Source organism: Trichechus manatus, unplaced genomic scaffold, assembly GCF_000243295.1.
Source record: "Trichechus manatus latirostris isolate Lorelei unplaced genomic scaffold, TriManLat1.0 scaffold00236, whole genome shotgun sequence".
Classification (NCBI taxonomy): Eukaryota; Metazoa; Chordata; class Mammalia; order Sirenia; family Trichechidae; genus Trichechus; species Trichechus manatus.
This window is the reverse complement of record NW_004444172.1, coordinates 214,224-286,312: the sequence shown is the minus strand read 5'-3', so window position 1 is coordinate 286,312 and position 72,089 is coordinate 214,224. Positions and strand designations below refer to the sequence as shown.

Sequence of the window (72,089 nt, the reverse complement as noted above, 5' to 3'; positions counted from 1 at the left end):
TAGAAAGTAACCTGGGAAAGGAGCTGTTCCCCAGGGCAGAGATGATTTCCTATTTAAAGAGAACTATTTGTTCTGAGAGTAGAATATATTTTAGAAGGTGGTTAACCTGTTTCAATAAAAGTGAATTATTTAACTGTTACTAAGAGCTTATTTGTTATTTTCTACTGACTTTGAACTCAATCACTAAAGGTAAGCATAAATTTACCTTAATCAAACAGGTAAGCATGAACTATTTCTGTCCAATATCAAATTTATTTTTATGTATATCTTTATGTTTTAAGCATCAGCAGAGAGCATTCAATTTTAGAAAACTAAAAAAAAGCAATTCTTTTTTTTTCAATTTCAAACACCGTTCAGATATTCATTTTACTTTTCTTATATTCATGATTATAAGATGAAATGAGAATAAAATGAGAAAAACTCAGTAATACTACAGGTCAATATATCAAAACTTAGCGTCTTCATTATCATCATCATTCTAAGTGCTAACATTTATTGATTATTGATTAATTACTCTGTTAAGCATGGATTTAAATATTTTACATGTATTAAATCTACAGATCATGGCTCAAAAAACCAAATAATATATGTATAAAGAACAAGATAGTGAATGGACATAATAGAAATGTGTTTGTATCCTACTGCTATCTAAGGGATTATTTGTTTATTAAGAGTTAAGTTCTATGATAAATTAGAAAATACTGGGGATATGTTGGCATAGTTTTGTTTTTATCATTAGAGACTTCTACTAGAGGAAAAATCCTCTGAATTGCATTCACCAACTTCTAACATTTATTTCCTATCTTCCATTTAATTTTAAACTTGCTCTTAATTCAAGCAATATATATTCCCATATTGTGTGTGTGTGTATATATATATATATATATATATATACACACTGTGATGACGTTTTAGTTGATAACAAAATCTCTACCCTGAACACAGTGTGGAGACCAGAAAAATAAACATGAAGTGTTTGAATAAAAATAGAAATGTCAGCATGTGTATCCAGTTATTTTCTTTCTGAATTGTATAGTTAGCGTCTAAAGATTTGCAGAAGTCGGATAGAATTTGAATAATTATAATATTTCTTACTTTAAAAGTGGCTTCACATTGAGAATCATTTTTAATGTTCATAACATTGTTTCTCCATTTTTTAGAAGAAAAAATAAATCAGGACCGAAAAAAACAAAGGTTTCAGTAGCTGTGGGAGGTGTAGAACACTAGAGTCCTGTTTGCAAGTTCAGCTGTTTCTTTCTTTCTTGTTTCTTTGCACCTTAGTTTCAGGTTTCCTTTCAAATGTACCACCTTACTCGATCGGTGGGAACAATGCCGAGAGTGAGTCTAAGATAGACAGAAGAGTTTATGAAAAGATCAGACACAATAATGAGGATGCAGTCTCTGAGGATAATGGTCAGATCAAGTGTGGTTGCATGATACATGGTGATGACGATAATTCAACAATTTTGATCATCTTCTGCGCGTTGGACTCTAGATTGAATTACAGGGTGAATACAACATGCTTGTAGTTTTATGGAATAGTGAAGTGAAAGAAAGTATGGGTTGTGTATTCTAATAGAATTAAAATTATATTTTATTAATATTATGCAATAGACACTAATTTCTAACCATTCTTAAGACTCTGTTACGGCATCTTTAACATTCCCTACAATCCAATTTTATTGGGAGCACTGTGTCAGATGATTGTGGAAATATCTTTAGTGCTTTACTGTTTAGTCTAGAATATTGTAGGTGCTGCAATGAGTGGTTATTTGTCTTCCCTTTACTCAGTCACAGAAAATCCATAGAATGTCCAAATTTTGCTACTGTCCCAATTGTGTCTCTTCTAGGACATGATACATGCTTAACACCCTTAGTATACAGATAGAGGTGAGTCTTCTCTTTGCAAGGAGTTAATCTCTATTGACAGGTCCCAGGGAAGTTTGAACAGTTAAGTGCTGGAATACTAGCCAAATAGATGGCAGTTTGAATTTGCTGTGAGGTGCCTTGGAAGATAGGCCTGGCACTCTACTTCCAAAAGTCACAACCTTTAAAACTCTACAGAGCAGTTCTACTTTGAACACATGTATTCCTCGTGAGTTAGAATGGACTCAACGGCAGCTAACCACAAAAAACAACAACTATCTGCATTGACTGTCAAATTAATTTACACGTAATATGGAAGTTATCTAGCAATACGGAAAACAATGAGCTAATGTGCTAATTCTATAAGAGTAAATAAAATGAGTGTTATTCTTTAACACACACACAGCAAAAAAAAAAAAAAAAAGCATAATTAGATCCTTTAGTGATGGTGGGAGACAGATCACATTTATGTAGGAGATCATCCTTACTAGCTGGAAATTATTCTAAAGACACAATCAATTTGATTCATTTATATAATCTATCAAATAAGTTATTAAATCAAGTTATATGGCTGCTAACCAAAAGTCTGGCAGTTCCAACCCACTAGCAGTCTGCTTCTGTAAAGATTTCAGCCTTGGAAACCCTATGGGGCAGTTCTACTCTGTCCTTTAGGGTCACTATGAGTTGGAATCAACTTGACAGCAATGGGTTTGATTTCTTGGTTATATGGATATTAATAAATCATGTTTGGTTAAACAAAATACTACGCATTGCATAGAAAAATATATTGAATTCTATAAGAAGCTGATAATGTAGGCATAGCGATAAAAAAAGTGCTTAATAAAAATTGACGGTCACTATCTAACACACTCTTGTGTGCAACATGCAGTGCATACAAGAGAGAAGACTGATCTGCACAAATGAAGTTGACAGAAAGACAGTAATTAGTGAGGATGGGATGATTTAGGAAAATATCATGGATGAGTTAATGTTGCTCTTATAAAACAGGTGTGTAAGAAGAATAAAGAAGTGGATGTTCTAGTTAAAATTGCTTTCTTGAGCATAAATACTAGGCAAATTTGTTTCTAACTTATACCTGACTACAAAATGTGAATAAAAATGCTGACTTCTGACTTCATAGACCTTACACTGAGATACAAACAGATTTAAAGATTAAATGCCAGCCCATAACATTTGGTGGTTATATCATGTTTTATAACAAAATAGCCTTGATGTACAGTATGTTAAAGCAAAACAAGACTTTTGAGATACCGCAGGAGAATCCCCATCTTCCATTTAACTACATTTAAATGGTTCAAAACTATGATAGATCACATATAGAGTCTTTATTTGGACAATGAAAATAATTTTCCATTGATAATATTGGAAAATAGAATCGAGAGGAAAGCATGTCAACTAAAAAAATGGAATAAATTGCTATCATTGAACAACATTTCAGATTTGAGACTTTGAGTGTTCATATGAATAGCAAAATTTAAAACCATACATACCATCAACAGAAACAAGGAAATACAAGGAAACCCTTAGCAGGAAAAAAAAAAAAAGAAAGAAAGAAAGAAAATGTTTCTTATGGATGTATTGAGCAATAATTTAAAAATATATTTGACTATTCTTTTAGAGAAACAGTTATTTGTTGGATTTATTCTTATAGGGAATTGGGAAAATTGTAAGGCATACCATCCCCAGTTTGCAAGTAAGAGTACAAAAGCTAAGAAAAGTGAAGTAACTTATATTTCTGATTGAATCACTCCTACAGATGAAACATGAAGTAAAAAAAGCAGAAGGCAATGTCTCTGCAGTGATGCAATTTGTACTGCTGGGATTTTCTGACCTTTCAAATCTCCAAGGATTTCTATTTGGAGTGTTCTCCATCATTTATATAATTATTATAATTGGAAATAGCCTCATAATAATACTAACCAGACTTGATCCTGCATTACAGAAACCCATGTATTTTTTCCTGGCAAATTTTGCCTTACTGGAAATTTCTTATGTAACTGTCACTCTCCCCAGGATGCTAGTGAATCTTTGGACTCAGGATAGAAGCATTTCTATGCTGGAATGTGCCACTCAAATGTGTTTCTTTCTTATGCTAGGTGCCACTGAATGTTTCCTCCTGGCTGTGATGGCTTATGACCGCTATGCAGCCGTTTGTAACCCCCTGCACTATCCTCTAGTCATGAACCAAAAGATGTGTGTCCAGCTAGCAGTTGGCTCCTGGATCATTGGCATCCCAGTCCAGATAGGGCAAACTGCTCAGATTTTCTGTCTGCATTTTTGCAATTCTAACCAAGTTAACCACTTCTTCTGTGACATCCCTCCCATTATCAAGCTAGCCTGTGGGGACACTTTTGTTCATGAGATGTCTGTCTATGTAGTAGCTATGTTGTTTGTTGCTGTCCCTTTTATGTTGATACTTGCCTCTTACAGCAAAATCTTTTCCACCATTCTGAAGCTGCCAACAGCCTCAGGACAGGCTAAAGCCTTCTCCACATGTTCTTCCCACCTGCTGGTTGTGGTTTTATTTTTTGGATCTGCTACCATCACCTATTTAAGACCCAAATCCAATCATTCTGCAGGAATGGACAAGCTACTCTCTCTTTTCTACACCATAGTTACTCCAATGTTTAATCCCATGATATACAGCCTTAGAAACAAGGATGTTATTGCTGCACTGAGAAAATTATTGTTTAAAAAGCAGCATACGAGGTAGAAACAACCTAAATGTCCATCAACAGATAAATGTGGTACATACAATTTTACTCAATCATAACAAGAAATAAGTTTTGATACACACCACAACATGGATGAAACTATAAAATTTTATGCTGAGTAAAATAACTCAGTCGCACAAGGACAATTACTTTATGATCTCACGTATATGAAATATGCAAATACATTAAAAAAAAGGTTAATAGTGATTATGGGGGTAGAGGGAATAGGAAAGTTTTTGCCTAGGAGGCATTGAATTTATTTTAATGGTGGTGGAATAATTTGTAAAAGGGTAATGATAATTGTTGCTCAACATGGAAAATGTATTTAATGTCACTGATTCAATGCACGTAAAAATTGTTGAATTGGCAAATGTTTTGTTGTGTTTGTTTTTCTTCACTTTTAAAACTAGCATGATCAGCTTAATTATTAATGTTTTAAGTGCGTGTCACATAGCCATGAAAGAAACATTTCAAGTCCCTACATTTCCTGGGTTGACAAGTTAATCCTTCCTGTTTATGATGTACTTTAGGATATGTAGCTCAAGTTTACTGTACTTGGGTGTATACTTGGAAAATTGATCTATCTTCACCTTTCCAAGTCTAAATAATAATCTTGTTGCATAAATAAAAGTGTGATCTTTCTTTCTAAAAACTATGAACAGAATTTAAAATATTAAAATTATTGGTTTAAATATTCTTAAAAATATGCAACATGAGTTGCCTTAATTAATTGTCTAAATTTTCATACTTGTATTTGCTAGCATTTTTTTCTGATTCTACATCACAGATATTGGCCAATAGTAAATGAAAAATGAGTGTTCATTGAATGAGTAATTAAATGAGTGCGTGGAAAAAATGATGTTACTATCTCCTACTTCAAATTTTTGGATAAATCTACAGATTTTAGAGCATAAATGACCATTGCGAGCAAATTTATTATACCTACTATGCACCCATGTGGGGCTGTTGTTAGCTGCTGTCCAGTCAATCTTGACTCATGGTGAACGCATACACAATGGAGGGACTACCTATATCTGTACCATCTGCATGATCAGTTGTGCGGATCAGATCATTCTGATCCACAGGGTTTTCATTAGCTGATTTTCAGAAGTAGATAGCTAGGCCTTTCTTCCTAGTCCATCCTAGTCTAGAAGCTCCACTGAAACCTGTTCAGCATCATAGTAATATTTAAACTTACGCTGACAGACAAGTGATGGCTATGCTTGAGCTGTATTAGCCAAGAATTGAACCCAGGCCACCAATGCCCCTCATGTAGAATTATTCAAATCATGTTACCAAAAAAAAGCTTAAATATATTTAGCTTTCACCCTGGTAACTTCCTGCTAGAGCACTTGCTGTAACAGGAAACTCCTACTCACCTCAACCAGTTTAATCTGCAGATATTTCTATGTTCTTTTTAGCAATTATGGCCTAATGCTCTGAGTTATTTCATCTCCTTCATGACTACACTCCAAACAGCAACTTCTATACCACTTCAAATTTTAAAAGAAAAAAAAAATGAGATAAAAGGTGAGGAAAAAGTTGAAAATTACTTCTTGATTACCCAAAGTCCACACCATTGTGACTAGATTAGTTTGCTTAATATTTGCAAATTTTAGTAATTTCTAAAGTGTTTAAAATTATCAAATCTTTCAACTGGCATTAGCAAGAGGAGTGACCATCTGTCAACAGATTCATTAATGTCCATCCTGCCAACTCCAGATCCTCAAATCAACAATTTACATAAAGAGATTATTTAGTGCATATGTCACTAAGAACTTCTATTAGCAGTTCTCTTGACAGTTGTGACATTCTGTTAGTTACGTGTATACAAGGCAATTTTAGTTCCTGTTTTATGGTTATGTTTCTAGATTATCAAGCTATTTACGCTGTCTACCATCTGATATGATGTCCTACAGTTATGGAAGTAAAAATGCATGTATCAAACACCTTATACGCATATACCAAATACCTCAGAAGATTTGGTTCCTTGGTTTGGAGTTATGGACTCATGCTTTCATGCGACATCCCAGTTAACTGGCCTAATAATGTGTTTAGTGCGTCTGGTCTACCTCGTAGTTCATTGCGTACTGCCTTGGGTCTTAAAAGCTTGCAAGTGTCCTCCCAAGGCACAGCAATTCATCTCTATTCACTTGGAACAACAGAGGAAAAAGGAGAGTCAAAACTAGAAGGAGGATATGGAATGTGTGGCTACTTGCCTCCATGAACAACTGCTTCCTTTGGCATGAGAGCAGGAAAAACTACATGGTTCCTGGCTACCATTACTGAACATTTTGATGAAAGATTCCATAGAAGAATCCTGATCAAAAGTGGGAAAATGCGGTACAAAATTTCAAATTCTCATGGACTGCAGACTTCCTGGAGCCATGAAGGTTGGATGAACCCCTGAAACTATTACCCTGAGACAATCTTTAAACCTTAAATCAAAAATGTCCCCTGAAGTCATCTTAAAACTGAACAATAGTTTAGCTTAACTGCTAAAAAAGGTCAACCTTGAGTATTTTGCTCTTTTATGAACTATCTATATGGGATCAAATTGACACCAGCAACTCGAAAGGTTAGATAAGAACCTTAGGGGGCAGTGAGTTTATGTTAATGAGGGAGGAACAACTCAGAAAAGGAGGGAGAGAATGGTTGCACAACTGGAAGAATGTAGTCAATGTCACTAAATTGTACATGTAGAAACTGTTGAATTTGTGTATATTTTGCTGTGTATATTTCAAAAACAACAACTTAATAAAATTTAGAAAAAATGCATATGTCCTTTGTCATTTAATATTTTATATGTTACAAGAATTTGATACATAGTTGATGATGATGATGATAGTGATGATAGGATGATGATTATGATGGTGGTGGTAGTTTTTCTTTTTTTAATTTAATAAAGCAGAATCACAATGTCATGGGACAATGCTATGCCAGCAGTTCAGATAACAGATTTTTAATCGTTTTATAACTAATATCTTGAACAAGCTATTTAACTATTTTTTCATCACATTCACAATTAGTAGAATGATATTATAATATTCCCTAACAACTCACTGGAATATTATTAAGTTCAAATATCTACTTAGGATGTAAAAACATTTGGAAAAGTTTAAAACACCACAAGATCGAGATGTTGGCTGTATTTAGATAAAATTCTTGGTGAAATCACTAGCTTTCTTGTACTCAAATATTATGGAGGTAATTATTCCAGCGTTATTCTTGAGTAAATGAACACCCTTCAATGTCAATTACCTAGAGAAGAAAACTTACTTAATTAAACATTGGTATTATTTTCCTTTCATAAATGTAATATGTTTTGTTTTTCTAAAATGTATTGCGCATATATTTGTCTGCTGAACAAGTACTATGGAAGAAAGTTAAATATTCCTTAATATTCAAAGAGTATATTAATTAACCTTTATATTTTTTGTAAACTCAGGGTCAGTTAACAAGTGCAGGATTATAGCTTCCTTTACACTTTTGCAAAGTCCCTTCATATGTTTGTATTTTTTCCTTCTATTTCTCTACTTCTTGTCACCCCAAACGGTTATTTTTCAGTGAATTATTTTTTGTGAGGTGACGTTGCGTTGGTTCCAACTCATAGTGATCCTATGCACCACAGAAAGAAACACTGCCCAGTCCTGAGCCATGCTCACAATCGTTGTTATGCCTGAGCCCATTGTTGTCAATCCATTTCCTTGAGGGTCTTCTTCTTTTTGCTCTTTTTTGCTGACCCTCTACTTTACTAAGCATGATGTCCTTCTCCAGGGACTGATCCCTCCTGACAACTTGTCCAAAGTATGTAAGACGTAGTTTCACCATCCTTGCTTCTGAGGAGCATTCTGCTTGTACTTCTTCCAAGATAGACTTGTTCATTCTTTGGCAGTCCGTGCTATATTCAATATTCTTCACCAACACCACAATTCAAAGGCATCAATTCCTCTTCAGTCTTCATTATTCTTTGTCCAGCTTTTGCATGCATATGATGCAGTTGAAAATACCATGATGTGAGTCAGGCCCACCTTAGTGTTCAAGGTGACATCTTTGCTTTTCAAAACTTTAAAGAGGTCTTTTGCAGCAGATTTGCCTAAGGCAATGTGTCTTTTGATATCTTAACTTCTGCTTCCATGGGTTTTGATTGTGGATCCAAGTAAAATGAAATCCTTGACAACTTCAATCTTTTCTCTGTTTATCTTGATGTTGCTTACTGGTCCAGTTGTGAGGATTTTTGTCTTCTTTATGTTGAGGTTTAATCCATACTGAAGGCTGTGGTCTTTGATCTTCATCAGTAAGTGCTTCAAGTCCTCTTCACTTTCAGCAAGCAAGGTTGTGTCATCTGCATAGTGCAGGTTGTTAATGAGTCATCTTCCAATCCTGATGTCCCATTCTTCTTCATATAGTCCAGCTTCTCAGATTATTTGCTCAGCATACAGATTGAATAGGTATAGTGAAAGGATGCAACCCTGATGCACAACTTTCCTGACTCAACCATGCAGTATGCCTTTGTTTTGTCCAAACAACTGCTTCTTGATCTAGGTACAAGTTTCACATGAGCACAATTAAGTGTTCTGGACTTCACATTCTTCACAATGTTATCCATAATTAGTTATGATCCACAGAGTTGAATGCCTTTGCATAGTCAACAAAAGACAGGTAGACATCTTTCTGGTATCCTCTGCTTTCAGCCAAGATCCATCTGACATCAGCACTGATATCCCTGGTTCCACTTCCTCTTCTGAATGCGGCCTGAATTTCTGACAATTCCTTGTCAACATACTGCGGCAGCTGCTTTTGAATGATTCTCAACAAAATTTTTCTTGTGTGTGATATTAATGATATTGTTTGATAATTTCCTCATTTGGTTGGATCACCTTTCTTGGGAATAGGCATAAATATGGATCTCTTCCAGTCAGCCAGCCAGGTAGCTGTCTTCCAAATTTCTTGGCATAGACGAGTGAGCACTTCCAGAGCTGCATCGGTTTGTTGAAACATTTCAGTTGATATTCCATTAATTCGTGGAGCCTTGTTTTTCACCAATGCCTTCAGTGCAGCTTAGACTTCTTTCTTTAGTACCATCGGTTCCTGATCATATGCTACTTTTGAAATGGCTGAACATCGACCAGTTATTTTGGTATAATGGCTCTGTGTATTCCTTCCATCTTCTTTTGTTGCTTCCTGCATTGGTTAATATTTTTCCCATAGAATCCTTCACTATTGCAACTTGAGGCTTGAATTTTTTCTTCAATTCTTTTAGCTTTAGAAACGCCAAGTGTGTTCTTCACTTTTGGTTTTCTGTCTCCAGCTCTTTGCACATGTCATTATAATATTTTACTTTGTCTTCTCAAGCAGCCCTTTGAAATCTTCTGTTCATTTCTTTTATTTCATCATTTCTTCCTTTTGCTTTAGCTACTCAACCTTCAAGAGCAAGTTTCGGAGTCTCTTCTGACATCCATTTTGGTTTTCTCTTTCTCTCCTGTCTTTTTAATGACCTCTTGCTTTCTTCATGTATGATGTCCTTGATGTCATTCCAAAACTCGTCTGATCTTTGGTTATTAGTGTTCAATGGGTCAAATCTATTATTGAGATGGTCTCTAAATTCAGGTGGGATATACTCAAGGTCATACTTTGACTCTTGCAGACTTGTTCTAATTTTTTTCAGTTTCAACTTGAACTTGCATATGAGCAATTGATTGTTTGTTCCGTAGTCAGCCCCTGGCCTTGTTCTGACTGATGATATTGAGCTTTTCCATCATCTCTTTCTACAGATGTAGTCGACTTGATTCCTGTGTATTCCATCTGGTGAGGTCCATGTGTATAGTCGCTGTTGATGTTGATGAAAAAGTATATATGCAATGAAGAAGTCACTGGTCTTACAAAATTCTATCATGCAATCTCTGGCATCGTTTCTATCGCCAAGGCCATATTTTCCAACTACCGATCCTTCTTTGTTTCCAACTTTTGCATTCCAATCACCAGTAATTATCAGTGCATCCTGATAGCATGTTAGATCAATTTCAGACTTCAGAAGCTAGTAAAAATCTTCAGTTTCTTTATCTTTAGCCTTAGTGGTTGGTGCATAAATTTGAATAATACTCCTATTAACTGGTCTTCCTTGTAGGCGTATGGACATTATCCTATCACTAACAGCATTGTACTTCAGGATAGATCTTGAAATGTTCTTTTTGCTGATAAATGCAATGCCATTCCTCTTCAGGTCGATTATTAATGGATGTTTGCGGCTGTTTCTTCTCATTTTGAGTCATGCCGCATCAGCAAATGAAGGTCTTGAAAGTTTGACTCCATCCATGTCATTAAGGTCGACCCTACTTTGAGGAGGCAGCTTTTTCCCTGTTGTCTTTTAGTGCCTTCCAACCTGGGTGGCTCATCTTCTGGCATTATATCCCATATTGTTCCACTGTTAATTATTCATAAAGTTTTTACTGGCTAATTCTTTTCAGAAATAGACTGCCGGGTCCTTCTTCCTAGTCTATCTTAGATTAGAAACTCAGCTGAAACCTGTACACCTTGGGGGACCCTGTTGGTATCTGAGTATTGGTGGCATACCTTCCAGCATCGCAGCAACACTCAAACCCCGACAGTACAACAAACTGACAGACACACACAGGTTCAGTGAATTGGGCTCTAGTAACTCTCCAGATACAATTATATATATGTTATCCATTATCAGCTGACATAATTGAGGCTGACTAAAATGAAACTGATGACATAGTTTATGAATGTAGGCATCTGACTATATAATTCACTGACTAACTCATGATTGCCAACAAGGACTCTACACATTTCTTAAAGCAAAACCTGTAAGTTACTTTTATTTATCATTTTTTTCCCTAAATTTTATATTATTCCAGCTTTCTTGATGGTGGCATTTACTGACCTCTGGCCACCCAGTGGACCCCTGGTGACACAGTTGTTAGGACCTCAGCTGCTAACCAAAAGGTTGGTAGTTCAAATCCACCAGCCACTCCTTGGAAACCCTATGGGGCAGTTCTACTCTATCCTATAGGTTTGCTAGGAGTTGGGATTGACTTGACGGCAACAAGTTTGGTTCTGGTTTTTTGGCCACCCAATATATGAGTAATCTAATATATGATTTGGTAGACCTTTTTCTGAAGATTCAGGTTTTCTCTTTCATTATAATAGTGAATTTAACATATCCATCCTCAGAAATATATATTTGATAAAGAAGAAAACGTGTGCATGCCTGCCTATATCCAATTTGGATGATTGTCAATATACACAGTATACACAATTGCTTCTTCTTTTGCCTTAACAAGGACTGTTTATGCATTATATTTTACATATCATTTATTTATTAAAGCTATGGTAACTTTGTTCACATTTGTTTATTCTACAGAGCCATTAATCTCCTTCCTCTGTATTATCATTTTCCTCTGCCATTGGAGTAAGCTTATAGAAGATTCATAAGGCCAAAATTTGTGTTTTGGAGTTAATGGGATTTTAATACCAGGCCTGTTTTCCAGGTACCTCTGGGTGGCTTTAAACTGCCTAACTTTCAGCTAGTAGTCAAGTACTGAACCTCCAGGAACTCCTGTATATACATGCATATATATAAATAAAATAATACAATAAGTACAAAGTAAAAATAATATAATTATGTGGGTTTTGTCGTTGTTTTTTGCAAGCTGTATATGAATCACTATGTTTCTGAAACATTAAAGGTGTTAGATATTTTCTTTTAGGGCAGAGTCTCTTGCATTCTTAAGAGAGATGCTTCACAGATAAATGCACAAATTTTGTAGCATTATTAATATAAAGTCTCTGGATGGTGCAAACATTTAAGTGTTCAACTACTAGCCAAAAGGTTGGTGGTTTGAACCCATCCAGAGGCACCCTAGAAGACTTGACTGGCGATTGGTTTCTGAAAGATCAGAGCCTTTAAAATTCTATGTGCGGTTCTATTCTGTACATACGGGGTTGCTATGAATCAGAATCTACTTGATGGCAATTGGTTGTTTGTTTTTTTTTTTTTTTATGTTCCTGTTCTGTTGTTGTTGAAAGTCCTTCTCAGGTTCACTTTTAGAGTTATTTTGGCCTTATACAACAAGTAAGAAAGTATTTTATGTGTCTCTATTCTCTGAACAATTTTGTATAATTTGATATTGTTTCTTGCTAAAATTTTTGTAATTCACCAGTGAAACTCTTTGGGACTGGTGGTTTTTTTTGTAAAAATGTTTTGAGTAGTATTTTTTTTCTGGGTACAAGATAATGTTGTTAGGTGCTATCGAGTCTGTTCCAACTCATAGCGACACAACGTACAACAAAATGAAACTCTGCCGGGTCACGTGCCATCCTCACAATCGTCCTTATGTTTGAGCCCATTCTTGTAGCCACTGTGTCAGTCCATCTCATTGAGAGTCTTCTTTTTCACTGACCTTCTACTTTAACAAGCATGATATCTTTCTCTAGGGACTGGTCCCTCCTGATAACATGTCCAAAGTATGTGAGCTGATGTCTTGTCAGCCTTGCTTCTAGGAAGCTTTCTGACTGTAGTTTTTCCAAGACAGATTTGTAGTTGAGCATGGTCTGGACTTTGTTACAACGTTAATTCGGTTCATTGTAACTACTGGCTCCAAATATTTGTATTAATTACACATTGTACAGTGATGAGAATATTTTCTTCTTCGATCCTTGCTCTAACAATAACTGAGTATCTTGTCAGTTCTTTGATGTTTTTGAGTAGATTTAAAATAATCTTAAACATTATTTTATTTGTTTCCGGTAAGGAAATTGGTCTAAATAGCTTACTCGGCTATATACCCAAAAAGAGAACCTCCCCTCTCACAAGATTTTTAGCTAGTTCCTGGAAATGTCAGTTTTCTCGTGCTTTTACAGGTTCTCTAGTACTTACTTACTGGAAAATTGCCATTAGCATTTGCTAAATTGGTACTTGTCAAAAACATGAGATTAATTCAATTTTATTTTAAGTAATTCGTCAGAAAAATCAATCCAACCTATTTGGATATTGATACCAAGGGTAGGGAAATTCAGAAGCCAGCAGTTTTTGTTTGATGATGGTTTACTTGGATTTGAAGGTCAGAGTAGCATGTGCATAGAGAAGTGTGATATCAAAACACACACCTACCAAAGTAACAGAAGAGTGGCTTAAAAGAAAATGAGCAGATCTGAAAAAGATATTTACGGGGTAAGAAACAGAACGTTGTGCAGCCTAATGAGAAACAAAGATAATATTCCAAAGATCTCTAAAAACACTGAAAGGCTGGGGAATTTTTGAGGTTTTGGAGAGAATTGCTTACTAATTCTGTGATCAGGCAATTGTCTGTGATACCGTCGAGTGTGTGAATGACATAAAACTCTATAGGTTCAGTGGTTTAAAAAAAAAGCGTTTTGAAATCATTCATCTAAGACGCTTCAAAGTGAAAGAGTAGTGGCTGAGAAAGTCTGATTTTTTAAGGTTCAGGATGGATATTCTAGATATTTTGATGATAACAGCATATATTTTTTCTGGTGATTTTCTGTATCACATTAGCTGCAAAATCCAAGCTAAATCCTTAATATAGACTCTTCTGACACTCTTCCTCCACCCAGCCTCCTGATCCCTAATATTCAATCTGCTGTTAAAATTCATTCAATAAGTTGCTAAATATAAATATTGTATTTTTCAATTTTAGAATGTTCATTTGATTCTTTTCTATGAATTCCAATGTGAATCAGATTAAAAAAATTTTCACTCTTTTTCATTAATATCCAACTATTTATCATTTCATTTAAGATAATATTACAGTTATTTTAAAGTTTTTGCTTGCCAAATTTAGAAGGCAATCATCATGTTTTTAAATATTTGAACTATTTTCAAAGTACCTCCTAAAGGACACCTTTTGTAGAATTCTAAGTATCGTTAAAAACAACCCCAATATTAATAAGAATGAAAATTACCTATTTTAATCAATGCTAACAGTGTTTCTCTAATAATTTGTTATGCAACTACTTTAAAAAAAAATTTAGAAACTAACACAATGTCAATAATCTTGTTAAGTATTCCCAGGTGTCCTTTTAAAAGGAGCATGTTTGGAATCCTTCAGTTATTAGGTCCCCGATGTCATGAGAATGTATTTAAAAGCCCTTGCATCTGTCAACAAAATTATTCATCTAAGTATTTAGAAAACAGTTCTTTCCTTGGTAAGTAGCTTCTGTGTATATTAGACTGGTTTTAATGGTGCATAAATTGGCTTTTGTGGGTCTAAGAAAAAGAACCATTGATTTATGTCCAAAAAAGTGAGAAGGCAACTTTATCAGTCAGTACTGTACCCACAAGGAAATCTATCTTACATCACCCTTTCTGGTATACCTTCTCTGTAAATCTAAAGCATCATTTGTTTAAATAAGCTTTTAAAAATGTATTACAGATAAGAGAACCGAAGCATGACTGGTTACCTGATAGCTTAAATTAATTTAAATTTGTTTTCTATCCTAAGATAGTGTTGTTATATCTTTGGAAAAAAATTAGTGAATCATAGCATTTTGATAGGATCTTTTCATTGATTAGTATTTAAAGCAAGAATCTCAGGACTGTTGTCTTCTCATACCACTACACTTATGGCTCTTTGCTTCCCTCTCACCTTTGTGTAAATGGAATTTTGAGACTATTAGAATGGAGGATCAATGTGAACTTCCCAGAAGTACATGCCCTGCTCAGGAAATATGTGAGCCATTTATTCCTTCCTTCAGCTTCCCTACGCCCCTCACTCTGTCTCACAGTGGGTGGTCACACTATTCATACTCTATTCACCCTCAAGTTTACTCCATAGTCTTTGACTTTGGACACATCTGAATTTTTATTGTAACTGCCAACTGCATGACTTTATAATATTATGCTAAGCCTTATTTTCTCATCCAAAATAAAGAATTAATAATGGCAATCTACCTCCTAAAGAGCCTCTGTATCATGAGGCTTCGGAATCAGGTTCTTAGATTTCAATTCTGTCTCTATTACATCTTAGTTCTCAAATTTCAAGTGCCTTAGTTCCCTTATCTGTAAGAGAAAAATGATAACAATAGTATGTAGATCACAAGTATGTTATTTTTGTTGTCAAATTAAAGAAGACATACGTAAAGTGTTTAGAATATCACTTTGATGGTAACAATTACTAAATAAATGCTAGCCATTATTAATAAAACCTTGATACGCAGGTTAAACTAAGATTAAGTGAGAGCAGTATGGACACTGAGACAAATTTTTGATGTTTACCTACTATGTGTCTGTCTCTGTAAAAAGTAACTACATGGATGGATAGACAGGTAGGTAGGTAGGTAAGTAAATAAACGGATGGCTGGATGGTAGGTAGCTAGGGAGATCATTTTCTTTATTTAATCCATACAGCAACTCTGTGAAATATTTGTTGTCATTCTTATATTTAAACAAGATAAATTATATTAATTTGTCCAAGGTCCCACAACACTCATGTAGTCAAGACAGAATTCCAAACAAATTCTTTCTAAGCCTAAAGCAAAGGTCTTATCTTTTCTAAATACCCTGATTACTTTGAAAACAGGCAAAATAAGAGTAACTTAACTGCTGTCCTGCTGTAGTGCTGCATCTCATTCACACTCTCTGATGCAGTAATATGACCGCACGTTGCACAAGTAATGAACCTTTCTGATTCTCAATAGATTCTCTGTGCCTGTATCACAGGGTGGTTTTAATCATTGAATGAGATGAAGTTCAAAGCACCATCACTGACAGAGTGTTTATATATGTAATGAGAGACTGACCCAAGAACATTTTTAATTCCTTTCTTGGCATCTCTGTGGCAACATTAACATAGCTCATTGGATGCTTTACTTGTTTGTTTCTGAGACCCCAGAAACAGAGATGGACAGAATTCTCAGAATAAACACCCTGAATTATAAGAGCATAAAAAGTAATAGCTGCTAACTATATTTCAGTGAGAAGGCCATACAGAATGACTTCTTTTAATTCTAAGTCAACTTATAACTTTGTTCTTTTGTGTACTTTACTCAGTCAATTAATATTCATTAAATGTTCTTTGGAAGCCAGACATTGTGATAGATGGAAAGATACATATTTAACTAATTTAATCAGCTTGGCTAATATCTTCATGGGATTTATAGAATTACACTAAGTTCTTTCAAATATATGCTCACAGCTGGTAGTGACATTTGTTTTTGTTTCACTAATATTACTTTCATTTTATATTAATAAAAAAACTAGAACAAAAAACAATTAGCCCGTGCATGTTTTATTATACCACTCCATCCATTCTGTAAGGAGGTATTGGATGCTAGTGACTATAATTTCTTGACAAAAAAAGCAAATGATGCCATAATTCTCTTTATTCCAAGGCACATTCTACAAGTGATTTTATGTTTAATAAATATTGATATTTCTTCTTTCCTTTATACTATCCTCAGTCCATTCATTAATCCATTTAATTCTGTGTGCCAACTATTGTGTTACATTTGGGGTACAAAAAGGTAAACAAACTTCAGCATGCCCCTCTGCACACATGGACCCAACTGTCCACTGGAAGTAATAGTCATTAATCAAACAAATTAAATAAAACTTGCAACCATGAAATTTAATAGCTATTGAATTCTGAACTATATCTCTCAAATTTTATATTTAAAGAGGAGTTTGAGCCTTGGTTTCTTTATTTGATTATTTGTTTGTTGAAACAATAAAAATAAGCTTACAATTATATCTAATTGTATTTCTCTTTCATTATTATAATATTTTAGGATATTAAGATTCTCAGAAAAGAAAAAAAATATGTAATATGGAGCTCATAGAAGGAAACTACACCTTGGTGACTGAGTTTATTCTATTAGGATTTCCAACTTGACCTGAACTGCAGATTGTCTTATTCCTCGTGTTTCTGATGTTGTATGGTATGATTCTAATGGGGAACATTGATTGGCTTGATGATGTTAATCAGAATAGATCCTCGTCTTCAAACTCCCATGTATTTTTTTCTTAACAACCTATCATTTGTAGACCTTTGTTATTCCTCAGTCATTGTTCCCAAAATGCTGGTCAATTTCCTCTCAGAGAACAAATCTATTTCCTATTATGGCTGTGCCCTGCAGTTCTACTTTTTCTGTACTTTTGCAGATCCAGAATCCTTTATCTTGGCTGCCATGGCCTATGATTGCTATGTGGCTATCTGTAACCCTTTGTTGTATAAAGTTGTGATGTCCCGGGGCATCCGTGTATGGCTAATTGTCTTGTCATATATTGGTGGCAACATGAGCTCCCTGGTTCATACATCCTTTGCCTTTATTCTGAAATACTGTGACAAAAATGTGATTAATCATTTTTTCTGTGACCTCCCTCCACTGCTTATGCTCTCTTGCACAGACACCTCCGTTAATGAGTGGCTCCGCTCCACATATGGCAGCTCCGTGGAAATCATCTGTTTCATCATCATCATTATTTCCTACTATTTCATTCTTCTCTCAGTCTTAAAGATTCACTCTTCCAGTGGGAGGAAGAAAACCTTCTCCATAAGTGCTTCTCACCTGACTTCAGTGGCCATCTATCAGGGGACTCCGCTGTTTATTTGCTCAAGGCCCAGCTCCCTGTATTCTCCCAACACTGATAAAATCATCTCAGTGTTCTACACCATTGTCATCCCAGTGCTAAATCCACTGATTTACAGTTTGAGAAACAAAGATGTAAAAGATGCAGCTAGGAAAGCCCTAAGATCAAAGACAGATTCCTCATGAGACATTGAGCTCCAGGGACTCATCCAATGCCCCAGTTGCAAACTCTAATTGGGGACCTGCAATCATTTTATGAGTACACACACAACTTCTCACACAAGGGATTTTACCAACCAGCCAAATGCATTTTCTTTTATACACAAATGCATTTCGTAACCATAATATGTAAAACTACATTTAAAAGTGTCACAGTCACTACTAAATGATAGTCAGATGAGTGTTTAAATATTTCTAGTTTTGGGTTTATACTAAAATGGGTTGCATCGGGCTATCTTAACAGATATAGTAAACACATTGTTGGTATGTGTGTATGTGTGTGTGGGTGCGTGTGTCTGTAGAATATCTCATATACAAGTGTAGATTACTGGATGACAAAAGGAACCAGATTGCTTCGGTTCATATGTTAACTCCACCCCACTAATAAAGAGCACTTTGAGCAAGCTACTTAATTTTTGCATGCCTCAATTTCCTTATATGTGAAATGGAGAGAATATAGTAACTACATCATTGATTGTTGAATGATAAAGTAAGTTAAGTGCTGAGAATAGTGCTTGGACCATTTTAAGCACTGAATAGATGTTAGTTATTGTATGTATATGTTTATGTAATATGCTCCCTTTAATTAAAAAAGCATATTATACAATGAGATAGTGAGAAGCAGGAATGCTAGGAAAGCAACAATAGAAAAATCAAATCCCAAATTTGTGAATTGCAGTTCAATCCCATGCAGATAACCTTCTATAGCTAATCTACTCCAAAGTAATTTGGGAACATTTTCTAAGTGGGAGTTGAAGAACACAGGTTAATAACAACGCAAAACATTTGGTTTTCCCTCTGTCTCTTACTCTTATATGCCAAAGTATTATTGAAAGTGTAAAACAGCCTTCTATAGCATCTCAGAAGTAGAATAAGCTACCTAATGTCTCACATAGTCCTATCTGCATCATCACAAAGAAGAAAACCCACAGACCACATAGAAGAACACTCAGAAAAGGTGTATTTGAAGACAGAATTTGGAGGATGTGCTCATTGGAAAATGTATTTCAGTAACTGACGTTTTTCTGTGTATAATTATTATTGCATAATAATAAATAATAATAAATTTCATAATCAGTGTTCTGAAAATGTCAACATTTAAAAGTATGTTTAAATCCATGCACTCTTTGTTGTAAAAGCCTACAAGATGCAGCCAAAGTCAATTATCAATTTTTGTCAATTACAATTTTCCTAGGAGATTTTCTGACCAACAGTGCTTCTCCTGAGCACTTCTGCTGCTTAGTTTGGAAGAGAACACACATACAGCTACAAAAGACATCCACCTACTTTAGTATTAAGTTTCAGATTTACTTAGCCAAAGTTATAGAGGATCATGACAGTCACACAGAGCAAGATTAGATGTAGTATATCTAGACATAGCTTTTCATTGTCCCCAATTATTAACATTTACAAGCATCGACTTGTGATAACATTTGTATTGGAAAGCATCAATCTGCATACAGAAATCTCATTTTTGCTATACCATTGTCTTTTCATACTTGAGAGTTACATCATCAAAGATTATATCTCTTATGGGAATATATAAATGTTTTCAATTAAGAGGTTGATTAAAAATAGAGGGTGTCAGTATTTTTTCAATGTCTTCATATAGAAGCACTCTATATAGATGAAATCTTCACTCAGAATATGAAGTCTGCTACCATCGTTTAGCTTCCCACATGGCTCACACACTACGTATTCTACCAAAACTAAAACCATACCAGTTGCTGTCAATTCCGACTCATGACAACCCCGTGTGTTTCAGAGTGGAACTGCACTACATAAGGTTTTCAGTGGTTGTGATCTTTTGGAAGTAGATTGCCAGTTCTTTTTTCAGAGGCACCTGGGTGAACTCAAACCTCCAGCCTTTCAGTTAGCAGGAGAGCATGTTAATCTTTTGCACCACCCAGGGATGTGTTGGTGAAGAAAACAGCATTTAAAACTATTATTGATACAAATATTCATAGCAGCTATATTCATAACAGCCAAAAAGTGTAAACAACCCAGCTGTCCATTCAGTGATGGATGGGTAAACAAAATACAGTATACAATGGGATACTATTCAGCCATGAAAAAGAATGTAGTATTGATACACACTACAATATGAACGCACATTGAAAATAGTGTGCTAAGAAGCCCAACACAAAAAGCCACATATTGTATGAATCTAGTTTTATGAAATGTCCAGAATAGACAAATACATAGATTCACCAAGTAGATTATGGTTTCCCGGATCTGGGGGAGTGGAGAAAGAACAATGCTAATGGGTACAGGTTGTTATGTGGGATGATGAAAAATGTTCTGGACTTAGATGTTGTAGTGGTTGTACAACCTTGTGAACATGCTAAAAAAAACACTAAACTGTACACTTTAAAGAGATTAATTTTATGTGTGAAACATAAAAAAGAAAAAAGTTACCATTGAAAGGCAATAACATTTCTAAAACTGTAAGTGAATAAGAGTTTTTCAGAAATGGAAGAAACAAAAAAACAATAGAAAAGAACTGGGAATGATAAAGTAGAGGATCTATTTGAGTTTCACTGGGTTTCTGATTTGACTGGAGAAGGATGTATAGATTCAGGGTAGCTGAAAAGTACAACATAAAAATAAGTTGCAGTCACCTTCCAGACATTGATTAATTTGATGACAAGAGTAAAAAACTGAGAGCTCAGCTTTTGCTAAAGTTGTTTCAGTATTCACAGGGTGTTATGGATTGAATTGTGTCTCCCAAAAATGTGTCTTGACTTCGCTATGCCATGATTCCCAGGATTGTGTGGTTGTCGACCATTTTGTGATCTGATGTTATTATCCTATTTGTTGTAGATCCTAACCTCTATGATGTTAATGAAACAGGATTAGGGGTAGCTATGTTAATGAGGCAGGATTCAATCAATAGGATTAGGTTGTATTTTGAGTCAATCTCTTTTGTGATATAAAAGAGAGAATCAAGCAAAGAGGCAAGGGACCTCATACCACCAATTAAGAAGAGCCAGGAACAGAGCTCATTCTTTGGAGCCTGGGTCCCTATGCTGAGAAACTCCTAGAACGGGAGGAGATTGATGACAAGGACCTTCCCCCAGATACGACAGAGAAAGAAAGCCTTCTCCTGGAGCTGGTGCCCTGAATTTGGACTTCTAGCCTCCCTAGACTGTGAAAGAAAAAATTCTATTTTTTAAAGCCATCCTCTTGTGGTATTTCTGTTATAGCAGCAATAGATAAGTAAGACATAGGGTAAAATACAGAACTAGAAATCTAATTAACCATATGTTTGCATAGCACAGAACATGAGAGCAGAAGCTTCAGAGATTTAAGCCCCAGATATTACTGAGTAAGATTAAATGCCACCTGCCTATTGCTCCTCTACCAGAGGAGCAACCAGAAAGATCTACTCATCTCAGGTAGGTTTCTGAGTCTCCAAATTTAAAGAACACAGAAAGAGAAAACTAACATTTTTAGGGAAAAAAATATTAAGGATTTGCTAATAAATCTTTTTATAACTGCTTAGTCAGTTTAGAAAATTTGCAATAGAAAAAAATCAATATATTCTCCCCGTAACTGGAGAATCTGACTGAACAAATTACTATCTAAAAATAACCATTGTTACAGTTTTAATTATTTTATTTTAATCTAGCTTCATTACAAAACTATGAACTCCTTTTATCATTGTCCAAGTGTGTATATAAGTTTAAGATTTTTTTTTAGTTTTATTTAAAGAATATTTAAACTATCACTTTACAAATGCAAGCATGTCTAAATGCAACTCCATGTGAACCACATGACATATTTACTTAAGTAAAAAAAAAAAAACTGGACCATCATACACATTTCAATTCTTATATATCAACAGAGAGACATGTACACACACAAACACATGCCACACACACATAAATACACATGTGCACAAGAAACAAAGTTTATATATTTCAGAAAGTTTTATTGGTCCTCTACTCACTTCCATTTTTAATGAAACAATCAATTTAAAACCCAAAGAGATGCAAGTGTATGTGTTAAATTCTGTTGTTTCCACTTATTTTAGCACTTCTATTTGAATGTTGAGACTTGTAATTTTGCACCAGACCTCTCTACACATCGTAATGAATATTGTGGCAAAGCAGTAATACAATTCTAGAAAAAAAGTCAGTAAACACATTTCATGTCTCATTAAATAGTAAGATGATGTAGACCAAGATTAGTAACAATGATTTTCATCATTATCAAGTCAGTGGTATGCTCATTGATTACAGAGCTAAAATGCAAGCTTTTAGACCAATCACGATTCCTGTGGAACACATTAATTATGATCATTTTTTTTGACACTTTTGGAAGCCTACCAGAGGCTCGGTCCTGTATCTTCCAGGTTTGTCTCTCTAATATTGGTGTTTTCTTTTCATATTGTTTTATTTTAACTTTTACAAGCCAATAAACACACTCTTGGCCCACATTATGGATAGAGATTTCAACTCATTCAAGTGAACTCCAACAAAAAAAAATTAAGGAACAAATAGAAAGTCACATGCCTCATGAAACTGGGAGGTTTAGATCAAAGTTTCTCAATTTCCTATCCCTCATATAAATTTTTGTACTATTGTCAAAAAAAGTCTCTTTAGAGAGTAACATATGTCTCTTAATATGGTGAGGATAAAAAGATATTTTACCTAAACAAATCTATTTCTGTTGTACAGATAATATTTTCTGGATGTCCAGAAGAGTTAAATACGGATCTACCATTTTCTTGATCATTTTATCAACAGTTTAAAATAAGAACAAAGGAGAGTGGAAAGGCAAAATTATTCCTTTGTAACTGAATTCTTTTTTTTTTTTCTTTGAATTACTAATAGCAAGAGATCAAAGTGGTCCTCTTTAACATGTTTCCAGTTATTTATGTCATTAACCTCCTGGCAGAGAAAATATTGAAGCTGTCAAGATTTCATTTTACTTGGATCCATAATCAACACCCATGGAAGCTGGGGTCAAGAAATAAAACAATTCATTGCGCTGGGCAAATCTGCTGCAAAAGACCTCTTTAAAGTGTTAAAAAGCAAAGATGTCACTTTAAGGACTAAGGTGTGCCTGACCTAAGTCATGATGTTTTCAATCACCTTATATGCATGCCGAAGCTGGACAATGAATAAGGAAGGCTGAAGAAGAATTGATACCTTTGAATTATGGTGTTGGAGGAGAATATTGAATATACCATGGATTGTCAAAGGAGGAAACATTTCTGTCTTGGAAGAAGTACAGACAGAATGCTCCTTAGAAGGGAGCATTTGAGCATGTAATCAGGAGGGGCCAGTCCCTGAGGAAGGGAATCATGCTTGGTAAAGTTGAGGGTCAGCTAAAAAGAGGAAAATCCTCAATGAGATGGATCAACACAGTAGCTGCAACAATGGGCTCAAACATAGCAGTAATTGTAAGGATGGCATGTGACTGGGTAATGTTTCCTTCTGTTGTACTTAGGTCCATATGAGTCAGAGCTGACTCAAAGGCTCCTAACAATAACTTCCTGGCAAATCTTGGCACGATCATTTTAATTAGAATGGACTCCCAGCTTCAAACACCAATATACTTTTTCCTCAGTGACCTCTCCTTCTGTGACCTCAGCTATACCACAGCAATTGGGCCCAAGGTGCTGGTGGACCTCTTAGCCAAAGACAGATCTATTTCCTTCTATGGCTATGCTCTGCAGTTCTTCATCTTCTGTATCTTTGAAGATTCTGAGAGTCTACTGCTGGTGGTGACAACCTTTGATCAATACAAGGCCATTAGCAACCCCTTGCTCTATACAGTCAACATGTCCAGCAGGGTATGCTCTGTGCTCATGATCAGGGTTTACCTGGTAGGCATGGTGGATGGTTTGATACATGCGACATTAACTTTCTGCCTATGTTTCTGTGGCTCAGATGAAATTAATAATTTCTTCTATGATTTACCTCCACTTTTCCTCCTTTCCTGTTCTGATATTTCGGGCAATGAGCTGGCATTATTCATTATTTTTGGTTTTGTTGAACTGAGTACCATTTCAGGAGTTCTTGTCTCTTACTGTTGCATCATCCTCTCAGTCTTAAAGATCCACTCTACTTAGGGAAAGTTCAAAGCTTTCTCCACCTGCGCCTCTCACTTAACTACTGTTGCAATTTTCCAGGATACTACAGTCTTTATGTATTTCTGGCCAATTTCTGGCTACTACCCAGATGGCGATTCCTTAAAAAGCTAAAATTAGAAATACCATATGATCCAGCAATCCCAGTCCTAGGAATAAACCCTAGAGAAATAAAAGCTGTCACACGGGTAGACATATGCACACCCATGTTCATTGCAGCACTATTCACAATACTAGAAAAATGGAAACAAATGGATAAGTAAATTATGGTACATACACACAATGTAATACTACACAGTGACAAAGAGCAATGATGAATTTGTGAAATATCACACAACATGGATGAATCTGGAAGAAATTATGCTGAGTGAAATAAGTCAGTCGCAAAAGGACAAATACTGTATGAGAACACTCTTATTAGAATTCAAGAAAAGGTTTTCACACAGAAAAAACAAAACATTTTTTGATGGTTACAAGAATAGGGTGGGGGGAGGGGATATCACTAACTAGATAGTAGACAAATGTCAGCATTGGTGAAGGGAAAGACAATGCACGATTATAGGGGAAGTCAGCATAACTGGACCAAAACAAAAGCATAGAAGTTTCCTAGACACATCCAAACACTTTGAGAGACCAAGTACCTGGGTCTGGGTCTGGCGACGATAGTCTTAGGGAATGTCTAGGTAAATTGACATAACAAAATTCATAAAGAAAATTTTCTACATCCCACTTTGGTGAACAGTGTCTGGGGTCTTAAAAGCTTGCGAGCGACCCTCTGAGATAACTATTAGTCACATGCTGTCTGGAGCAAAAGAGAATAAGGAAAACCAAAGACACAAGGAAAATATTAGCCCAAAGGACTAAAGGACCACATGAACCAGAGACTCCACCAGCCTGAGCCCAGAATAACTAGATGGTGCCCAGCTACCACCAAATGCTGCTCTGATAAGGATCACAAAAAAGAGTCCCAGACAGAATGGGAGAAAAATGTAGAATAGAATTCAAATTAAAAAAAAAAAAAAGACCAGACTTACTTGTTTGACAGAGACTGGAGGAATTCCCAAGACTATGGCCCCCAGACACTCTGCTAACTCAGAACTAAAACCATTCTTGAAGCCTACTTTTCAGACAATAATTAGGCCTATGAAACAAAAATAACACTCATGAGGAACGTGCTTCTTAGTTCAATCAAACGTAGAAGACCAGATGTACAAAAGCAAGATGAGATGGCAGGAAGAGACAGGGATTGGATTAATGGACACAGGGAACCCAGAGTGTTAAGGAGGAGTGTGCTGTCATGTTGTGGGGGATTGCAACCAATATCACAAAACAGTATGTGTATAATTTTTTAAATGAGAAGTTAACTTGAGCTGTAAACTTTCATCTAAAGCACCATAAAATTAGAAATACATATTTTGGTAAAAATTATATGTAACAAAACATATATGAATTAAACAGATTTGTCACGTACAATTCAGTGACACTGATTGCATTAATTATATTGTACAATCATCACCAGTATCAGTTGCAAAAAGGTTATTTTTAAAAAAAAAAACAGCACTCACCTATTCAATGTTCACTGCAGCACTTTTCCAAATAGTCAAAAGAAGGAAACAACTGAAATGTTCATCAACAAATTAATGGATAAACAAATTGTGGTATATACCCGCAATGAAATACTACTCAACCATAAAGAGAAACGAAGTCCTGATGCAAGCCACAATGTGGAAGAACCTTGAAAACCTCATGCTGAATGAAATGTCAGTCTCAAAATTACAAATGCTGTATGATCTCATTTATAAGAAATATGAAGATATATAGAAACCAAGGAACCATGTTGGCACAGTGGTTAAGTGTTCAGCTACTAACCAAAAGGTTGAGAGTTCGAATCCACTATGGAAACAATATGGGGCAGTTCTATTCTATCCTATAGGGTCACTATGAGTTGGAATCGACTTGACAAAATGGGTTTGGTTTTTGGTTTTATAGAAACCAAAGACTGTTAGTGGTCATCAGGGGTGAGAGGGAAGGGAAAGAGGGAATTTTTGCTTAGGAGGAATTGAGTTTATGTCAATGGTGGTTGAATGATTTGCAAAAGGATAGTGAGAATGGCTGTACAACTTGAAGAAGGTAATAAGTTTTACTGAATTGGGCATTTAGAAATTGTTGATCAGGTGTATATTTTGTTATGTATAATTTCACTACTATATGTAGATAGAAGATAGAGCTAAGTTTTTTTTTTTGAAAGCATTACCATAACACATTTGTATTCTTAAAAAGGGTTATTTTTAAGTCTATCAACTATATGAGTAGAAACAACCCTTATAGTCTGCCTATTTCTACTCTTAGTTCATTATCCACCAAAAAACCAGAAGATGCTTAAAAGCAAACATTTAATAATCTTATTACTTTTTTAAAAATCCTTGTTCTAGAGACTGAGAATTTTGGGAGAAACGGATATGAACAGAAAAAAAATAATATAGAGTGGGTTATGTGTAGCGGATTTTATACAGTCAAAATCATTGAACTGGAGGTGGTTGACGTGTTTGGGAGAAGGGAACCAGATAGTGATTAACGGAAATAAAGGATAATCATTAAAGGACTGTTGTATTTCTAAATGGAGAAGTGAAGAAGGTTGTTTCAGAAATGAAAGAAACAGGATGAGCAATGGAAAGGAGATGGGAGTCATTTAGTAGAGATTCTGTCTGAGTTTCATTAGATGTGGATTTGGCTGAGGAGGGTGTAGATTCAGGGTAGCCATACAGTATAGCATTAAACTCAACTGATCGTTTTGAACGAAAACTTCAGGCTTTGCTAAAGTTGTTGCAGTATTCAGAAGGGAAAAATACAGAATCAGAAATCTAATTAATCACATGTTTGCAAAACACAGAAAATTGAGGGCAGAGGTTTCAGAGATTTAAGTCCCAAATGTCACTAAGTAAAAATAAAATGTGATCTGCCTAGTGTTCACCTATCCAAAATCAGAAGAGAAAGACATGATCCTCTCAGGTAGGATTCTGAATTACCAAACTAAAAGACTATAGAAAAATTTTCTTTAAAAAAAATAAGGAATCAAATATTGAGGAATTTGTAAATGAATAATTTTGTACTTAATTATTCAGTTAAATAAACTCTGCAATCTAACAGCCAGACCATAACATATTTTGGATGAAGCTGTGTGAATTTGACTGACCTTATTAGTATGAGTAGATTTATATTTAATTTATAATTTAACTAAAATTTGTAAGTAAATCATTAATTTTTATTACTGATCAAGTGATATCTCTATATATGTGAATTTTGGATTTTTCTAGTGCTATTCCAATCATAATTGAAGTACCACATTAAAAATATCAATATGTATAATTTAAGTTCATATGGACCTAAATACAGGAAAAAAACTTCAGACTACAATTCATATTTCAATTTTCATATAACAACAGAAAGATTCACACACACACACACACAAACACACACAAGAAAATGAACACTTTATAATTGTTAAACATTTATTATTCCTCTTCTCTTTTTAATTTGCATGGAAAATTCAATATAAAAATCCAAAGAGATACAAATACATGTGTTAAATTCTGTTTTTCCCACTTTATATCACTTCTCTCCAGTGGACTTAACTTTCGGGTTCAGGTCAGCCATATAACTGGGTTATAAATGCTCATCAAAGAAGAAATGAAGTGTGATAGAAAAGTTGGATAAAATATGTTTCACTAATGTTTAGTTATTCAGTTAAAACTCAAGACATCATAGACCAAAACAGTAACATGATAATTTTCATTTGTTAATTTATATGCAATATCATTCATTGTTGCTGAATCTTTAAAATCAGTATTTCAGGATGAATACAATAAATGTGATTGCTTTTTTTTATCCAGTGTGGTATTTATTTTTATGAGTCAGATGTTTAGGCCTGTATCCTCTGACTTTGTCTCTCTAACTATTGTGTTTTTTTCATATCATTTTGAATCTGGAATGAGCTTTAGGTTTATTCAAATCTGCCATCTCAGATAAGACAATAGAGGACAATACAAATGACAGATATTAATGACATATAGATTTAGAATCAAAGTTTCTGAACTTCATGTTCCAGATATTTTAATTTTTTTCTATAACATAACAGTCCTTCTTTAACAGTGACACTTATCTGGGCTTGTTTCTGTGGATAAAGAAGACAATTTACAGAAAAAAAGTGTTCTTCCTTACAAATAATATTTTGTGGATGTCCAACAGAGTTAAACTCTGATCTGTCATTCTCTTGATCATTTTTGTAACCATTTAGAACAAGAACAAAGAAGAATGGATGGAGAAAATTGCTCCTCCTTGACTGAATTCCACCTCTTGGGATTTACTAATAATCCTGAGACCAAAGCAACCATATTCACCATGTTTCTGGTTGTATATCTCATTATTCTTGTAGCAAATCTTGGAATGATCATTTTAATTAGAATGGACTCTCAGCTTCAAACACCAATGTACTTTTTCCTCAGCCACCTCTCCTTCTGTGACCTCTGCTATTCCACAGCAATTGGGCCCAAGATGCTGGTGGACCTCTTAGCCAAAGACAAATCCATTTCCTTCTATGGCTGTGCTCTGCAGTTCTTCATCTTCTGTATCTTTGCAGATTCTGAGTGTCTCCTGCTGGCAGTGATGGCCTTTGATTGCTACAAGGCCATTAGTAACCCCTTGCTCTATACAGTCAATATGTCTAGCAGGGTGTGTTTCTTGCTCATGGCTGGGGTTTACCTGGTGGGCATGGTGGATGCTTTGATACATACAACTTTAGCTTTTCACTTATGTTTCTGTGGGTCAAATGAGATTAATCATTTCTTCTGTGATTTACCTCCATTTTTCCTCCTTTCCTGTTCTGATATTCAGGTCAATGAGCTGGCATTATTCACTGTTTTTGGCTTCATTGAACTGAGTACCATTTCAGGAGTGCTTGTCTCCTACTGTTATATTATCTGCTCAGTGTTAAAGATCCACTCTACTGAGAGAAAGTTCAAAGCTTTCTCTACCTGCATGTCTCACTTAACTGCTGTAGCAATTTTCCAAGGAACCATACTCTTTATATATTTCCGACCAAGTTCTGCCTACTCTCCAGATCAAGACAAAATGGTCTCATTGTTTTACACCTTTGTAATTCCTATGTTAAACCCACTGATATACAGCCTAAGAAATAACGATGTGGAAAGGGCTATGGAAAAACTTAAAAATAAAAGATGTTTTAAATCTTACAAGAAATATACACACAGTTGTTTTTGTAAAATCATATGGTAAAATATAAGAAACAAAGTTGTCTCAGATACATTAATTTAATACCATGTATATTTTACCTAAAGCCATATTTTAAGAAAATTTTCCATTTCCTGAAACATGTCATGCTTTGTGATGTGTCTTAAATTGACATATGGTACTCCTTGTTTGTGGAGAACTTTACAGGCATTTCTTAGTGTGCCAACATTTTATGTGCTCATTGTATCATTTGTGAATTATTTCAATTATTTTAAGATTTATTGAGTTTTTCCTAAGTGCTTATTATACATTTTGGTGCTTTGTATTTCATGGTGAATCCAGCAATTTCTATACTAATGAATCCTATAATCCAGTGGAAGTTATAAATCTTAATTAATATTGCTCTAGACACTCCTGTAACAGAGAAACATCTTCAGCAGTTAACATTATGTCCTCAATGTAATGAAACCAATGTACAGCGGTGGGGAAGAGGAAAAGAATCAAATCTCTCGCCACCATAACAAGCAAATAGTGGCATTATGTAAATAATCTTGAGGGAGCACTTGAAATGTCCATTGCTGCCCCTCCCAGGTGAAGATAAACTGGTCTTGGGCAGATAGGACTAGGGGATACTAAATAATGCATTGGCCAGATCTAACACAGCATAATACGTGTCCAGGTCTCTACTAAGGGTTTCTAACAAAGAATTTATGCTTGGAACTGCAGTGTATATAGGAGGGATCACTTTGTTAAGTTCCTTATAGTCCATGGTCATATGCCAGGACCCATCTGGGTTCCTTCACAGGCCACACAGGACTATTAAAAGCACGGTGGATTTCCTGGAGGATACCTACTCTTTTTAATTCCAAAATAATTTAACTAAATTCCTTATGTCCTCAGGGAAACTCATATTGCTTGATGTCTATGACTCTTTGTGGTGGGTATAGGATCACTGCTTCCCATTCTGCATTCCCCCTCAGGTCTTGAATTCCACTCAAAGTTGGAATTCTCCCACAGATGTGGTCCAAGTCAATCCTATGATGACATCCACTCCTAGAACATGTTCTGGTATTGGGGAAATATAAACTTAATATGGTTTAGGGGAAGTGTGTCTTACTTGCAGGAACTGAAATACCTGGCATACTAGGGTGGACTTTCTTCTGTACTTATCAATTTCCAAGGGGAGGTTCTTGATACCTCTCAGGGTTTCCAAAGATAAAGGTGCACTCTGCCTTGATATCAATCAGAGCCAACACCCACTACTTGTTTGTTCTTAACCAATGTATTGTAACCTCCACATGGGCCTCTGGTCCCTCTGCAGGGCCCTGATCTGAGGGTAACCTCGGCCCCACTCATAGTCTCAGGGGATAGGCAGGGTCCATCCAATGACAAAGGCCACTTTCTTGCACGGGGCAGTAGGACTCAGAGGGTGATACTGTTGCTCAGACTTCAGTTCCTTCCAAAGGCTAACCAAAACCTCATTCAGTTGCTTATCTATCTTGTTCACTGCCATTCTGGCAGCCACTAAGTCCACCCACATCTGCCTTTGGATCACATTCAAGGAGCCCTTGGATGGTCATCTCATGTCTCACGGATTTCTCAGTCTTTTGTTTCTATTTTCCCATGGTTCACACCTCCTTCTCTCAAGCCTTATCAGTTTCACCCAAATCAGCTATGGCTTTTCCCACCTGGTACACTAAGGGACTAATAATAGCCACCAGTGTGCACAACCAGGAGGGAGGAGCCACCTGCAGGATTCTTGCTTTCATTCCTGCAGTAAAAAGTTCATTGTCTGTCCCCTCGAAGTGCTTGGCATAAATGGTGTGGCTAATACCTAACCCCCGAATTAACTCCTGTAACTACTCTACAGAAGACCATATCCCGACCATACCAGGAGGATCCCTCTCATTCGTTCATACCCTTCTGCAACACAAAATGATCCAATCTGTGAGGGCGTGTATGTCCACTTTGTTCCGAGCTGCATGTAAAAACTGCTGGAGTGCAAGATAGGTGGCTAAGCTACTCATTTTATCGCCCTAGGCTCCATTTAAAGAGACACCATCTCCCCTGATATCCCACAGACCTAATAACCAATTTGCAATATTTTCCTTCCCTTTCTACTGGAATTTCCCACACAACTCAATTAGCTCAGTGGGAATGTACCCAAACATTGTCATGGATACATGGTGTGATTTCATGTCTGGGATCATCGGGTTCCTGGATAGTTTTCGTCTTAGAGTAGTGAGCATCCGAGCCTGAGGAAGCCATTCTACACTGTCAGACTCCTCCTCCACTATCACTTTCATATTCAATTCACTAATTGATCCACTCTCCCACAGATTCTGCGTTTTCACTTCCCAGGCAACTCTCATCATCCTGCCCTGATCCTTGCCTTTGGCACTTTCCTTCCCTTAATCTTTACAGACCTGAAAGTGAGTGTCTCTAATTGCTCACCCTGTTCTCAGATGTGGCTACTCAATACATCAGTCATTGCCACATATGAATGGTGCACATCTCTTTCTAACTGCTGCTCTTCCAGTAGGGCTCTTATGAGTGCTTAAGCAGCTAGATGGGCTTTGGTGGTGATCCAAACAGAACGGAGCAGTGTCCTTCTCAAGGCCACTACTGCTTTCCTAGCTTCCTTTCCATGCTTATTAATGCATGCGTCTACTCACAATCATGCTATGCCACCTGGCATTTTGTGGGTATCCTGATTCTCACATGGCAGGCTGCATGTATCAAGCATGCGGGCTAGACTTCCTCACATCGAGGTTGCTGGCCAACCCAGGATTTACCCTATAGATGCTTCATTCTCACTTGCCATTTCTTCTGTCTCCTGGTTGGCTCACATATTGTCCAGGCATGGACCAGTAACTTGAAATTTGCCTAAAAAATTGGAGGGTACCAAGAGACTGAAGAAAGAGGTGAGCAACTCCAGTGTGGTGGTGAAGGAGCTTTATTAGGGAGACTTAAGTATGAGACAGTACTTTCTGGCAGCAACAGAACCAAAGAGACCTCCACACACAGCAGTAGGGGGATAGAGGTTTTATAGTGGTCAAGGATAAAAATGGCTCCTTGCCAGGGAGTTACATAAAACTGCCTCAGCAAGGTCACATAACGGGTCTTGAAAGACAGCAGTGAACCAACAGTAACAGCAGTGAACTAACAGAATGTGTAAGGGCAGCCATGTTTCACCTCACAAAGTCTATTTTCTGCTTCATATGGATAGCTTGAGTTCCAGCTGATGTAACCCAATCAAGTTAGGGAAAGAAGGTAGACTAAGGTTCAGTCAGCTCAGAGCATATATCAGGAATCACTGGGAAGGATTTTGAGAAGATACAAAATTACACTTCCAGTACTTTTCTATTATGTAAAAATTTACATGTCGTTGTTGTTAGGTGCCGTTGAGTCTATTTTGACTTACAACGATCCCATATGACAGAGTAGAACTGCCTCATACATGATCTTTATGAGGGCTGATTATCAAGTGTTTCTCCCATGGAACTGCTAGGTGAGTTCAAACTGCTGACGTTTTGGTCAACAGCTGAGTGCTTAACCGTTGTACCGTCAGGGCTCCTTGGTACAGATAATAGCAAACTAAAATTGTCTTTAGAAAAAAATAGAACCTTGCTATTATTAAAATTTTCTACCATGTACACAGTTTTTTTTTTTTTTTTTTTTTAAGAATCAGGCACACATGATCTATATTAGTTGAAATAATCCCTGAAGCCTCTTTATTTTTGCTTTTTGTTCATCACTCACCAGCCAAAAAAAAAAAAGCCTAAAATATTTTAACAATAAATATTAAATTGCTATTACTTGTGCAGGCCTTGTGCTGGGGCCTTCAGGATAGACAGAAATTACCCAAGTCTGATGTTATTTCTAAGGCACTTATAATGCAGTAAACAGACACATATAAGAACCAAAAAAACAAGTAATTCCAGAAAGTATGCTAAGTGTAGTGGACATTATACTCATAAAATCATTGATAAAAGGGTCAATGTTATGTGCTTGGGGAAAAGAAATCAGACAGTGATTAGTGAAAAAAGTGGAATATAAGAAAACCATTGAAAGATTGTTATATTTCTAAATCAGGAAGTGAAGAAGATTGTTTCAGAAATGAAAGAAACAGAAGGAACAATAAAAAACAGATCAACATTATTAAGTATAAGATCTTTTTTTGAGTGTCATTAAATGTGTGGTTTGACTGAAGGAAGAGGGTATAGATTCAGGGTAGCCATGAAGCATTGCCTTAAAATCAGTTCTATTACCTTTTGGACATTTATCAGTTTTGTGAAAGAGGGAAGAATTACAAGTTCAGGCTTTGCTAAGGTTGTTGCAGCATTCAAGGGGGAAAATACAGAGGCAGAAGTCTAATTAATCACATGTTTTCATAACACAGAAGTGTGAGGTCTAAGGCTTTAGATATTTAAGTCCCAATTGTCACTAAGTAAAAATAAAATGCAATCTGCCTATATTGCACAGCTACCAGAGGCAAGGACAAAGAGACTTTTTCACCACAGTTAGGTTTCTAAATCTCCAAATTTAAAGAATATAAAAACAAAACAAACAAACAAAAAACTTGCATTTGGAAATGTGAAGAATTACATTTTTAGGAAATCATAAAAAATTATAAATACTACTTTCTTGTTAGAGGAAGTTGAATATAATGGCACTTCATTGGATTAGTACATAAACAGTTTTACTGACTTTCATTTTAATAAAATTTCATAAGAAAATCATTGCTCTTTGTTTTCAAATCATTATACAACCTATTTTTAGAACAAATATATACCAAATTTAAGAATTTTTTCTAGTTTTTTTTTTTTTTTTTTGTAAATCTGGTAATACTTGAGGTATCACATTATAAATCCTAATGTGAGTAAGTTCAAGTCCGTATGAACCACACTATATTGATTTAGGTCTAAAAATATTAAATAGATAAAAATCAGATGATCACCTATGCACCAATTTTCATAAATCAACAGAGACTAATGCACACATGCCCACACACACGTACACACACGAGCCTATATATCAGAGACATAGTTATTATTCAACCTCTCATTTCTATTTTTAATGAAAAAAATCAAGTTTAAAATCCATACAGATTCAAATATATGTGTTAAATTTCTTGTTTATACTTTTCATCCCTTCCTTTTGCAGATCAAGGGACTTATTCTTTGGCACCAGACCGCTCCTACAGGTAGATGATGATAATGTAACAAAGCAGTAAACACATTTCTAGACAAAAAGCTCATGAAAACATATTTGATATCTCAGTCAACATTAAAGACAACTTTAGACCAACAACAGTAAAGTGACAGTCACGTTATTTTCATGTCAGAGTTATGCTCATTTTTTCTGAGTCTAATATACACATGTTAAACTAACCACAATTCTTGAAGAAAGAAGTAAGTATGATCACTTTTATGTTCAACTGGACAATTAATTTTAATTAATTTTCGTAAGGCTGTATATTCTAACTTTGTATCCTAATTAAGTGCCTCTTTTATATTATATTTGCCTTATAATGAGCTCTCAGTTCATGCAAATCTGCTGTCTGAGGTAAGTCAGTGAAGGCCCAGGCAAGTAACATAAATTATGAATGAGTCATGAATTAGATCTAGATTTAGAATCAAAGTTTCTCGACTTTCTCTCCCAGACACTTAAACTTTTGTCGGTCACATAACAGTGTCTCTAGAAGTGACACTTGCCTGGACTATTTTCTGAAGACAAAAAAGACAACGTACTGAAATAAATCCTAAAGGATTTACTGATAATACTGTTTATAATGTCAAGAGGAATTAAAACTTTGATGCTTTTTCTTGATTATTTCTGTAGCATTTTAGAAGAACAACAAGAATGGATGGAGAAAATTGATCCTCTTTGACTAAATTCTTTCTTGTGGGGATTGCCAGTAATACTGGAATCAAAATGACCTTATTCTCTGTTTACCCAGTTGTTTATCTCATTATTCTGGTGGCAGATCTTGGAATGATTATTTTAGTTAGAATGGACTCCCAACTTCAAATGCCAATATACTTTTTCCTCTCCTTCAGTGACTCTGCTACTCCACAGCAATTGGACTCAGGATGCAGTAGGCTTCCTTGCCAAAAACAAATCAACACTCTTCTATAGGTCTTCACGTTCCGTATGTTTACAGATTGTTTACTGCTGCTGGTGACGACCTTTGCTCAGAGCAAGGCCATTAGCAACCCTTCGCTCTATATAGACAACATGTTTAGCAGGCTCTGCTCTGTGCTCATGGCTGGGGTTTACATATTGGGAATTATGTATGCTTTGGAAAATACAATATTAACATTCCACTTATGTTTCTGTGAGTCAAATGAAATTACTCATTTCTTCTATGATGTCCCACCTGAATTAGTGACATTTACCATTTTTGGTTTCATTGAAGTGGTTACTCTTCCAACACTTTTTCTGTCTTATTGTTATATCACTCTATCAATGATAAATAGCCACTCTGCTGAGGAGAGGTCCAAAGTTTCTCCACTTGCACTTCTGACTTACCTGCTGTTGCAATTTTCAGGGAACTCTACTCTTCATGTATTACCAAGCAAGTTCTGCCTACTTTCTAGATCAAGACAAAATAAACTCAATGTATTTTTACCCTTGTCATCCTCACGTTAAACCCTCTGATACATAGTCTACAGAACAAGGATGTGAAAGAGGCTCTTAAGAAACTTTAAAAGATGGTTTTATTGAAAAAATATATATATTTTCTCCCAGTCTCTAATCATAATATGTGAAAATCAAAATAGTTTCAACAAATTTGATGTATTCCAATAAGTATTTATACCATATTCCAGGAATACCTGCAAAGTTCCCCAGAAATGTAATGTGCCATTATGTGTCTTAAATTGATATATGGTACTCCCTCTTTGTGGAAAACGTTCAGGCTTCTTAGTGTGCCAAATTTTTGTTTGTTCAATGTTTCAATCATGAATTAATTTATTTTTTCTAAGATTTATTGAATGCTTACTAAGTGCCTATTACACATCTAGGTGCTTTGAATTTTATGGTAAATTCAGTAGTTTTCTTTATAATAATGAATCTTATAATCTAATGGAAAGTACAAATATTAATTAAATAATCATTGAAATTATTCAAGTTGTTCATTAATAATAAGTTATAATTATTCTCTGAAGTAAAAAGACTGGGATTACAAATACAAAGCAGATTAATCAAATCTGGTGTGCAGAATTAAGAAGTCCTCCATTGAAATGGAAACATTTAGCCTGGGATCTAAACAATGAGTCAGCCTTAACTGAGATATACTAGTGGAGAGAGAAGGTAGTTGGACCAGCAATTGGAGAGGCTTTGAGGTGAACAGGACCATGCAATTTCTGTAGAAATTAAAGAGGGTCAACAAGGCTAGGTTATAGAGAGCAAAGGGACTGCCCTGATGAGTTAAATCTCTGTGCTGCAGTTCTCAGCTCAATAATTTCCTTCAGGAAACATTTCTTCCCTCCTGTATTCTCTAAGCCCTGATTAAATATTCCTTTCTTTGGTTCACACCCCACCATGTGCCTGAGGACATTGTTGAATCTGTGACTCTGTTTTCTCACTGAAATATTTTAATCCATCCTACTCTGTCTAATTCAAATATTTGCTTTCCTTTCACTCTCTGTCTCTCTAACTCATATGCTTCTCATATATCCACCATGAAAATATTATTATCCAACTAAGACATTACCAATATCTGTGTATGCTTTAATATTATAGGTCTTTAATTTTTTTTTTTTTTTTAAATCTTAGTTGCTTCTTTCTATCCAGGTCCTGGTATCCCTTAACATAAACTTAATACAGTTGTTGCAGATTAGAGTTTATGTATGATAAACCAACAACTTGGCCCATACTGGTGATGAGCTAACTAGCAAATTTTCATAAACCAAAAAGATAATAATGTTAAATAATCCAGTGTGGGATTCTTTCTTAAGAGGTAGCAAATTTTAACCTAGCTAGAAACATCTTATTAACTAGGGAACTAATAAGAGGAAAAAATGGGTCTGAGTCTCTTACTCTAAACTTACAGTAAGTGTGACCTTTGACAAATCACTTCTTTATTTGGACTTCAGTTCCCTCTCTGTTAAAAGAGAAGCATGAACTAGATAATATTTTTGTGCTTTCCAGCTGGCATATTCTGTATCTATATACAAATGATTCTATCGCTGCTTTAATTTAATTTATTTTGGAGAGATTATAAAATAATAATAATAGCAGATGAGTGATATGATATTTATCCAAAGGATTGTGTTGTATCCCTAGGCCAATTTTACCTGAAATGTCAGTGACAATGACGACAGCTTCTAAGTAGCATTCTGGTTGTACTTCTTCCAAGATAGATTTGTTCATTATTTTGGCAGTTCACAGTGTATTCAATATTCTTCCCCAGCACCACAATTCAAAGGCATCAGTTCTTCTTAGGTCTTCCTTATTCATCGTCCAGCACTTGCATGCATATGAGGGGATTGAAAACACCACGGCTTGGGTCAGGTTCACCTTCATCTTCAATGTAACATCTTTGCTTTTTAACACTTTAAAGAGGTATTTTGCAGCAGACTTGCCCAATGCAACAGGTCTTTTAATTTATTGAAGGCTGTTTCCATGGTGTTGATTATGGATCCAAGTAAAATGAAATCCTGGGCAACTTCAATCTTTTCCCCATTTACTATGATGTTGCCAGCCTCCAAAACCATGTAAATCATTTCCTTGATACTGTTTGTGAGTTCTGTGAGATGTTGCAGCAAATTATGGAACCCAAAGACAGGAGGGAAAGTACTGAGCAGAAGGAAAGTCATTAATGTTAGAGATGATGGAGTGGTATAGCAGTTTGAAAAGTTGGACATTTGGGACATCTTTAACATACGCCTCATAGGAACCAGCTTTGTGTTGATCCTTATAAAAGAAATTATTCATTCACCTAGACATGAGTGGATAGAGTATATACTATTTTCTATACAACATATTAATGAGATTCATCCTTGTTGTGGGCTGACATGGCTGGTATGGCCATTTCGAATAGGTCAAGTATATGGTCTACTAAGCCAGGAATGACAAATTGAAGAAGGTGTTGCATTAGTCATCAAAAAGAACATTTCAAGATCTATCCTGAAGTATAACACTGTCAGTGATAGGATAATATCCATATGCCTACGAAGAACACCAGTTAATATGACTATTATTCAAAGATGAAGAAACTGAAGATTTTTACCAACTTCTGCAGTCTGAAATTGAACATGCAATCAAGATGAATTGATAATTACTAGTGATTCGAATGCAAAAGTTGGAAACGAAGAAGGATCAGTAGTTTGAAAATATGGCCTTGGTGATAAAACAATGCAGGAGATCACATGATAGAACTTTGCAAGACTTTTGAATGACTTCTTCATTGCAAATACCTTTTTTCAATAACATGAACGGTGACTATACATGTGGACTTTACCAAATGGAATACACAGGAATGAAATCGACTACATCTATGGAAAGATTCCATAGAGAACACAGTATCATCAATCAGAGCAAGGCCAGGGGCCAACTATGGAACAAACCATCAGTTGCTCATACGCAAGTTCAAGTTGAAACTGAAGAAAATTAGAAGAAGTCCATAAGAGCCAAAGTACAACCTTGATTATATCCCACCTGAATTAGAAACCATCTCAAGAATATATTTGACATGTTGAACACTAATGACCAAAGATTAGAGGAGTTGTGGATTGACATCAAGGACATCATATACGAAGAAAGCAAAAAGTCATTAAAAAGACAGAAAAGACAAAAACGGAAGTCACAAGAGACTCTGAAACTTGCTTTTGAACGTCAAGTCGCTAAACCGAGAGGAAGAAATAAATGAAGTTAAAGAGCTGAACAGGAGATTTCAAAGCGTGGCTCGAGAAGACATAGTAAAGTATTATAATGACATGTACAAAGACCTGGAGACTGAAAACCAAAAGAGAAGAACACGCTCAGCATTTCTCTAACTGAAAGAACTAAAGAAAAAATTCAAGTCTCGTGTTGCAATATTGAAGAATTCTACGGGGAAAATATTAAACAATGCAGGAAGCATCAAAAGAAGATGGAAGGAGTACACATTCACTGTACCAAAAACAACCGTTCAACATTCAACCATTTCAGGAGGTAGTACATGATCAGGAGCTGATGGTACTGAAGGAAGAGGTCCAAGCTGCACTGAAGGCATTGGTGAAAAACAAGGCTCCAGGAATTGAGGGAATACCAATTGAGATATTTCAACAAACAGCTGCAGCACTGGAGGCACTCACTCACCTATGTCAAGAAATTTGGAAGACGGCTACCTGGCCAACCAACTGGAACAGATCCATATTTGTGCCCATTCCAAAGAAAGTAATCCAACAGAGTGAAGAAATTATCGAACAGTATCTTTAATATCACCCACAACTAAAATTTTGCTGAAGATCATTCATGAGGGGTTGTCGCAGTACATGGACAGGAAACAGCAAGAAATTCAAACTGGATTCAGAAGAGCACGTGTAACAAGAGATATCATTGTTGATGTCAGATAAACCATGACTGAAAGCAGAGAATACCAGAAAGACGTTTACCTGTGTTTTATTGGCTACACAAAAGCATTTGATTATGTGGATCAGAACATTGCAAAGAATGGGAATTCCAGAATACTTAATTTTGCTCTTGGGGAACCTGTAAATAGACCAAGAGGCAGTCATTTGAACAGAACAACAAGATACTGAGTGGTTTAAAGTCAAGAAATGTGTGTGTTAAGGTTGTATCTTTTCACCATACTTATTGAATCTGTATGCTGAGCAAATAATCCAAAAAGCTGAATTGTATGAAGAAGAATGGGGCATCAGGATTGGAAGAAGACTCAATAACTACATTCATATGCAGATGACACAACCTTGCTTGCTAAAAATGAAGAGGACCTGAAGCACTTACTGATGAAGATCAAAGACCACAGCCTTCCATATGGATTTATTTCAACACAAAGAAAACAAAAATCCTCACAACTGGACCAATAAGCAACATCATGATAAACACAAAAAAGATTGAAGTTCTAAAGGATTTCATTTGACTTGGATCCACAATCAAGCAGCAGTCGAGAAAACAAAGGACCTATTGCATTGGGCAAATCTGTTACAAAAGATCTCTTTAAAATGTCACTTTAAGTACTAAGGTGAGCCTGACTCAAGTCATGGTGTTTTTAATGGCCTCATATGCATGTGAAAGCTGGGCAATGAATAAGGAAGAGGAAAGAAGAGTTGATGGCTTTGAATTACATATTGGTGAAGAATATGTAAGATACCATGAACTGCCAGAAGAACGTACAAATCTGTCTTGGAAGAAGTACAACCAGAATACTCCTTAGAAACAAGGACGGTGAGACTTCCTTTCACATACTTTAAACATGTCATCAGGAGGGGCCAGTCCCTGGAGAAGGACATCACGCTTGGTAAAGTAGAGGGTCAGCAAAAAAGACAAAGACCCTCAAAGAGATGGATTGATACAGTGGCTGCAACAATGGGCTCAAGGATAACAACAATTGTGAGGATGGTGCAGGACTGGGCAGTATTTCATTCTATTGTACATAGGGTCGCTATGAGTTAGAACTGACTCAATGGCGCCTAAGGACAACAACAACTTACCGCTGATATCCACTATAATCTTTTGTTTCTATGTATTTGCTTGATTCATATCAATGAGATAGTACTGTATTTGTTCTTTTGAGACTGACTTATTTCACTCAGCATGATGCTTTCCTTATAAAAATGTGGAAAGTGAGATCCAAAGGTAATTAATAACCACCTGAAGTTGCAGAGATACTAAGTTTATCTGACTCCAAAGCACTTGCTCTCAATTGGTTCCTGACTACAGTGTAATAAAGCAAATCTCTCTACAAAAAGTAACTTCTTTGCTACTCTCTTGGAATATTATAGTGTTTTATGTTCAAACCAAATTTGGAAATACACAAAAATAGCAATCCACAGATTTTTAGAGGTCTAAGAGAATTTAGAGGTCATCTAAGTCCCACCTTTAAACCACAACAGAATTCTAGCAATGATTGAGGCCCAAGAAGAGCAAATAGAAAGTATCAAAACATTTGAAACATAATTTGTTTAATTTATCTTAGCTTAAAACTTGAACACTATTAACTTCTATGTAAAATGAGTGACTATATTGCACAATTCCTGGGAGGTCATAGAAAATAAGAAAAATAGTGTCACTTGACATTGTGCAAGATGGTAGTCCTATGGAGAACTTTCTATATTGGCTATGTTCTAAATAAAATTTGATAATTGTGAATTGTTGCAGGACACTGAAAAGCACAGATTTCTATCTTTATTAAACATCTACTGTCAATTGATTTTTTAGGTTATGCATAATAATTATGCACATCCATGGTATATCGTATCAACACAAAAGAGGTGTATGGAACCTGAGATGGTTGGGGTTATGTGTTAACTTAGCTAGGCCATGATTTCCAGTATTGTATAGTTGTCCTCCATTTTATGTGTTGTAAATCCTAACCTCTGCATGTTAATGAAGCAGGATTGTTGTGGGGTGCGTCTTGAGTTATAGCCTTGCAAGAGAGCATGACTCAATTCCCAAGTTACGCCCTTCTGGGGTGTTGCCTGCTTCCAAGGTATATATGGGTGCCCTCGCGGGGGGCTTTCTCTCTCTACATCTGGATCCTGTACCCAGTTTGTGATCCTCTAACTTCTGGTTTTTGTGACTGGAGCCAGAGGCTTGCTGTCTGACCTGCTGATTCTGGGATTCGCCAGCCTCAGCAGCCCCGAGGGGCTGTGGCCTGTTGTCTGACCTGATTTGCCAGCTTCCGCGGCCTTCTGAGCCAGCCTCCCATGGTCTGACCTACCGGTTTGAGCTTCTCAGCCCCTGCAGCCATGTGGATCAAGAGAAGCCTAAGCCTGACCCATGGATTTGGGACGGTGTTGTACTTCAGGATAGATCCTGAAGTGTTCTTTTTGGGTTGAATGTAATGCCATTCCTCTTCAATTTGTCATTCTAGGCATAGTAGACCATATGAGTGTCTGATTCAAAATGGCCAATACCAGTCCATTTCTACTCACTAATGCCTAAGATACCAATCTTTATGTATTCTAGTTCATTCTTGATGATTTCCAATTTTCCTAGATTCATATTTTGTACATTCCACATTCTGATTATTAATGGATGTTTGTGGCTGTTTCTTCTCCTTTTGAGTCCTATGAGAGGAGTGAGAGGGAAGGGGAAAGAGAATTTTTGCTCAGGGTTTATCTTAGTTATCTAGAGCTACTATAACAGAAATACCACAAGTGGATGACTTTAACAAACAGAAATGTATTATCTCACAGTCTAGGAGGCTAGAAGTCTGAATTCAAGGTCCAGCTCCAGGAGTAGTCTTTCTCTCTTGGTTGGCTCTAGGGGAAGGTCCTTGTCATCGATCTTCCCCTGGTCTAGGAGCTTCTCAGTGCAAGGATTCCAGGTCCAATGGACATGTTCTGCTCCTGGTACTTCTCTCTAGATGATATTAGATGACTTTCCTCTCTGCTTGATTCTCTTTTATGTCTAAAAAGAGATTGATTCAAGATACAACCTAACCCTGTTTATTGAGTCCTTATTTGTTAACATAACTACCTCTAATCATGCCTTACTGACATCATAGAGGTTAAAATTTACAACACATAGGATAATCACATCGGATCACCAAATGGTGGACAACCACACAATACTGTGAATCATGGCTGTCTTAGTCATCTAGTGCTGCTATAACAGAAATACCACAAGTGGATGGCTTTAACAAAGAGAAATTTATTCTCTCAAGTCTAGTAGGCTACAAATCCGAATTCAAGGCATCAGCTCCAGGGGAAGGCTTTTTCTCTCTGTCGGCTCTGAAGGAAGGTCCTTGTAATGCATCAGTCTTCTCTTGGTCTGGGAGTTTCTCTGCGCAGGAACCTGAGGTCCAAAAGACGTGCTCTGCTCTTTGCACTGCTTTTCTTGGTGATATGAGGTTTCCATGTGTCTCTGCTCAATTCTCTCTTTTATATCTCAAAAGAGATTGGCTTAAGACATGATTCAATCTTGTAAACCTCATCAGTATAACTGCCACTAATCCATCTTACTAGATCATAGTGATTGAATTTACAACACATAAGAAAATCACATCAGATCACAAAATGGTACACAATTATACAATACTGGGAATCATGACCCAGCCAAGCTGACAGATACTTTTGGGGACACAATTCAATCCATGACAATGGCTTAGTAAAGTTGACAAATATTTTTTGGCAACATGATTCAATCCATAACAGGGTGAACTAAGTTTATGTTAATGGTGGTAAAATGATTTAGAAAAAGATAGTGACAGTATTTGTACAACTGGAAAAATGTAATTTATTTCACTGAATTGTACATGGTGAAATTGTTGGCTTTTTGTATGTTTTGTTATGTATGATTTCACTACTATGTATATACATAGAAAGTGAGAGAAAATAGAACTAATTTTCCTTTTTTTAACTTTTTTTATTGCGCTTTAGATGGAAGTTTACAGAGCAAATTAGTTTCTCATTAAACAATTAATACATATATTGTTTTATAACATTGGTTGCCAACTCCGTAATGTGACGACATCTCCCCTTTTCAACTTTGGGTTCCCCATTTCCATCTATCCAGTTTTCCTGTCCCCTCATGCCTTCTCATATTTACCCCTGGACTGGGGTGCCCATTTAGTCTCTTATACATCGTTAAGCTACATGTATTATTGTCTAATGGGCCTGTCTAATCTTTGGCTGAAGGATGAACCTCAGGAGTGATTTCAGTAGTGAGTTAAAAAGGTGTCCGGGGGCCATACTCTCAGGGTTTCTCCAGTCTATCAGACCTTTAAGTCTGGTCTTTTTTTGTGAGCTAGAATTTTGGGCTACTCTTTTCTCCAACTCTGTCCAGGACCCTCTATTTTGATCCCTGTCAGAGTAGTCGGTGCTGGTAGCTGGGCACCGTCTATTTGTGGGGGACTCAATCTGGTGGAGGCTGTGGTAGTTGTGATCCATTAGTACTTTGGATTAATTTTTTCCTTGTGTCTCTGGTTTTCTTCATGTTTCCTTGCTCCAGACAGGATAAGACTAAGTTTATTTTTTTCTTAATACATATCATCTTAATATATATATTTTCTTAGAAAACATCATCTTAAGATATACTTTTTCTTAAAAAGAGTCATCCTTGCACCTATCAACTATATGAGTAGGAACAGCCCTTGAAATTTATTTCTATTCTTTGTTATTTTTCCACTAATCAACCAGAGAATATTTAAGAGCAAATATTCAATGATCCATTACTTTTGAAAATCCTTGTTCTAGAGACTGTGAGAATGTCAGGAGAAACAAATATGAACAGAAAAAAATAATAATTCAAGATAGTGAGTTGTGTGTAGTGGATGTTAGGCAGTCATAAAATTATTGGATTGAGGTAGTTGACATGTGGTTGGGGGAAGGGAATCAGACAGTGATTCATGAAAATAAAGGAAAACCATTAAAAGATTGTCCTATTTCCAAATAGGGAAATGAAGAAGGTTGTTTCAGAAATGCAAGAAATAGGATGAACAATGGAAAGGAGACGGGAATCATTTAGTAGAGGGCCTATCTGAGCTTTATTTGATGTGTGATTTGACTGGAGGAGGGTAGAGATTCAACATAGCCATATGGCATATCATTAAATTCTATTTTTGTTACTGGACATTGAACATTTTGAATGAAAACTTCTGGCTTTGATAAAGTTGTTGCAGCATTCACAAGGGAAAAATATAGAACCAGAAACCTAATTAAGCACATGTGTAACAAAAAAAAAAAAAAAATGAGGACAGAGGCTTCAGAGATTTAAGTCCCACATGTCACTAAGTAAAGATAAAATGTGACCTGCCTAGTGTTCACCTACCCAAAATCAGAACAGAAAGACATGCGCATCTCAGGTAGGATTCTGAATTGCCAAATTAAAAAAACTACAGAAAAAATTTTTTTTGGAAAAATGAGAATTACATATTGAGGAATTTGTAAATGAATCATTTTATACCTACTTACTCAGTTAAATAACTGTAAACTTACAGGAAACCATAATATTTTATGGTTGAAGCTATGTGAATTTGACCGACCTTGTTTGTTTGAGTAGATACTATATTCATTTATATTTTAACTAAAATTCATGAGTAAATCATTATTTTTTATTACTGTTCAAGTGATATCACTATAAATGTGAATTTTAGATTTGTTCTAGTGTTATTCTAACCATAATTGAGGTATCACGTTAAAAATACCAATATGTATAAATTCAAGTTCATACGAACCACATACTACAATACCTAAGTACAGAAAAAAAGACCATAATTTGCATTTCAATTTTTATATTATCTACAGAATATTCACACACAAATAGAAAATGAACACTTTATATTTCTGAAACATTTATTGTTTATTAGTCCTTTTCCCATTTTCATGAAATATTTAATTTAAAATCTGAAGAAATGCAAATGTATGCATTAAATTCTGTTTTTCCCACTTTTATCACTTCTCTTTAATTTGTCTACAGATTTATCCTTTGGGATCAGATCAGTAATATAACAGGGTTACAGATGCTAGAAGAAGAAGAGATGAAGTGTGATAGAACTGAATAAAACATGATTCTTTCATGTTTAGTCATTCAGTTAAAACTTAACATCATAGACCAAAACAGTAACATGATAATTTTCATTTGTTAATTTATATGCAATATCATTCATTGTTGCTGAATCTTTAAAGTCAATTATGTTTCAGGATGAATACAATAAATGTGATTGCTTTTTTGTCCAATGGGGTATTTAATTTTACATGTCAGAAATTTAGGCTTGTATCCTGTGGCTATGTCTAACTATTGTGTTTTTTTATATCGTTTTGAATCTGGAATGAGCTTTAGGTTTATTCATATCAACCACTAAGATAAGACAGTAGATGATAATACAAATGACATATGTCAAGAAAGACATATAGATTTAGAATCAAAGTTTCTGAACTTCCTGTTCCAGATGTTTTAGTTCTTTTCTTTAACAGTGACATTTATCTTGGCTTCTTTCTGTGGATAAAGAAGATAATTTATAGAAAGAAAGTGTTCTGCCTTACAGGTAATATTTTGTAAATATTCAACAGAGTTAAACTCTGATCTGTCATTCTCTTGATCATTTTTGTAGCCATTTAAAACAAGAACAAAGAAGAATGGATGGAGAAAATTGCTCCTCCTTGACTGAATTCCACCTCTTAGGAATTATTAACAAACCTGAGATCAAAGCTACCATGTACACCATGTTCTTCATCTTCTGTATCTTTGCAGATTCTGAGCGTCTCCTGCTGGCAGTGATGGCCTTTGATCAGTACAAGGCCATTAGCAACCACTTGCTCTATACTGTCAGCATGTCCAGCAGGCTGTGCTCCATGCTTATGGCTGGGGTTTACCTGGTGGGCATGGTGGATGCTTTGATACATACGACGTTAACTTTCCGCTTATGTTTCTGTGGGTCAAATGAGATTAATCATTACTTCTGTGATTTACCTCCACTTTTCCTCCTTTCCTGTTCCGATATTCAGGTCAATGAGCTGGCATTGTTCACTGTTTTTGGCTTCATTGAACTGAGTACCATTTCAGGGCTTCTTGTCTCTTACTGTTACATCATCCTTTCAGTCTTAAAGATCCACTCTGCTGAGGGAAGGTTCAAAGCTTTCTCCACCTGCACCTCTCACTTAACTGCTGTTGCAATTTTCCAGGGAACTATGCTTTTTATGTATTTCCGACCAAGTTCTTCCTACTCTCTAGATCAAGACAAAATGAGCTCATTGTTTTATACCCTTATCATCCCCACGTTAAACCCTCTGATTGATAGTCTATGGAACAAGGATGTGAAAGAGGCTCTGGAAAAACTGAAAAATAAAATGCTGTTTTAAATAGTTATACACAACATAAGCAGTTGTTGTTTTCTTCAAATCATATAGTACAATACAATACAGTCTCAGATACTTTAATACAATGAGTATTTATACAAATCCTCAACTATACTGATTATTAAGTAGTTTCCTATATATACTATACTTTTTTATGTTTTTTCAGTTTAAACATGGTACTCTCTAATTTTACAAAACATGCTGGTCTCCTTCTTAGGATGCCAAAATTTTATTTGTGCAGTGTTTCTGTCTTAGTTAACTTGTACTGCTATAACAGAAATACCACAAGTGGATGGCTTTAACAAAGAGAAATTTATTCTCTCACAGTATGAAGGTAGAAGTCAGAATTTAGGGTGCCAGCTCCAGGGGAAGGTTTTCTCTCTCTGTTGCTCTGGGGGAAGGTCTTTGTTATCAATATTCCCCTGGTATAGGAGCTTCTTAGTTCAGGTACCCCGGGTGAATGCCGTAGGCAATATAGCTGCCATTGCAAAATGCCCTGTTATGAAAACATTTCAGAATTCCAGTAAATCCCAAGAGCTCCTCTGCTATTCCAAGTGGCGTTTCTTTGTAGGACACTGAGACAAATTTGGGAAAGGTAAGATGGTAGAAAAGGTATATGGGGAGGGATTGTTTTGAAAAAGTTCCTAGGGTTTCCTCTTCCACAATATTTTCTCAATTAATCTGCACTCTTTTGGAATTGGTACTTATGAAAAGTAGAATGGCATAAAAGTGTGCTTTACATATATTAATGTCCAAACAATGTTTGGGGGGTACAAGTTTCAGTGGATTTTCTCTAATTCAGAAAACATATTCATGGCATCTAATTAACTCATCTTCCTTCCATATCACAGTTATATATTATACCGTCAGAAGACTGACCTGGTTTACATATGGACCTTTTTAATCACGTCTAGTGAGTGTGAATTGAAGAGAAGGAAACTTTAAGCCAGATAAACAATTCATCTCAAGCTCAATAAATGGAAGTCTGATACAGATTAAACAATTTGACTAATTGCAGGCATCATCTCCCTGAATTTATGCAAGGACAGGTTGGATAGCTCCTTTCTGGGAATCTTTTTTAGGGATCTTATGTTTCAAATAGGAACTTGGTCAGATAGACTAAACTAATCCTTCCACATTTCTTCTTGGATTCTACAGAAACAGATAAAACATAATATCAAAGGCTTTAATCTACCATAGTTTATCTACAGTCCTCACTGTTACCTTCCATTCTCTCTCTCTCTTTATATCACAGACTTCTCATACATCCACTACTGACTGATGGCAAATATTATTGTCCAAATATGATATTACCAATGCCTGCATGTAAGGATTAATACTATAGTTGAATTCTTATATCTTGACTCCTTTCTTCAGCCTTTGTACTGAAATCCCTAAACATAAAAGTGGCATAGTGATGGTATATGTGTAACACAGCAAACAAACTGATACATACTATCGATAAGGGGCTGTCTAAAGACATAAGAACAGAGCAGTAATAATGCTCAATGACTCAATAAGTAGGAGGTGCTCTTTTAAAGACAGAGGAAGTAATTTTTAACCTTCCTAGTAAATCCTCCCCAGAAACATGCTAGGAGCCAGGGATGCAATGCCACTCTAAATCATTGTGTCATTTAATAAGTCACTCTTCCTCACCACATCCCATTTCTCCCCACGTAAAAGATGGGGTCAGAATAGATTTTTTTCTGCGGTCCTTTCCAGCTAGAAAATTCTGTCTCTTTGTATCTATGATTCTAAACTAAAAAAGAAAAAAGAAAAATTGCCCAGTCAATGTCAAACACGTGTTACAGAGCAAAACTGCTCTATACAGTTTTCTTGACTGTAATCTTTACAGAAGCAAATCACCAGGTCTTTCTTCTTAGGTGCTGTGGGGTGGGTTCAAGCCTCTAATCTTCAGGCTAACAGTTGAGTGCAAACCGTTGGTGCCAATTAGGGACCTGTATAAGATTCTACTGCTGTGTAAACTCATCCTCACTATTGAAGAGATTAAAAAAATAAATAAATGAATAACGACTTAATCTTCTTACAAAAGGACTACATTGCACCTCTAGGATGGTTGATCTGAAATGGCTATGACAATGAAATTAGCTAATAATGTTAGTTATATAAGATCAAACGCTTTTAAAAATTGCCCCTTTGGCAGACCTCCTAATAGGCATTCACATTTTAATATGCGCTTTATAAAAAAAAAAAGTGGTTATTCAACTTTATTTGCACTCAGATAAATAAAAAGTAAACTTCAATGCAGTACCATAACTCAAGCATAGAAGGGCAAAAACAAAAATGATGGACAATATCCAGTATTGGTGAGGATGTGGAACAACCATAGCTCTCACACATTGATAGTGGCAGTGGGAACTGGCATCCCACATTGGAAAACTGTATGGCAGTTCCTAATATAGCTGGACATATACATGCTTCATGACTCAAAACTCATATTCCTCTCTTTACACCCAACAGAAATAAGTGAATATCCACCATAAGACATGTACAAAAATATTAACAGCCACATTATTTGCAATAGCATAAAACTAACAACTCAAATTTCTATCAAAACATTAAAAAGGAAGTGGTTAACATTTTCTTAGAGTCAGATGGAATATTTTAGGCTTTGGAGACCACAAAGTTTCTGTCACAGCTCCTCATATCTGTCCTTGTTTGACAAAACAGCCATAGGCAATAATACATAAATGAGTGAGGGGATCATGTTCCTATTAAACCTTAGAGGTCATAGTTTTCCCACACCTGTTTTGGATTAGATAAATAATGTATAGTATGTTCGTACATTAGAATCCTACTCAGCAATGAGAAAGAATGATCTACTGCCAACCATAACAACATGGAGAAATCTCACAAACATTGCTGAGTGGAAGAAACCAGAAATAAAAGTGTAAAAACTGTATGATTGCACTTCTAAATAATTCAAAAACTTATAAAACTAATCTGTTATATTGGATAACAATTTGTTGTGGGGCCCATGGACAGTCTCCAAAAAGCTGATAATGTTCTATTTTCAGTCTGTGTTCAGCAGCAAGGAATTTTTCATTTCTGCAATTTCATTTGCTGTACAATTTATTATTTGAAAATTTTCTACATGCATATTGTACCTCAGAAGGTATTTCATAAAGTCCATTCACTATGAGACAGTAAGCAACAGAACATCTATTATTTTTTAAACCTCCAGCAATTTCTTGTACACAGCAAGTTTTCACCTTATGTTTATAAAATTAATCAATCACACACCTTTCATAGACTATTTCAGTAAATAATTATCTTTTATGTTACTAAAAATGTGCTGCCTTGATTAGAAGAGCAATGTTCTTCTAAACTTACAGTCTCTCTCTGCTAGTCTTGTTTCCAGCACCATGGAGACTGAGAGACTCTGGTTCTCTTTGGGGCCAGTATCATGCTTTGAACTTTTTTCATAATAGCCACGCTTCAGTGCCAGACAACTATTTTATGAAGTAAGAAGTTTATAGGTCGACAGTTGCTTACATAATAGTATGTTAAGGACACTAGTGACACCAGGGAAGCTTTTTAGATACAGCTTGAAATTCCACTTAAATCTTCCTTTTCTTTAAGAATTGTTTATAAATCAAATGGGCATTATCATGGGATAGATTATGTAAATCAATGTACATAAAGAAAAAGGAATACAATAATATTCACAATACTCATTTGCATATAAAGTATATTTATTCTGAAGTCATTTTCCTTTAAATTTTTTTAAATCTGGTAGATTATACAACAAAACAGAGTTATCCCCATGTAGTGAGATTTTGGTTAGTTTTTTCTATGTTTAAACAAATCTTTATTTTGTGCATGTGTTTAAAGGGAGAGAGAGTGTGTGCGTAAGTGCGTCTGTGGTGTGTGGGTGTACTCATGTTTGTAATATATATTATGAAATTAAAAGATAATGCTTATATAGGGAGTGGTGAGCCAGAAATGATGAATCACGGTTGACTACAGATCATTTTTTTTTAAATCAGGTATAATCTTGACATCAAAGTAGATAGGAAGGTAACAATAAAGAGGAATAGGTTTGGATTATATTCAATACTTGAACTATTTACCTAAATATGCTTCTCTATTAAAAGGCCTAATTGCAAAATTGGAGGAAAAAGAACTTCTTATCAAATGAGGTGCATTATCTGGGCCAAGGAATTGTAAGAATCATGACCATGAACTCTCATATACTTAATTTCTTAATCTATAAAAACAAAAATAGTAAGAATTGTCATTAATACTACATAGGTGTGTGTGGAAATAACATGATTTGATTTGGGTAAAAGTAGACTGCAAACCCTGTACAAAACCAAACCAAACCGTTGCTGTTGAGTCAGTCTGACTCATGGTGGTCCCAAGTTTGTAGAATAGAACTGTGTTCCGTAGGGTTTCCTTAGCTGTAACTTATGGAAGCAGATTGCCAGGACTTTTTCCCATGGTGCTAACCTTTAGGTTAATAAGTGAGCATTTAATCCTTTGTGCCACCTAAGGATCTTGCAAACGCTGTCCAGAGCTATAAAAATGTAAAAGGTATTACTGCCATTATTATTTAACAGATTTGCATTACAATAGAAATATTTCCAGTTGAATCAGTTCCTTTAAGCTATTCTACTATTCTTCCTTTACTTGTTTTTAATTACAAAAAGTGAGAAAGGACCCGAGGTTAAAATATGAAGACAGTAAAATGATGCTAACCTTTCACTTCCATTTCCTTCTTTCAGGGATTTCATAGATCTAAGCCATACCTGTTGAAAACCACATTTTGTTAACTGACTTCATATTCTTAGGGTTTTCTGGCAGAAAGGATGTGCAGCTGGGGCTCTTTGTGCTCTTCTGATTTATGGCATAACCGTGATTACAAATCCAGAGACAACCCTACTGATCAAGATGGACCCCAGACTTCACACACCTGTTAGCTGCCTCCGCCCCTTCTGACAGGCAGCGTCAAGCCGCTGGGCCAGAGAGACACCAGCTACCCATCACCCCAATTCTGCTTTGCCCCCAATGGGTGACTCCCCTCTCACATTTTTTTTTTTTGGTTTTTATTCATTTATTTTTATTTTTTTTGTTTGTTGGTTGGTTTCTTCTGTCTCTTTTCCTTTCTCCTGTCCACCTTGCCCCATTCGCAGCCCATGCACCTTCTTGATGAGCAGAGCCGCACCACTTGGCTAGAGACCCAGGAGCATATGGCCTGCTGGGTTGGCCCCACGCCTACCCTCCGAATTTTACTGCACTGCCATTTTATTTACTTTTTTTTAATTTCTTTTTTCCTCCTTTTTTTTTTTTTTTGATACTCTTTCTTCTTTCTCTTCTTTCACTCACCCACTTAGCTCCACATATCACATTCTCTCCCTTCCCTCCTGCTTATCTGCAGGATACCAACCTAGGTAATAAACTCTCAAAGATAAAACAAAACTAAAAGATTTACAACAGGGAATCAGAGAGGTTCAATCTGTAAATGACAGCAATGTCAGAACAACAAAAGAGGGAATAAACGGTGCAGATATAAAACTTTCAAATGGAGAAGAAATCAAGGTGATATCAAGTGATAAAAGACTGGTTTAAACTTACGAAGATGGGGTAAATTTCAAGGTAACCACAAAGATAGTTAACAAACCTACTCATTAAAATAAAGAAAAACATAAAAGTCTCAGTAAACACAAAGTCTACAGAAACGAAAAAAAAGAAAAAATCCACAAACCAAAGATATTCAGCACAGGAGAGTTAAGAGGAACAAAGAAAACATCAGCGCCACAAAAAAAGCACAACAAGGACAACCCACTTGAAAAAAAATCTACAATATATATGTGTTGCATTAGGAATAAGAAAAACAGAAAACTGATTTTATTCTAGCAGTTTATGTATAGATATTATTTGTAAGTAAGCACACATGTGACTGTCTTTGTGTGTAGATATGGTGCCTGTTTAATGGACATATTTATAAATTCATTAAAATTACTTTATTCCAATAAAGTCTTTCTCTAATTTTTTATTCATTTACTTCACGGACCAGATTTCTGACTTACTTATGCAATTATAAAATGTTTTGGAATAATCCAATAGTCTATTCCAATGACTTACTTAAGTTACTTGTATATGCAGTTCTCACTGTAATCAATTAGCATTTAATCCAGTTATGAAAAACATAGCACAATTTCAGGTGCCCAGGGGTACTCATTTCATTTTAGGGTGTTGTTATGAAAGAAACATGGAGGCCTTTTCCTTTGGGTCTGAGAATACAGGGTAATAATTGACATGAGGTTTTTTATTTAGTTCCTCTTCCCTGATTTTATACATTCCTTTAGTGCATAAAATGAGCTGAGTGTTACGTACTTAAAAAAAAAAAAAAAAAGAGTAGGAATGAAACAATTCATTAAAAATATACATTGTACAACAGGTTAATTGTTTTTCATTACTTATTAAACAGGATTCTTAAATTTGTGTTTTGCTCTATAATCCCGAATACCTTAAATGGTGTTCATAAAATAATTTATATTATTTATCAAGACATCCCGCTCATTGTCCAAATCCCCTCCAGACTCAATGTATTCTATTAGAATAACATATTAACTCCATCCTCCTCTATGAAAATTAAACCTACTCATGTTATCTCAACTGGCTTTCATAAATATCTTTCATGTATATGTGTAAGGGAACATATAAACTTTACTATTTTCCTTTTTTTTTAATCCTTTCTCTAAAGACACTGATTTAATAACATTTACATATGGGCAGAAAACCAAGACTTTTTAAATTCTGTTAGATTGTTTTTAAGAAAATTATCAAGATGAAAGAGAGTTCAAGATAAGAACTTGAAATTTGAAGTGAGGCAGACCTGAGTTCAAATCCAAAATCTACCATTTACTTGTTAGCTACGTGACCCTCCTCAGGTTACTTAACCTTCTTAGGCTTCAGTTTCCTCATATATTTTTTTAAAAACCCATTACCATCCAGTGGACTCTGACTCATGGTGACCCTATAAGACAGAGTAGAAATGCTCCAGAGAGTTTCCAAGGAGCAGCTGGTGGATTTGAACTACTGACCTCTTGGTTAGCACCACAGTTTTTTAACCACAGCACCACTAGGGCTCTTTTTATTTTTATTTTTTTCATCTATTTAGCAGGGTTTAAAATGTATTGATTTCATAAAGGAGCCTGACGTTATTAAAATTCTTAAAAATGCTAATTATTGTTACAGAAACAAATATTTATTTTTAAAGAGAGTGCACACAACTACCTGAGTTTGATCAAGAGAGTTCCTAAGATGATATAGAGCCCTTAATAACTAACTGCGTATCCAGGGACTGGAAACCCTGGTGGCATAGTGGTTAAGAGCTATAGCTGCTAACCAAAAGGTTGGCAGTTTGAATCCATCAGTTGCTCCTTGGAAACTCTATGGGGCAGTTCTACTCTGTCCTATAGGGTTGCTATGAGTCAGAATCGACTCGACAGCAATGGGTTTGGTTTAGTTTTGGTTTATCCAGGGGCTGAACCTTGATATGACTGAACCCTGGGAAAAAAGATGATATTATTTATGACATCGCCTCATGAAAGCAAGTCTCCACCTCCCATCTTTCTACCCTGTTTAGAACTTGCTCACCCAGTCTGGAAGATTCCGGTTGTAGATCCTAACCTCAAAACTTTCATGTGTGTAGCTCTCTCCTCAGCCACCTTAAGACATGTTCTTCCTAAACCTGCCTTCACTCCTGGTGAGAGCTTAGTAGAGGTTTCTTCATGGCTACTAGTTTTGGTCACAACATTCCCATGTCTTTTCCCATGGGCAACTACCTGGAACCACACCCTGATCTAAGTACCACACCTCATATTCCAAGAAGTGAGTTTAGATTATTAATCCCAGCATACTTGATTTTATGGTATCCTATATTATCCTATCTCCAGGGCCACGGCCAAATGGGCACCCTTAGCTGCAACTGGATTAGTAGCTACCCGTTATGATTGACCCATGTCCTTCAGAGAGCATTACCTGCTCAGAATTTAGAAAGAAGCACTTGGTTCTCATTACCTCAAACAGCAACGCACAACAGTCTTCACTGTTGAAAGCATACAATGACCAGAGCCCTGTCTCTCCACTGATCTGCATGGAGAAACCCCTTCTTGTGACAATAGGTCCCACCTCAGTGAATCGAACGGTTGTTTGGATTTAGAACCCAGCATACATTTTCACTGTCAGAAGGCTTTGCATTCTTGGTCTTCCTCTCTTCTATGCCTCTATCTCCCCTTTGGTTGTAGCACTTTCTTCTGATTTTCCAGATTTTTCCATAGATCATGATCCAGTTGCAGACCAGGCTACCATCCCACTATTAGTGAGCTCCAGGTGTCATCCCTGTCTCCCAGAACCCAACCTCTCTCACAGCTTTTGGTTTGTTATTTACCAGTGTAGATTCCAAACTGAATATGTTCTTGATGAAATATTCTATGAATTGACATTTTAATCTAGTCAATATTAGCAAATTGTTTTTTTTTTTTAAGCCATCAAACTCAAAAACATCTTTTAATAGTTATTTGTGTATAACAGTGCCAGTCGAGAAAATGAACCAAAAATACTGGGGAAAAATAGTTTCTGCCCAGTAGTGGCATATATTCAGTATTTAAAAACAATCAACAGTAAAATTACTTAGGGTTTTTTTTTTCACGAAATTTTGTTCAGTAACTACACTGGGAAGGTACTGTGGTAGAGGCAAAGGATCAAATAATGAGTAAGGAATTAATGAATAGCCTAATAGAGTTATAAAACACAGTTACATAGCTTCAGGTTAAGATAGAAATTGGTGAGACTGTTGAAAGAAGCACATCTGAGATTCAAGTGACATTCAGATTGTGAGTTATCATCTGTAATTGAAGGAGGATTCAGAAAAAAAAGTATACAGGGGCTAAATTTGAGCAAGACCTTTTAGAGTGAGTAGGATTTGAACAGCTATGCTACAATGTTCACATGTTTACATGGGGATAAAATTTAATTGAAAAAGAGTCTCAATGAACTTTATTTTTTTATGTTCACAAAACCTGGAATTATGCTATGTCAATGGCTTATCCAATATTGGGAATAATCATGGTGGAAGGTTAGGCTGGGAAAAGAAAAGAAATAGGGACACAGAAGATAGTAGATAAAATAAAGGTAAATCTCCAGAAATAAATATTACAAATGTCAACATTAAAATGGTAGAGATAGACACAATATAAGTCACGTGAGAGGGCCAGTTCTGATGTTAGTTCCTCTCTCGCTCCATTGTCTGGCTGAGGCCTCATTACTTGCAAATTTGGAGAACATCCATATTAAACTTACATCTCCAACATTCTAACCATAGGTCAAGAAACAGGCATAACTGAAAAGTTTTCAAGTCTCATTTCATCCTTTCTTAAGAAAACAATTTTCCACTGATTAGTTTTTTAAAGGCATTTTTGACATCTTTGTTCCTCAGACTGTAAATCAGGGGATTCAACATAGGTATAATCAATGTATAGAACACAGAGGTCACTTTGTCTATATCCAATGAATGATCTGTGCTGGGTCGCAGATAAATGAAGATCAAGGTACCGTGGTAGACAGTGACAACAATCAGATGGGAGGCACAAGTGGAGAACCCTTTCTTTCTTCCCTCAGCGGAACCTGTCTTGAGAATGGCTGCTATGATGAAGACATATGAGAGAAGAACTGTTAGAAGACAGATAGCTTCAACCAAACTAGCAAAGACCACCAGAATAATGTCATGCACATAAGTGTCAGTGCAGGACAGTGAAAACAGTGGGGAGATATCACAAAAGAAATGGTTAATTTCTCTGGAGCAGAAAGAGAGATGGAAGATGTTAGTGGTGTGAATAATGGAGCTCATGGTGCCCCCCAGAAATGCTCCCACTGCAAGCTGGCAACAAATTCTCTTGGACATAATGATGGTATAAAGCAGTGGGTTACAGATTGCTGTGTACCGGTCATAAGCCATGGCAGCCAAGAGGAAAGATTCTGTATCAAGCAAAGAACAGAAAAAATAGAGCTGTGCAGCACACCCATTGTAAGAAATTGTCTTCTTATCAGAAACCAAGTCCACAAGTAATTTGGGAGCAATGACAGAAGAGTAGCATGCATCTATGAAGGACAATATGCAGAGGAAAAAGTACATAGGGATGTGCAGGTGGGAACTGATTATAATTAATAAAATCATCCCAAGGTTCCCCATGAGTGTCACAGAGTAGATGGAAAAGAACACAGCAAAAAGAAGTCTCTGAAGTTCTGGGTGGTCACTAAATCCCAGGAGGAAGAACTCAGTCTTCACTGTGCCATTCACTTCCTCCATCTCTTTGAAGTGCTTCTGTATTTCTATAGTTGTAACACAGTAATGATTACAAAGGTAATAATAATATGGACATTGACCAAAAAAAACAAAAATTAAGAATGCGAAAATAAATAGAACACTCATTCTAAAATCTACTGGGGCATCATTATAGCACCTAGTCATGCTGACAGTTAATCCAACATAATGCATCTTGTTATTGTGGTTAGGTGCCGTTGAGTCGGTTCCGACTTATAGTGACCCTATAGGACAGAGTAGAACTGCACATAGGGTTTCCAAGGAGCAGCTGGTGGGTTTGAACTGCCTACATTTTGGTTAGCAGCCAAGCACTTAACCTCTACACTAAATATTTGAAAACCTATACACATGATGCATAGGTTTTCAAATATTTGGCAGCAAAAATTTATATTTTTTATCTAAATTGCTAATGTACCACTTCTTATTCCTTAAAGCTATTTGTTTCCACATGAAATGGCACAACCCTCAAGCTAGTTGCTGACTCTAAACATTGGCCTCACCTTCAGTTTCTCCAACTCTCTCCTCCATCACATTCTGTGCATCCAAAATTCCACAACTAAACATTTCACCTCTGTCCAGTCCACTCATACCCACAGTCATATTAACTAACGCTTCTTTCATCTCTGCCCCTATTTGTTGAACAAGCTAATTTATCAGCTGCTTCATCTCCAGTCTTGTCTGATGCAATCTGTTCTCCCTTCATTCACCATCCTCCAGTCACAAACTCCCTCTAACCCACTAAGATCATGCCTCCATCAGCAGGGCCACTGCTTGTCCTTACTCTGTGTTGGTAGATCTAAGAGAAAGTTGCCACTTCTGGAATGAAGTGTCTTATGTGCCTAGAGTTTGGTTAGCAGGCTAATGATTTTGTGCAAAAGAAAAGTACCCAATTATTCAGGTTGTCTCAGCCTTTTGTCAAAGAACAACTCAGCTAACATAGAACAACAGGATTTTAGATGACATTCACTCTCCTAGACTGGTGCTTTTGTGGAATGCTGTGAGCTCTGTCCCACAGGGCCTTTGCCATGAAATTTCTTCTGCCTAGAACAATCTTATTCTTACATGCATTACTTTCCATAAAAAACTAAATACCAAATCCATTGCCGTCTAGTCAATTACAACTCATAGCAACTGTATAGGACAGAATAGAACTGCCCCATAGAGTTTCCAAGCAGCTGCTGAGGGATTCAAACTGCCAACCTTTTGTTTAGCAGCCCAATACTTAACCAATGCGCCACCAGGGCTTGCTCAGGTTAAATGCTGACTCTTCAGCAAGGTTTCTACTGTTCAATTCTATGTAATGCTTCCATTATTCTCTATCTCTGCATCCTACTCATTCTCTTCACAGCACTTATCACAATTTGCAAACATTTTTTCTTTATTATTTATCTTTTATTTGTTTATTATAGGTCTCCCTCGCTAGATTGTATAATCTCTGAGGGCTTGAATGATGTCTTTAAAAAAAATTTTTTTTTTAATTTTCATCATTGTATAACTGATGCCTTGAATAATCCTGACCCATAGATTTTAAATCAACAAATATTGAATAAATAAAATATAATCCCTAATACTTAAACAATGAAAGATTGACCATACAAATGGGCAATGGCCAGACCATATATCACAATAGAACCCTGACCCACAGCTTCTTCAGCAAAAAGCCTAAGAAGCCAAATCAGAACATTCTCAGTAATTGACTCAGAACAATCATGATTTGATCAGTATATTGCCAGCTTCCCTCAATTTTGTCTAGTTTCCATTAAAAACCTAAATGTGCAGAGAAACACCAGAAACACATGTAACAGATTATATTTATTGTGAGTAGATACAATCCAAATGGGGCAGCATCAACCCAAAAGTATCAAGAAGGTGCTTTGAAGACAGAACGGTGAAAGAAGGTAATGCAGGTCATTGGGTGACCTTTGGATATAGTACCACAACACTTGTTCATCAATGGTCACATGTGTCACTCCTCAAGGAGGCCAGATTTCAAGAATCCTAAGTATCTGGATTTGGCAGGGCAGTCCCCTGAAGGTCATTGTCATGGTAGTTTCTTAGGAGACAGCATCAAAGCACTTACAGGGTTCCAAGGTCAGTCAGTTGAAGAGAGAGTCACTAAGCACATGCCATACGTCTTCCAGTCAAACTTCAGAGTTCCAGCTTCTCCAAACTGGGTACCCATAGATCTTCTCTGAAAGAGCCCAATGCCTAAGGCAAAATGGTCTCCACTAATCTGTTTACTAGGCTATTATTTGACCTGAAGGTGACCCCTAGAAAAACCAGTTCCTTAAAGGCTCAAGGTTCAAAAGGACACCTAAGGGGGAATGGCCTGGATGGCTCTCCTGAACTCTATGAACCCAAAACTCTAGATTTCAAGAGAATGAAAACAGTTTCTCACTTCCAACTCAGGATCAACCTGAAAAAGCCAAATAAACTTCCCAAGCCAATCAATTGCATAAAATGCCCCATTTCTAATTAGCCCAATTCCAGCTTTTCTATGTCAACAACGTCTATCAGAGTATACCTTAAACCTCCCTTTTTTCTCACTACAAGCTTTCTCACTCCTCTGCCTGCCTTTAAGTCCCTGCCGAAGACAAGTGATGGTGATGGGCAACCTTGCTATAGAAAACTGAATAAATAGACTTTGTTTGTCTCCAGTTGGATTGCCTTCATCTATTTCCACAACAGATAAAAGCATTACTGTTGTAGATGAACATTTTTGGTTAGAAGAGCAGATGTTCTGTATTTCTCACCTTCAGATGTAGTTTGCCTCTGAGGGAAAAAAGGATACCTTAGAACAGTTTAAAATCCACTGATAATATAGAAAGACTGAATTAAGAAGATAAGTGCTGAATCCTGCCCGTCACTCAGTAGTTGGGAATACTTGGGCAGAACAGCTAATCTCTTAGTTTCAGTTTCTTCATCTAAAAAATGTCGATGAGAGTAACTTTCTCATCAAGTTATAATGGTAAGTGTTAAATAAATTTTCATCCACAGTCTCAATATCCTCACCATCTAGTTCTTTTACTGTTCAAAGTGGCAACATAGAAAATGACTCTGGGTCAATTCAGACATCTATTTTATTTTATCCACAATCCACGCTGTGGAATGCAACCCAAGAAATCCTTTTACTAAGAAATTTATTATTTTTCAACCCAGGCAACTCCTTTAATTACGTCCACAATCATTTTATTCTGTCTATAGGGAAAACTGTAAAAGATTTTGAATTGGGCTCATCTATCTACCCATCTGGGTTATTTCCACTTTTCATTTCTCTTGTCCTATTTTACAATTCTGCAACCTGTAGACAATCAATAGCAACTCAAATGATTCTTGTCCATAGATACATACATTTTTTCCAACAGAGAGGGAGTTGATTTACCTCTCTCTTGTGGAAAAAGTCAGCTTTATATCTATTTGTAAATTTATTTGTGCATATCTGATGGATAAAACTATGCTTCTTTAAATTTCCGTTTGTAGCAATTGTTAGCCCATGCCCTTTCCCCAATTTGATGCAGGTTTTTAATAAAATTAAATATTTTAATTAAAACTTTGTATACATTTAGGGTAAATAAGTAGAGTGTAACTATCAGAAAAGTTATTCTGAGAGAATGAAGTATAGGTAAACAATAATCATAAAATCTGGAATATTGCTCAACATTTCTTTTTCTACCTTTGTTCTGTTTCTGGCTAGCTAAATTAGATGAATTCTTGGCAAGTGTCACATACCTGGCCTTAATATATTTTGATCTTATGATTTCCAAAATACTTTCACACTTAATTTAATTCTCACAATCCTTTAAAATATGTTAAGGATGATTGTCTGACAACTTTATAGAAAAGGCCAATTGACCAGCCCAGGGTTGCATAGTTCTGCAATGAAAGAATCTGGGTAGGACTTTGGAGATTCTATATCACTGGGTTAGGGAATTCTCCAATAAGCAGATAATTAGATTCCTACTTAGAGTCCAGGAGTCACTCGGTGCCATAAACAGTTCAGCACTGGGTTACTAGCTGAAAGGATGGAGGTTCAAACCCATCCAGAGTTGCCTCAAACCTGCCCAGAGGTGCCTTGGAAGATATGGCTGGTGGTCTGCTTCTGAAAGATCACAGCCTTGAAAACACTATGGAGTAGTGGAGTAGTTCTGCTCTGCACATATGGGTTTGCCATGAGTCAGAATCCACTTGATGACAAATAACAACAACGATTAGAGTCCATTTATTCTGAGTTTTGTCTAAAAAATAAAATGTGCTAAATATGCTTTGTTATTATTGTTGTTTCTGGGTACACCTTGAGGATTTACAACCTGTCTTATTCAAGGCATGGTTCCACTTCTAACATCAGATTTCCATGTGTAAAAGAAGTGAATATAAGAGATGATCTCGTTGAACCCCATTTACCTGTAAAATTGTATAATTCTGTTAAGAATACTTACCAGATTAATGCCTTTCTTTCACCCACCTCCGTACTATACTGATGTCAGCGTCAGTTCATTTTCTGGTAAGAAAATCAAGTATGACACTTGGAGACAAAAACATTCATTTTGTTGCAACCCATTTATCAAAATCCATTTGAGGCATGCCTTCTGTGTTCATAGAACAAAGGAAGGTTTTGGTTCCTTAGGAGAATGCACGGCCTTTTTATACTTTGCTTTAAGATTTTTGAGATCAACTTCTTGATCAGACATCAGTTCTCAGGGACCTATACTTTCACATCTAAGTCCCAAAGGGAAAAGATGTGTGAGCAATTAAACAGTTCTAATTAGTAGTTGGTTACACACAAAATAAAATGATGTAATATGTTTTTCTATATCTTGAAGATGTCCCAAAGAAACATGTCTTGGCCTTCAAAGTGGTAGACTACTAAATAAAAAATTAGGTTATGATACTTATATATTTTATTTAACCAGCTCAAAACAATGTATCAAACAAATATTGGAATATTCTATGTAAAGCGATGGTTCTATGATCAGGGAGGAAGCAAACATATGTCCAACTATCTATTGAAGGATAGAAAGATCTTGAAATTCAACATGTCAAAGAAGAACCAACTGTGAATGAAGTTAATAACTCTAATATGTGCTATTATTTATTTTTATCTGTGTTCCAATTGAATGCTGACCATCCAAGACCAGAACATATCAGAAAGTCTTCATTCAAACAACACAATTATGCTGTGTACATATAATATGAGACAAATGTGTATTTATTCCATGGAAGACAAAGGAAGTAAATTCAATAAGAATGATTATATGCATTAAGGGTATTGAAAAGACATGTCTCTTTCTTCGTACTTTGTTATAAATATATTATTAAGCAGAAACCAAAAAATTGAGGCTTAACTGTACCATCCCAAAACCCAATCACGATACTCAGAGATAGGAGAACAGCAGCAAAGGTGGCAGATGCATTTGAACAATGTTCTGTCTAATACTGGGAATTTTAAGAGAAGTCCAAAAGGTGAATAGACAACAAAGAATCATGAATAGCAGCCTACTTCACTAATGTCCTTCCTGGGTTTCCATTTCATCCATTTTCACCCAAAGAAAAATCTCTCGTTAAAGGTCCTCTTTGAAACTCTTAAGTCCAGCTAGGAGCCCTGGTGGCACAGTGGTTAGGAGCTTGGCTGCTAACCAAAAGGTTAGTAGTTTGAATCAACCAGAATCTCCTCGAAAGCCCTATGTGGCAGTTCTACTATGTTCTATAGGGTCACTATGAGTCGGAATCAGCTCGAGGTCAATGAGTTTTTTTTTTTTTCTTAAGTCCAGCTAAGAAAATGAGAGTAAGTTAAATCACATCACCTTCCTGAGAGCTTCTTTCATATCTTTGTTCCTCAGGCTATAGATCAGGGAGCTCAGCATGGGAATCACTATAGTGTAGATCACTGTGTCTACCTGTGTCCAGACTGTTGCCAGAGCTGGTCCTGCAATAAATGAAAAGGATCGTTACGTGGAAAACAATGATGGCTGTGAAGTGAGAGGCACAGACGGAAAGTGCTTTGCACTTTCCATCTGCAGAGAGCATCCTTAGGTTAGTGATGAGAATAAAGAAGTAGGAAGTGAGGATGACCACGGTGGTGCTGATCTCATTGACAGTGGCCACAATGTACAACAGCAGTTCATTCATAGAGACATCAGAGCAGGCAAGAGATCAGAGAGGGAGTAGATCACAGTAGTGGTTAATCACATTTGATCAATAGGATGGGATATCAAGAGCTAAACACAAGTGCATCAGAGAACACACTGTTCCACACAGGTAGCAGCCAAACACCAGCTCCACACGGAGCGTCTGGGACATGATGATCATGTACAGCAGGGGGTTGCAGATTGTAACAAAAGTGATCAGAGGCCATCACTGCCAGCAGGATGACCTCAGTGATTGCATAAGTACAAAACAAATAGATTTGCACCATGCATTCCACGAAAGAAATGGCTTTGTCCTTGTTTATGATATTGTCCAGCATCTTAGGCACAATGATGGTGGATTAGCAGAAATCCACAAAGGACAAGTGGCTGAGGAAGAAGTACATGGGGGTGCGAAGCTGCCGGCTGACCTGAACCAGTGCAATCATGCCCAGGTTGCCCACAACTGTGACTCCATAGATTAGAAGGAAAAACAGAAAGAGGAAGACTTTCAGCTCAGGGATGTCTGATAACCCCAGGAGAACGAACTCTGTCACCGTGGTGCCGTTTTCTTCTACCATTTTCCACTATATTTCAAGTTCGGGAAAACAAATTAATTTTTTTGTCTTTCTCCTAGAAGAGAAAAAGAGTTTTATATTAACTTCATAGAAATAGAATATTGATATGAAAAATAGTTTTTATGAGAAAACTATATATAACAAAAATATAATTGTCATATCATTCAAAATGTTAAAAAAATTCTGTGTATCTCACAGGTTAAAAATTATCATCATCAGAAGCTGTAAATGATTCTCAGAATTTATCTGCACAACAGATTGAGATGACCTATTCAATTAATGGTTTAATGCAAGTTTGAAATAGACTCAATGTCATGCTTTATAGCTCCATAGAAATTAACTCCTGTTCCCTGAAAAGCTTATTAAGCTATGCCCAACTGGGGCTACAACTGTTGTGACCCTGTATAATATACATTTTTGTTTGTTTGTTCTTTCAGTTTATCAGTAACATAAAGTTTCAGTAGATGAGGTACTCTGCATTTCCAGTGTTGTGGAGTGTGACAAACTTCCTTGAGATCAGTGTCGTAGGAAGACCTACTTACATTTGGTATTATGCAAAACCCCCATCTATCTGTCAGTTTGTCCTACTGCGGGGCTTGTGTGTTGCTGTGAAACTGGAAGCTTTGCCACCTGTATTCAATTACCAGCAGGGTTACCCCTGGAGGACAGTTTTCAGCTAAGCTTTTAGACTAAGACAGACTAGGAAGAAGGACTGAGTGGTCTACTTTTGATAGAATTAGCCAGTGAAAATCTTATAAATATCAGCAAAACATTGTCTGATATAGTGCTGGAAAATGAGCCCCTCAGGTTGGAAGGCATTCAAAATATGACTGAGGAAGAGCTGCCTCCTCAAAGTAGAGTTGACCTTAATGATGTGGATGGAGTCAAGCTTTCGGGACTTTCATTTGTTGATGTGGCACAACTCCAAATGAGAACAAACAGCTATAAACAACCAGTAATAATCCGAATTTGGACTGTATGAAGTATGAATCTAGGAAAATTGGAAACTGTCAGAAATGAAATGGAATGCATAAACATCTATATTTTAGGCATTAGAGCTGAAATGGATTGGTATTGGCCATTTTGAATCAGATAATCATATGACCTGCTATGCTGGGAATGACAAATTGAAGAGGAATGGCCTTGCATTCATTATCCAAAAGAAGATTTCAAGATCTATCCTGCAGTGCAATGCCATCAGTGATAGGATAATATCCATACACTTACCGGAAGAGCAGTTAATAATAGTTATTAAAATTTATGCACTAACCACTAAGGCAAAGATGAGGAAATTGAAGTTTTTTACCAACCTCTGCAGTCTGAAATTGATGGAACACGCAATCAGGATGCATTGATAATTACTGGTGATAGGAATGCGAAAATTGGAAACGAAGAAGGATTAGTAGTTGGAAAATATGGTCTTGGTGATAGAAACGATGCTGGAGATCACATGATAGAATTTTGCAAGGCCAATGACTTCCTCATTGCAAATAACTTTTTCAGCAACATAAACAGCAACTATACATGTGGAGTTCGCTAGATGGAATAAGCAGGAATCAAATCGGCCACCTTTGTTGAAAGAGACAACTGAAAAGCTCAATATCATCAGAGTGCAGCCGGGGGCTGACTGCAGAACAGACCATTAATTGCTTATATGCAAGTTCAAGCTGAAACTGAATAAAATTAGAACAAGTCCAGGAGAGCCAAAATAAGACCTTGAGTATATCCCACTTGAATTTATAGACCATCTCAAGAATATATTTGACAGGTTGAACACTAATGACCAAAGACCAGACGAGTTGTTGAATGACATCAAGGACATCATACATGAAGAAACCAAGAGGTCATTAAACAGATGGGAAAGAAAGAAAAGACCAAAATGGATGTCAGAACAGGCTCTGAAATTTGCTCTTGAACATCGAGTACCTAAAGTAAAAGGAAGAAATGATGAAGTAAAAGAGCTGAGCAGAAGATTTCAAAACTTGAGAAGACAAAGTAAAGTATTATAATGACATGTGCAAAGACCTGGAGATAGAAAACCAAAAGGGAAGAACATGCTTGGCATTTCTCAAGCTGAAGGAACTGATGAAAAAAAATCAAGCCATAAGTTACAATATTGATGGATTCTACAGAGAAAATATTAAAAGATGCAGGAAGCATCAAAAGAAGATGGAAGGAATACACAGAGTCATTACACCAAAAAGAACTGGTCGAATTGCAACCATTTCAGGAGGTAGCATATGATCAGGAACCAATGGCACTGAAAGAAGTCCAAGCTACACCGAAGGCACTGGCAAAAACAAGGCTCCAGGAATTGATGGGATACCAATTGACGTGTTTCAACAAATGGAGGCAGTACTGTAGTGCTCACTTGTCTATGTCGATAAATTTGGAAGATAGCTACCTGTCCAACCAACTGGAAGAGATTCATATTTATGCCTATTCCCAAGAGAGTGATCCAACTGAATGCAGAAATCATTGAACAATATCATTAATATCACAAGCAAGTAAAATTTTGCTGAAGATAATTCAAAAGGGGCTGCAGCAGTACATGGACAGTGAATGGCCAGAAATTCAAGCTGGATTCAGAAGAGGATGTGGAATGAGGAATATCATTGTTGATGTCAGATGGCTCCTGGCTGAAAGCAAGGAATACCAAGAAGTTTACCTGCGTTTTATTAACTATGCAAAGACATTTGACATGTGGATCATAACAAATTATGGATAACATTGCAAAGAATGGGAATTCCAGAACACTTAATTGTGCTCATGAGGAATCTGTACATAGATCAGTTGCTCGAACAGAAAAAAGGGATACTGCGTGGTTTAAAGTCAGGAAAGGTGTGTGTCACGGATGTTCTTTCACCATACCAAATCAATCTGTATGCTGAGAAAATAATCTGAGAAGCTGGACTATATGAAGAAGAACGGGGCATCAGGATTGAAGGAAGACTCATTACTAATCTGCATTATGCAGACAACACAATCTTGCTTGCTGTAAGTGAAGATAACTTGAAACACTTACTGATGAAGATCAAAGACCATAGCCTTCAGTATGGATTACACCTCCACTTAAAGAAAACAAAAAATCCTCATAACTGGACCAATAAGCAAAATCATGATAAATAGAGAAAAGATTGAAGTAAAGAATTCATTTTACTTGGATCCACAATCAACATTCATATAAGCAGCAGTCAAGAAATCAAACGACATATTGCACTAGGCAAATCTGCTGCAAAAGGACTCTTTAAAGTGTTGAAAAGCAAAAATGTCACCTTAAAGACGAAGGTGTGTCTGACTCAAGCCATGGTGTTTTCAACCGCCTCATATGCATGTGAAAGCTGGATGATAAATAAGGAAGATCAAAGAAGAATTGATGTCTTTGAATTGTGGTGTTGGCGAAGAATATTAAATATAGCATGGACTGACAAAAGAATGAACAAATGTATTTTGGAAGAAGTACAGCCAGAATTCTCCTTAGAAAGAAGAATGGTGAGACTATGTCTCACATACTTTGGACATGTTATCAGGAGGGATCAGTCTCTGGAGAAGGATATTGTGTTTGGTAAAGTAGAAGGTCAGCAAAAAAGAGGAAGACCCTCAGCAGGATGGATTGACACAGTGGCTGCAACAATGGCATCAAGCGTAACAACCGTTGTGAGGATGGCGCAGGACCGGGCAGTGTTTTGTTCTGCTGTACACAGGGTAGCTATGAGTCAGAACCGACTCGACGGCACCTAACAACAACAACATTATGCAGAATGCAAAAAGATAATTAAAATAGATGGTGAAAGTCATAATTTTTTTAGCTTATCAAATTAACCAAGTGATTTTGTTCATTACAAGAGTAATGGTCAATGCTAATAATGTTAACTATTGTATAAACTTTTCTGGAAAGCAGTTAAAGAGCATATGTGCAAAGTGTTCACCCCAAAGCATATATCCAAAACAATAATAAAACCTAAATGATTTTTTTTTTGGATGAGACATTTTATTCTTAGCAATCTATTACAAGAATTGTTTAAATATATCAAAAAAATTGAAAATTATATTCAAAGCTACATTGCAGCAACTTTATGGTATTAAAATAGGAAAATATTAAATATAAAAAATAGATAAATTGTTAAACTGCTATACAGTGTGACTACAGTGGAAATCACGATGCTGTTTGAAACTAAGTTTCAGACGTGGGTCATTAAAAACAGGATAACTAATAATACACCTGGGAACAGATGTAGCAGTTGATGTAGATGTAGCTGTAGAGGTGTGAATGGGCATACAGATGTTGTATGTAATCAATTTAATGTCAGGCTACAACCCTGAAAGCTACATATTTTATTCACGTTAAAAAAGAGGCAAATAAAATTTTTCCCAAGTTCTCACAGAGTAGACTGGAGAGAGTGGTTATGTTATCTAGTCTATGTAAGTGGGAGGTGCAATCCAGACTTCTTGCGTAAAGCAAAGACATACTGAAGTTGAGGAATTTTACTCTCTGCCCTCCCTCCTCGACTCATGGAGACATATCCTATGACAACTGAGTGAGGAAAAACAGGATTAAGAACATACACAGGTTGGTATCTTCTCCACATCTTGAACTAATTGTACAGAAGTGGGAACAAATAGTTGTCCTGAAGTCATGGTTTGATTATGTACCTGATCATAATAACATACTTACATACAGCTCTTTGCCAACCCATAAATTAAAGAGAAGAATACTCTTGGAAATGTTTCTTTCCAGCCTAGGCTGATAGTATAAAACTAGGCCATGGTAAGGTCAATCATTAGTTTAAAAGAATTATCTCCTTTCCTGAGCAAAGAGAGCTGACAAGTCCATGTGTCCTCATACCAGCTCTGTGGGCACATTAATGGAATTCTCAGAATTAGGGTGACAATTAGGGAATATCTCTGTGGTCATCTCTACCAGATTCAATGAAGGAAATTTGCTTGAAATAAGAAGGAAAGGGAAAAAAATCTGCCTTTTTATTTACTCTGTATTCTAATATACATTTTTAGATGTTACCCAATGTTTAGTGTTACAGAGGAATTGTTCCAATTTTCCATCAAATATCTTAATATTAAAGACAAAATTATTTTAAATAGTTACATAACTTTAAATATTTTGAAGGAAAAGGGTTTCTGTGTAAATATACTCTAATTAGAAGAGAGCTTATAACAATTATAGAAACATTATAGAGCTTATAATTATTATTGAAACATATGTCTTCTACATAACTAGAAGAATTAGACTAGAAGAATTTTTAAAATATTTTCTTGTTCACAAAATGTATTTATATCAATATTCAAGTAACTAGAGTCTAGTTCTAGCTAACAAACTGACTGGCAGATTTTTCTTCCCTGGTCTTGAAGATGTCAGGCTGTGCATAGCATAGAGTTAGAAACTTTATAGTGTAATTTAAACTCCTGGGGACTGGGTCCCTGAAGTTTCCGAAGCAATTATTTGTCTCTATGGAATAGTAAAAATAAACAATTAAGAATAAAATTTACTCTCTATATAAAACACAGATGATTGTTAATCTCTATGGAATGTCCACAGGAAATTAATAAAACAACCCCAATACCCTAACTTGGGAAACACTTTGGAAAACCAAACAAGCCTCCTCCTAAATTTCATGGTGCATTATGGAAAACCAAAATCGCAACGTCAGTGTGAGTCAAAGTTCACATTAACATTCTGAAATAACATGAATATTTCTTGTTAATTTTCCTTTCCCCATAGTATTCCAAAATATCCTCGCTTCCTGCAAGGCAAAGTGTCTAAAAGTCACAGTAACAACAATCTAGCCAGTAACAGAGCTAGGCTTCAGTTTTGCTGTTTCTGTGGTTACCTCAGCGCACCACAAGCTTCAAATTTTTGTAGTGTTAACTCATACTCTGCGTGAGGGTTGCTGGTTTGCTGGTTTGTTATAGATACTCATTTAATCCAACCTAAGTGTTAGGTCTTCCCTTTCACCTCCGTCTCAGAGAGGATCTCTTTCCAGATCATTCTCCCACCCCTGGCAGTGAAATGCTGATACTGGTTACTCAATGCTTGTGTTAGCTGATCTTCCAGTGACCTCAGTTATCTGATGTGTTCCAGAAAGGTTGTGATTTTGCAGAATATGTTTGTCCTGTAATAACAGAAACAAATCCATTTCTAGCTTTCTACCTCCTGAACTGAAGCCAGAGTCTGATTATATTGTTTTAAAGAACATTCAACTAAAGGAAATAGCAACAAGATTTTTAAATTATTTCATATATAACATATAAAGGCCTTTGTAAATCATTTTCTGAGATAGATAGTGAGCTGGAGAATGCCTCTAATGACTGCATAACAATTTCATTTAAAGATAAGGAGATTGATGGATTTTCCTTCAACAAAAATGAAAAAAAAATCTAATAATAATAAATTATTAAAATAATCGTTGATATTAAGTGACTATGAAAGCTTTCACACATTAGGTAGATGATGTTAAAAAATTGAGTGACACTGTTATTTCAATAAAACACAATTCTAATTGATCTTTGTTTTACTATCAAATACAAAGGTGCTGAAACCTGTATTATCCTAATGATAAATATTCATCCATGGATAGTTTTACTAACTGAAATAAAGAAAAAAATTCAGCTCATTAATACAGTTGAGATGCATTTCCAATGACATTATATAGGTCCTCTTTGAAATTTTTATAAAAAATTGTAAATACACTTAAGTTTTTAAATAATAATATAGTAATGATAGTTGTAAGGGTGATTCAACGTAGGCAAAAATCACATAGAGTTTTATTACCACAGAAAATTGTAGGTCAATTTATATTCAATGTCTTTTTAGTTGCAAAGTAGTATGTTAATGTAATTAATAAAGAATACAGTTCTGGAGAGTAAGTGAAATTTAAATAGCTCAGAAAGAAAAGAAATGGTATAAAATCTGATGATTCATGTATTTCAAATGAATTGTGACGGACTCCAGATAGCTATAGTATGCACTGGAAATAACAGGTCTTCCTTTTTCAATTTAAATTTATGATAGATAATACCAATATAAATCATGCTTGACATACCAGCTATGAAAGCTACCACAGATAACTCTGTAATCTAACTTTAGATACTGGAAGAATATGAGGTTTAACATCAGTGTCTGTTGCAAAGTGTTATTGCCCATGTGGTTGAAGTCCCAAATTTAAAACTTTGGTTCGGATCACCTAAACCATACTGCTCTCCCTTTCCTCAGAATAAAAGTTCAAGTGGTTGTATCTATTCCTTCACAAAAAAAATTAATAATCTTTTGCCAATATACTGTTAGAAAAATAAGTTTTTATTCTTTGAAAAGTGA

General features: G+C 36.0%; 4 protein-coding genes and 4 pseudogenes across 4 annotated transcripts; 6 read left to right on the top strand and 2 right to left on the bottom strand.

Moving 5' to 3' along the window:
* The first annotated feature begins 3,643 nt into the window (after window positions 1-3,643).
* Window positions 3,644-4,613, top strand: LOC101343298 (olfactory receptor 10AG1-like). Its single transcript, XM_004389210.3, has one exon. It carries the CDS (start codon window positions 3,644-3,646, stop codon window positions 4,598-4,600), a length of 957 nt encoding a protein of 318 aa, XP_004389267.2. The 3' UTR covers window positions 4,601-4,613.
* Window positions 4,614-17,407: 12,794 nt separating this feature from the next.
* LOC101351023 (olfactory receptor-like protein OLF1) lies at window positions 17,408-18,356 on the top strand. The gene is given in 2 exon segments (XM_012559364.1): window positions 17,408-17,542; window positions 17,544-18,356. Coding segments are annotated over 2 exon segments (948 nt in total).
* A 3,371-nt stretch (window positions 18,357-21,727) lies between these two features.
* LOC101343052 (olfactory receptor 5W2-like) lies at window positions 21,728-24,603 on the top strand (annotated as a pseudogene).
* Window positions 24,604-28,785: 4,182 nt separating this feature from the next.
* Window positions 28,786-29,781, top strand: LOC101342801 (olfactory receptor 5W2-like). Its single transcript, XM_004389209.2, has one exon. The coding sequence runs from the start codon at window positions 28,801-28,803 to the stop codon at window positions 29,779-29,781; it is 981 nt and encodes a 326-aa protein (XP_004389266.1). The 5' UTR covers window positions 28,786-28,800.
* A 5,820-nt stretch (window positions 29,782-35,601) lies between these two features.
* LOC101350768 (olfactory receptor-like protein OLF2) lies at window positions 35,602-36,449 on the top strand (annotated as a pseudogene).
* Window positions 36,450-46,847: 10,398 nt separating this feature from the next.
* Window positions 46,848-47,711, top strand: LOC101350517 (olfactory receptor 5W2-like). Its single transcript, XM_004389162.2, has one exon. It carries the CDS (start codon window positions 46,989-46,991, stop codon window positions 47,709-47,711), a length of 723 nt encoding a protein of 240 aa, XP_004389219.1. The 5' UTR covers window positions 46,848-46,988.
* Window positions 47,712-57,111: 9,400 nt separating this feature from the next.
* LOC101342549 (olfactory receptor 5I1-like) lies at window positions 57,112-58,167 on the bottom strand (annotated as a pseudogene).
* A 5,684-nt stretch (window positions 58,168-63,851) lies between these two features.
* Window positions 63,852-64,762, bottom strand: LOC101350256 (olfactory receptor 5L1-like; annotated as a pseudogene).
* Between the last annotated feature and the right edge of the window lie 7,327 nt (window positions 64,763-72,089).

Coding starts and splice junctions, on each gene's coding strand:
- LOC101343298 (XM_004389210.3), top strand. CDS start 3,644: ATGAAACATGAAGTAAAAAAAGCAGAAGGCAATGTCTCTGCAGTGATG.
- LOC101342801 (XM_004389209.2), top strand. CDS start 28,801: ATGGATGGAGAAAATTGCTCCTCCTTGACTGAATTCCACCTCTTGGGA.
- LOC101350517 (XM_004389162.2), top strand. CDS start 46,989: ATGGATGGAGAAAATTGCTCCTCCTTGACTGAATTCCACCTCTTAGGA.